Source organism: Lutra lutra, chromosome 17, assembly GCF_902655055.1.
Source record: "Lutra lutra chromosome 17, mLutLut1.2, whole genome shotgun sequence".
NCBI lineage: Eukaryota > Metazoa > Chordata > Mammalia > Carnivora > Mustelidae > Lutra > Lutra lutra.
Window position 1 is genome coordinate 59,778,211 of NC_062294.1, and position 69,164 is coordinate 59,847,374.

Here is a 69,164-nt window from a genome sequence, read left to right on the forward strand (position 1 = left end):
TCAGCACAGAGCCCATCCCGGGACTTGACCTCACAACCCTGAGATCATGACCCAAGACAAAACCAAGAGTCAGATGTTTTAAGTGACTGTACCATCCAGGTGCCCCTTCTCCCCTTTGTCTTTTCATTTACTGTAAAATTATAGCAGTTTTTTAAAAAAATAAAAAGATTTGTTTGAGAAAGAGAAAGAACATGTGAGCAGAGGAGGGGCAGATGGAGAGAATCTCATGGGGCCTGACACAGGGCTCGACCTCTTAACCCTGAGATCATGACCTCAGCCAAAACCAAGAGTCGGACACTCAACTGAGCCACCCAGGTGCCCCATAAAGCTGTAGCAGTTTTGAACATGAAAAGGAAAACCACACGATCCCCAAAGACTTTTACTGACTAGCTACATTCATTTCTGTTTTCTTCTAAGCTCTTCTCCAAATGCACATGGAGGGCAACACAGTCACAACAGGTCACATTTCACTGTACCTGACCCTGGAACAACTTGGGGGTTGTTGAGCGCTGATGCCCTGCACATCTGAAAATCTGTACAGAACTTTGACTCTCCAAAAACTTGACTAATAGCCTCCTACTGACTGGCAATCTTACCGATAATACAAGCAGTCAGTTGATTAACACATAGTTTATAGATCATATATATTACATTCTGTATTCTTATACTAAAATAAGCTAGAGGAAAGAAAATCAAAAGGAAGAAAAATAAATTTACAATACCGTACTGTATTTATTGAAAAAAATCCACATGTAAGTGGAACTGCACAATTCAAAACTGTGTTGTGTAGGGGCGCCTGAGTGGCTCAGTGGGTTAAGCCACTGCCTTCGGCTCAGGTCATGATCTCAGGGTCCTGGAATCGAGTCCCACATCGGGCTCTCTGCTCAGCAAGAAGCCTGCTTCCCTCTCTCTCTCTCTCTGCCTGCCTCTCCGTCTACTTGTGATCTCTCTCTGTCAAATAAATAAATAAAATCTTAAAAAAAAAAACAAAACTGTGTTGTGTAAGGGCCTGCCCCTCCCAGAGTAACTAGCTTGTGGACCCCGGAAGTAGGGGCGGGGCAGGCCGGGTGAAGACGTCCAATCGGTGTGGCGTGGGTATATCCACTGGGTGAACTGGGATTCAATTGGCTACCTGTGTAGGGGCGAGGCTCAACCACCCCCATAAAGGTTGGTCTGCGAGGCTGGCGAAAGGGGGAAGGAGAGCTGTCAGAAGAAGAAGAAGGAAGGAGCAGCAGAGAAGAGTCGGCAGGAGCAGAAGAAGGAGAGCTGTGACAGCTCTTGTAAGAGCTATAGGAGCTGTAGCAACTCTCGGTAAGAGCTGTAGGAGCTGTAACAGCTCTTGTAAGAGCTGTGAAAGTGTGACAGCTCTTGTCAGAGCTAGACTGGCCGCCGGCAGCTCCAACGCCTGCAGCCCCGCCCACACCTTGGCTTCAGCAGCGGCGCGGCTGGGAGCAGCGGAGCCACCTGCAGCGGACCCGCCATTGCACCTGAGACGCCAGCGGTCCCGACGCCAGCTGACCCAGCACGCCAGCGGTCCCAGCACTCCAGCAGCAGCTGAGACGCCAGCGGTCCTGACGCCAGCAGTCCCGACACCAGTGGCCCCGCTGACACACAGCAGGGAACGGCCTGACGCCAGCAACCTCGCTGCGAACGGCCTCGCTGCCAGGAGCGGCCTTGATACCCTGAGCCACAGCCTCGCTGGAGCTGCGCCATTCCGGGGAGCGGCTTCATCTGGAAAGAGGCTTCCTCGGTGAGCAGCCCTGTGGGAGGCAGCATCGTCAGGAAAGAGGCTTCCTCCAGAGTGGCCTCTTTTTGTGAGCGGCCTTTCCAGGGAGCAGCCCTGAGGAGCGACCTCATCAACTGCGGCCTCGTCCTGGGAGTGGCCTCGTCCAGAGTGGCCTCATCTACAGAAAGGCTTTATCCAGAGCAGCCACGTTGGGAGCGGACTTGCCGAGGTCTTCGTCGTCACCTTTTCGTAAGAGACAGCCCTGACGGTCAGTTTGATTTTTGATGCTTGGCGTGAAATAAAGCTTTGTTTGATTTTTGCTTTAATCAGTCTCGTTCTTTGATCACGGACCCTAACAGTTGTTCAAGGGTCAACTGTATTCTAGGCATTTTCCATGTTTCTACACAATGTTCATAATTACAGTTTATAATGAATTCCTGAAACAAATTAGAAGCAGCCCAATTTTCTAGCATTGGGGGAACAAGGAAGCAACTAATGGCACTCTGGCTCTTTGGGACAGTACATCAGTCATTCAGCCAAATATCCTCAACCTGTTTTGACTTCTGAGCAATAGCCCTTCCCACACTGGGTAATCATATTAGTTAGTATTACTAAAGAGACTTTTGATCTCACTAATTAAAAAATTTTTCCTAGGTATCAAATGCCATGTAGGTTCAACCCTTCTCTGGGAATGCACCAAAAACCCACAAAATTTAAATGTATGTGTACAGTTTTTATATATTAAAATGAAATATGGGGACGCCTGGGTGGCTCAGTTGGTTGAGCGGCTGCCTTCAGCTCAGGTCATGATCCCAGCGTCCTGGGATCGAGTCCCATGTCGGGCTCCCTGCTCAGAAGGGAGCCTGCTTCTCCCTCTGCCTCTGCCTGCCACTCTGTCTGCCTGTGCTCACTCTCTCTGACAAATAAATAAATAAAATCTTTAAAAAAAAATGAAATATGTATTTTTTTCTCCCTCGTATGAGTTTTTTAGTGCCCAATAAAATCAGAACCTTGATTAAAAGCCTGCCTACATTGATGACATTTATATGGTTTCTCTCCAGTGTGCATTCTCTTATGTTGAGTGAAGGATAAATGAAAACTGAAAGTTTTCCCACATCCGTTACATTTATATGACTTCTCACCAGTATGGATTCTCTTGTAAACTGTAAGATGAGAGCTGTGACCAAAGGCTTTTCCGCATTCATCACATTCGTACAGTTTCTCTCCAGTGTGTGTCCTTTCATGTTGTGTATCGAAGGAGCAGTCGCTAAGGGCTTTTCCCACATTTGTTACATTTATAGGGTTTTTCTCCAGTATGTGTTCTCTTATGCACACTGACATTAGACCGTCCACTGAAGGATTTTCCACAGTCATCATATTTATACGGTTTCTCTCCAGTATGAATTTTCCGGTGTACATTAAGGTGAGAATTTTGGCTAAAAGACTTTCCACATTTATTACACTCATAAGGTTTCTCACCAGTGTGAGTTCTCCGGTGTAAAATGAGGTGTAGGCTCTGCCAGAAAGACTTCCCACATTCATTACATTCATAGGCTTTCTCTCTACCATGATTTCTCAGATGGTAAGAAAGAGATGAAAGTTTCTTAAAGGCTTTCCCACATTCATTACATTCATAGGTTTCTCCTTAGTAGGAGTTCTCATGACTTGAGAAAGGGGTGAGCTATAGATTAAAAAAAATCGCCACTTTCTTTACATCCATAGAATTTCTCTCCTATGTTAATTATCTCATGTGTAGAGAGGAATAAGCTCTGGCTGGTATCTTTACCATGTTCATTCAACTTCGACAGGTTTCCCAAAGGTTTTCCACATGGACTGCCTTTACAAGGTTTCTTCCCCACCAAGATTTCCTGATGATTTTTTAAAATAAAATTATGCTGTACGCTTTGAGTTGAGTCAATTTGATAGAAATACTCTTTAACAAGAAATCTCCGTGAAGAAAAAGTCTGAATTGAAGCTGCATTTTCCCACAATTGCAGCATTTCCCCAGTCCCCAACCCGGGTCTCACTACTTGCCCTTGTTTATGTCCCGTCAGCCCGGAAATGGCACTGTGTGTCTTCTGCTTCTCCGACTCGTCCCCAGGTTCCCAGCCATCTGCTGTGGTAGAACACCAGCAACCATCCACTACAGGCCTCATCAGGTTCATGCTGCTGGGTAACTCCTTCCCGGCAAAGGCCTCTGTTGGTGGCAACTCTTGGCTTCTAGGTCTCTTCCTTTCTAGAAGGAAATTAAAAATAATTTGGGTGCTTAGAAGAAAACTCCTAGAGTGAGAATGTTGAGATAAAAGCCACAAGATGTGCACAGGGGGAGTAGATGTTTTACAGTACCAACAAAAAAAAAGGTGGAACTCTGAGAAGAAAAGCCACACGGAAGGTACACACAGAACACAAAGAACCCACAGGAAGACTGACCAACCTAACAGTCAGCACAAAAGGCAGAGGGGATACCGTTACGAGACAGGTCACAGAATAGGCAGACACCCCCAGACATGAGATGCTCAGGACCACCGCCCTTCGCTTATGCTTGGACATCCCAGAATCTGACCCATTTCTCCACCTAACGTCTTTTCTGCCTGTAGTCGATAACAAATAAATCTTCCCAGCAAACCAGTTTCATGATGGTAAGAACATGTCTTTAGATCCAGTCTTCCAAAGCACCCAGAAGCAGGGTCAGACTACCTTAGTTCTCCTCAGTCCTTCTCCTTCTGGGTTTTAGTTCTCTCTTAACACGACCATTTCCACCACTAGCACAGAGTCCCTCTGCCTGAGGACCTTTCTTGGGTCTCCAAAGTCATCAGTGTCAGCAACCCGCCCCTTTCATCATTCAGCTCTCAAGTCCCAGGTAACCTCCTCTGAGAGACCCTGCCCAACCTCCCGGCCTGCCTGGGTTCCTCGTCACTTTCCACCACATTGTCCTGTTTTACTTCCCGCATACACTGCTCAGCATTAGTCAACATCCCTTTGTTCTTTTCGTTCTTTATTGTCTGCCCCCCCCCCCCCAGACACCATATACTAGCGGCTTTTGGCTCCACGGTGGGGGGAACCTTGTCCATCCTGTTCCCACTGTGTCTCCAGTACCCAAATAACACAGGGAACGAGAGGGTTCCACAGGCATATGGATAAACACAGAGTGGTCTGCACACTAGGCAGAGGCAACTCACCTAGAGCACCAGGGACGCTTGGGACATGTCTGCGAGGTGGCCTGACAGGGCACCTCCTTGTGCTCAGCAGCCTGACTCCCAGTGGCGGGGAGGCCTTGTGTTTCTGACGTGGGAGGAGGCTGTGGAGCTGAATGCAAGGAGGGCTTTGCAAGGTCACGCAGAGCAAAGAGGGGGCTGGAAACCTGCAGAGGGTTTCTCCTGGAGTCCTTAACTGGACTCCAACTGCAAGTGCACAGAAGGCAAAGAACAGCTGCTACAGGGCTGAGCAGAGGTTTCAGAAGTTACCAAGTGTTGGGGGACACTGGCTCTGACCCAGTGAGCACCCGAGGCATTCTGGTGAAACTGTAGAAAGTTGTACCTTAGAAGGAAACAGCCTCAAGGATAAGAACTACATTCAAGAACTAAAGCAAAACCAAATTTATGTTACTTTAATAAATCCTAAACCTGAGCCTCATCAGGATTAGGATGATTTCAGTAATTTAACTGCCTCCAGAAAAAAAGAACAACGGTGACGCGGCCGGCGCGACAAATCTACCAGGGTCGAGAGGGTAAGAGGATGCTGAAAAGAAATTAAGAGACAAAGAGATGGGGGCAGGAGGAGCACCAAGGAGGATGTCCAATAGTGCTGATTTTATTCAAGGCTGTGAGGCATTATATAACTAACAGAAACAATCATAAGAAAAGTATCTATTTTTAGCTGATTACTAAAGAGTTTGCAACATGCACAGAAAATCCTTCAAGCTTTCCCATTATCTATTTCCTAAACATCAATAGCAGATCTTCTAGCGCCAGATGTACTGACTTCAAGGCCACTCAAGACATAGTTTGTGTAAGCACAGCACAGTCTTACAGTGGTGTAGTCTATAGCCCATGCAAGGACAGCAAGGACCAGCCAAGAATTTCTGACCCCAGCCAAATCGTCTCTATCTGACTAGCAAACGTGTGGGAAGTCATGTAGGCGAGCACACAACACATAGCACAAACCCTTTCTCAGTGCTACTCGACTTTATCGACCTAAGCCTTTTGTTCGGCTATTCAGCCTTTAAAGGAGGCACAAGTCAGGGCCTGGTTTGGTTCTCGTCTCAAGCCTTACCGTGGCCTCCCACACAATGGACAATTCTGGTAGAAGACAAGACTCCATCATCTCTCCAATGCATCGTGTGCAGCATTCAGTATACAGAAATTGACTAGACATGTAAAGAATCAGGAAAATGTGACTCATCACCAAGAAAAAAAAAGTCAATAGAGACAGATATACCAAACATTAGAAGTAGCAGGAAAAAAATGAAAAATAACTCTTATAGCTCTTTCTCTTCAACTTGGTGGCTGAGCAGCAAACACAGAGATGATCCTCATGAAGACCCTGACAAGCAAGAACGTTACCCTCATGGGAGCCCAGTGACACCATTGAGAATGTCAAAGCCAAGACAATGAGGGTTCCCACTTGAAGCCACTTGAAGATCAATGTCTGTGCTGGGGGAGGACGGCTGCACTCTCTCAGACTACAATATCCAGAAGAGCCCCTGCATTTGGTGCTTGGCCTGGAGGTACGTCCCCTAGCCTTCCTTCTGCCAGTTCGCCCGGAAATTCAACTGCAACGAGCGTTGTGCTCCCAGACGTGTGGCCGCACCAACCATCCACACCCCGAGAAGAATGTCAATAAAGCCCCTCCATCAGCTCTTCCTTTCCCCACAGGGTGGCCTCCTGCCCGAGCCCCATGGCCCTGGGGCCTCAATAAAGTTTCACTTACACTGACTGGGGAAAAAACCCAACCTATTATAAACATAACAGAATTTCATGGGAAATTTTCAAATGAAAATTCCATTCTGGAATTAAATAAAAATGTAGTATCTGAAGTAAACCTGAGAAGACTTCATAGCAGACTAGATACAACAGAAGAAAGAATCTGTGAATTCAAAGGCAGGTAAGTGGAAATTTTATGATGACACAAAAGGAGAGAAAATAATATAAAAACAGAACACTTGACAAAAGGATTAATGTGTAGTTAGAGTTACAAGAGAGACTGAAGCAGCAGAGGAAACATTTGAAAAGATAAGAACAGAGAGTTGATCTAGACTGATCAAAGGTACCATCCTAGGTGTTTAGTGTTCAAGGGCAATAACCTGCAGAGGAAATCGTATGATTCTGACATTTGATATCAAACCTTTCAGCACTTCATTACATACCTCAATGTTACAAATGAAGCTAGTAAAACCATTCTAAATGACAGTCTCCGGGGGAAGACAGACACGAGACTAAAATTCCCACTTCTAAAATGCAACTTTTTACTGGGTACATAGTAAAGACTCACCCAAAAAAAGGTGAAAGTTCACAGGCAGTGTGGGCTTAAAGCACCGTACCCAGAAATGTAGAACTAAACCATCAGTTCTTTCTGATTTCATTCATCTGTTCCCTGTAAACCCTCTCCTCTCTCTGAAGAACAGTTGGTAAACTGTGCCTACCTTTCCAGAGAACTGAGACAGACACAAGGGGGAGCCTCATCCAGGCCAAAATGACAGAATTCCAAAAGCCAAGACTTTAAAGGGATGACAGGTCTCTATGAAACACCACATCCAACAGTAACAGAATACATACATACCCACCTACCCACCCAAATAGACCATATGCTGTATCGTAAAAACATTTCTCAATAAATTTAAAAGGACTGAATTCATACAGAATATGTTCTTCAACCACAATGAAAATAATCTAGCCATCAATAACAGTAATCCCCTCACACTTGGAAATTGAACAATGTACTTCACGAATCAAAGAAGAAATCACTTTTGTATGTTGTATTTTCATTACCATTTAGTTCAAGACATTTGGAAAACAAAAAACAATGAATTGAACAATAATGAAAATACAACATGTGGGGTGCCTGGGTGGCTCAGTGGGTTAAAGCCTCTGCCTTCGGCTCAGGTCATGATCTCAGGGTCCTGGGATCGAGCCCCACATCGGGCTCTCTGCTCAGCAGGGAGCCTGCTTCCTCCTCTCTCTCTGCCCGCCTCTCTGCCTACTTGTCATTTCTGTCTGTCAAATAAATAAAATCTTAAAAAAAAAAAGAAAGAAAGAAAGAAAATACAACATGTGAAAACGTGCAGGATGCAGTTGAAATTAAGATTTAAAGGAACATGTATAACTATAAATGCAAACATTAGAAAGAGAATGCATTAAAATTAATGAACTAAGCTTCTGCCCCAAAAAAGCCAGAAAAAAGGAAACCAAATTAAACCAAAACAACGAAAGGGAATAATAGAAAGCAGAAATCAATGGAACGGAGAAAAAAAAATTCAACCATGTCTACAGATGCATATACAGCATTTGATAACACCCATTCATGATTAAAAAAAAAAAAAAGTCCTCAGGAAACCAGGAATAGTACTTTCTCAATTTGATAAAGGGTTTCAGATAATATTTAATGGTAAAATATTTAATGCTATTCCGTAACATCAGGAGCAAGGCAAGGATGTTCATTCTTACCACTTTTATTTAACATTGTACTTGATATCTATGGTGACAGGTATCAGAAGAATGGTTGCCACACTGGGGGAGTCCTAAGTGGAAAAGGACATTAGGAAATGTATGGGAATGGAAATATGCTATGTGTGGACTGGAGTATAGGTCACACAAATATACATTTGCAAAACTTTATTGGACGTAGTCTTAGGAACAGCATATCTCACTATATGTTAATTACACATCAATTTTTTTTAAAAAGTACTATAGAGGTCTTGGCTGGTATAATAATACGGTAAACGAAAAAGTGTAAAGTCTCAAAAGGAAGAAGCAAAGCAATCCTTATTTGAAAACAACATGACTGGGTAAAAATCTAAAGACATTGAAAATAAATTACTAGAACAATTAAGTGATTTTAGCAAGTTCACACAGGATAGAATGTCAGTTAAGAAGAAATTATATTTATATACACTAGCAACAAATAATAAGAAAATGAAATTACAAATAATATTTACAATAGCACAAAAAATGCCAAATTTCTAGGAATAAAATTAGTAAAAGATGTGCATGACCCACATGCTTAAAAACTGAAAAATAGGGGCGCCTGGGTGGCTCAGTGGGTTAAAGCCTCTGCCTTCGGCTCGGGTCATGGTCCCAGGGTCCTGGGATCGAGCCCCACGTCGGGCTCTCTGCTCGGCAGGGAGCCTGCTTCCTCCTCTCTCTGACTGTCTCTCTGCCTGCTTGTAATCTCTGTCTGTCAAATAAGTAAATAAAATCTTAAAAAAAAAAAAAAACTGAAAAATATTGCTGCAAGAATTACCTAAATATACCATAAACAAAATTAGAAGGCTAGACATGTTAAGATATAAAGTCTTGGGACGCCTGGGTGGCTCAGTTGGTTAAGCAGCTGCCTTCGGCTCAGGTCATGATCCCAGCGTCCTGGGATCGAGTCCCACATCGGGCTCCTTGCTTGGCGGGGAGCCTGCTTCTCCCTCTGCCTCTGCCTACCACTCTGTCTGCCTGTGCTCACGCTCTCGCTCTCTCTCTCTCGAACAAATAAATAAAATCTTAAAAAAAAAAAAAAGATATAAAGTCTTCCTAAACTGATTCTTTTTTTTTTAAGGTTTTATTTCTTTTTTTTTTTTTTAAGATTTTTATTTATTTGACAGATCACAAGTAGGCACAGAGGCAGGCAGAGAGAGAGAGGAGGAGGAGGCAGGCTCCCTGCTGAGCAGAGAGCCCGATGTGAGGCTCGATCCCAGGACCCTGGGATCATGACCTGAGCCGAAGGCAGAGGCTTTAACCACTGAGCCACCCAGGCGCCCCAAGATTTTATTTCTTTGACAGAGAAGGGGAGAGATAGAGCGAGCACACAAGCAGGGGCAATGGGGGAGGGAGAAGCAGGCTCCCTGCTAAGCAGGGAGCCCAGTGTGGGGCTTGATGGGATCATGACCTGAGCCAAAGGCCGAAGGCAAACGCTTAACTGACTGAGCCACCCAGGCGCCCCCCAAACTGATTCTAAGGCACTACCAATCAAAACTGTTAATCTATCACCCAACAAGTCCACTCCTAGACATTTACTCAAGAGAATAAAAACACAAGTCCACTGGAAACATTGCACAAGAATGTTAGCACCATTATTCATAACAGCCCAAAACTAGAGACAATCCAAATATTCATTATCAAGTGAATGGATAAATTGTAAGTGATTAAGAAATAAAATGTCCCTAAATACTAAAAAGTAAAAAGTAAAGAAATAAAAATGCATGTAAAATCACAGATGAATCTCAAAAATCTTAGGGTAATAAGCCATACGCAAAAGAAATAATATATAATTCGCTTTATATGAAGTTCTAGAAAAGGTAAAAATAACCTATGGTGGAAAAAAAAATCTCAATAGTGGTTGCCTTTCGGAAATGGAAAGAGGTAACAAAGGAACTTCGTGAAGTAATGAAAATATCGAGCCCCATTTAGATGAGAATTACATATGTGCATACATTTATCAAAATGTTTCAATTGTACATGTAAACTTTGTGCATTTTGGAAGTACCGTGGGCAAAAAAATAAAAAAGCCCATTGTCTTCAAAGTAACAAAAATAAGAAGGCGGTTGACTTCTCAACAGAAACCATGGAGTCCAGAAGACAACTGCATGGTGTCTTCAAAGTGCTGAGAAAAGAAAAAAAAAAACCAAAAACCAAAAAACCTGACAACCTAAAATTCTGTTTACAGTATCTTTCCAAAATTAAGATGAAATTAAGGCATTTTCAGGCAAACACAAAATAAAGGCGTTCTGTCACTCTGAAAGAAATGATAAAGGGAACTCGAAGCAAAAGGAAAATGATCCCAGATGGAATTATGGAAATGAAAAGGTAATGAAAAGCAGTAGAGAAGGAAGATATGAAGGTACATATAAACAAACACTGACTGTAAAGATCCTTTCCCATCTCACCTAGGCAGGAATCCTGGGAGAGCTCTCTGTCCATCATGCATTGCTCTATTCCAAATTCTAGGTGGGCAACAGTATCTGGCTTGAGGTTCCAAGGTCCTGGGCAAATGAATGATCAAGCTGTGAGGTTCTGGTTCTTTTCATATACATTTTGGGACAACGTTTTGTTTTATTTGTTTTTAAGTAAGCTCAATGTCCAACATGGGGCATGAACTCACAACCCCAAGATCAAGAGTCACATGCTCTACAAAATGAACCAGGCAGCCGCTTCAGGCTGAGGTTTGATGAGGACAAATCCCCCAGTGACTCCACACTCCCAGCTAAATCAAACCCACTCTGCCAAGACCCCACGCAAATAGAAGTGGACATGGGGAACAGCCTCACCCACAGTGACCAGGTGTCTTAAGGTCCCCAGCATCACGTTATGGTACAGGGTCAGCTGGGCAGGGCACATCAGGCCTCATTCCTCCTGGGAGAAGTCGACCGTCACATCATGGAAAGTAACCTGCCCTTGAAATGTCACCCACATGCCTGCTGAGCCAGAACCTTACCCCTGCAAAGCTCCCAGAAAAGCAGGGACGGCTACGTGTGAATGCGAATGCACCAGGGAGATGTTCTAAAAGCTGTCTGGCTCCTGAGGGATACACCTGAGCCTTCGCGGGGGGCATCAGGGCTCCGCATCAGCCATTTCAGAGGTGAGCTGCCATTACACTAAAATGTAATTTTACACTAATTTACATTACACTAAAATGTAACCCCTACACAGCTCCCCCATTTCTTGATCAACTTGGGATCTTCCACAAAACCAAAAGAACGCTTCCCTTGACAACCCCCCTTTTTTATACCACCAGGTGCATGAAAACGATAACGTTAATATTTGCCGACAATAACGTTAACCTTTGCCAGGGATCCTCATCCCACGCCGGGCGCGGTACTTCAGCAAGCACTTCATCTAACGGAAATTTTCTTTTTCTTTTTCTTTTTTTTTTTTTAAGATTTTATTTATTTATTTGACAGAGAGAGATCACAAGTAGACAGAGAGGCAGGCAGAGAGAGAGAGAGAAGCAGGCTCCCTGCCGAGCAGAGAGCCCGATGCGGGACTCGATCCCAGGACCCTGAGATCGTGACCTGAGCCGAAGGCAGCGGCTTAACCCACTGAGCCACCCAGGCGCCCCTAACGGAAATTTTCTTACGCCTCACAACGGTCTCGGGAAGCAGTTCCCACTTCTTGGGGGGGTTGTTTTTTCAAAAGAGGAGGCTGAACTCAGTTAACAGCGCGGGAATTACGGTTATGGCGGCTTCACAAACACGAACTGAGCGACGCTTCGTCTTTCCGACCGTCATTCCAGACGATGGGAAGACAGAACTGCTCGTCCCTTACGTGCGCGGTAGCTGAAGCCACCGGGAACCCGGGTGTGCAACTTTCTCGCCGGTAAGTTTCGTCTCGACCTCTACTGGTTACGGGACATCGCGCTACATGCAAGGGCTGCAGGATTACGAGGTCTTCTGCCGCGCCCGGCCACAGCGACGGGCTAGGGCACCGACTCCCATCCGAGACTCAGGAGCAGGGTGCACACCCGACCCGGGAAGGGAGGGCGCGCGGCCACTCACCCGAGGGCGGGCTGCCAGAGGCCCCGCGGCCGTCGCCTCTTCCGACTCCGAGGTCCTCCAGGCGCCACCTGCAGCCCCACCTGCTCCCTCCATCGCCCACCGGCTCGCGGCTCCGGACAGACCGCCCAGGACTGCCCCACACCACGGAACAGACCCCAGCCCCGCCGCCAGCGTAGCCTCTCCACTCGACCGCGGCACCCGGGGCAAAGCGTAACTACCAGGACCAGAAAACCCCGCGCTGCGGCCCCTGACCAATGGGAGAGAGCGGCCGGGGACTCCGGAGAGACGGACCCCGCCGCATAGGCATCCCGGGAGCCCTCGTCCTAGTCCAGCAGTCGACACACCTGAGCTCCCAGAGGGTCAGACTACGTTTCCCAGAAGGCGCGGCGATAGGCGTGTCCGCCCAATGGACAAGCTCGACCGGGCCGGGCTGGGGAAAAGGGGACCTTCCGACCCATTTTAAGCTCCCCGGCCGGGCGTAGGCGGCAATGAGACGGATTTCTCTCACTATAATTCCCCGAAACTACGTTGGTCAGGTTATCGAACTCCAGAAGCACGCAATCGGTGGCTACGGAGAGTCCGAGAAGCCTGAGGAGAGGGATTCCAGAAGTTACAGGAGATTGTAGTCACACCAACTTTGTCCACCAGGTGGCGGGCGTGGACCTCGGGCCTCGTACTACCTTTCCCAGAGGCTCCGCGGGGCGGGTCCTCCTCCCGAGGAAAGAACGTAGTGGGCGGTGCTGGAAAAATAGGTGTCTCCCAGCAGCGTGGCCTCCTGGGAGTTGCAGTCCACTGTCTGCATTCCTCCGGGTCCCGTGCTCAGGCTCGGACTACCGCTCCCAGAAGGCTTCGTGGCAGCGCGGGGTTGGGAGCGTCTGGGGGCTGCCAGCCCTCAGCTCTAGCTGTCGAAAGACGCTGTCTTCACAAGTACACCTTCCTGAGGACGAAGTCAGAGTAAGTGTCTTGATGACAAGGGCGCGCGTTCAAGTGTTCTGTGCCTGCCCGGTGTTTCCGTTCATCGGGTGGGTGACGGAGGCAGGCTTCCCTCACGCACCGTCGGGTACGTCTTCCATGAAACAGGCGCTCGGGCTCGGCTAAATCACGAGGCTGTCGTAACCGAGGTTTCCCCCGCGTTTCTGCCTCCTTGACGCGAAGGGGAGGTGAAGGGATCCTGGGGCGGTTTCGTTGCGCGTTCGGAGCGCCGGAACGCGGAGAAGCGCGCCTGCGCGGAGCGAACCTGGGTTTGGGAAGGGAGGTGCAGGCGAGCCTTGGGCCGCTTCTCGCGGACGCCGCGCGCTCGGCCCTCCCGGCCGGCCTGTGTGCGGGCGAGGTGGGCATATGGCCCACGCCGGGCGGAGCCCTGACCCCCTGGCGTATGATGTCTTCCACGCACTTTTCGCCTCCCAGCCTTTTCTGCACAGGGCGGACCCCCCAGTCCATGTCCTCTGTGCTCTTCTTGGTGGCTCTTTAAGGGATTTTCAGACCCCTTTTCCTTAAAGATGTATTTATTTGCTTCAGGGAGAGAAGAGCGAACGAGGGGAGGGGCACATGGGGAGGGGCGAAAGAATCCCAAGTATCTCGCACGGAGCGGGAGCCTGAGGGGGGGCGGGTATGTCACAAACCCCTGAGATCAGGACCTGGGCTGAAACCGAGAGCCACCCTTAACCAAACGCACCAGCCAGGAACCCCCAAACCCAGGGCTACTCCCTAACCCGTTCCCGGCCACTGCCATTTTGTGTCATTGGAAAGCAAGCCCCCGTGTTTTGGGTGTCCTGTTTTAACTACAGTACATAATGTAACGATAAGAGACATTTTCCAACATAACTAAAATTCCATTATAAAATTTTTAGAAAAAATAACTTGTACTACTGAATATTCAGTATTCGAACTTAAAATTATCTCCATGGTTTTAAGTAGTTTGAGGGATGAGTGGAGCCTGAAGGGCTCATTCGGTTAATGCACCAACTGGCTCTTGATTTTGGGTCAGATCATGATCTCAGGGTCAGAGACTGACTTCCAGGCTCGGAGGGGAGTCTGCTTGAGTTTCTCTCTTTCCCTCTCCCTCTGCCGCTCCCTCTGCTCTCTCTCTCTCTCTTTCTCTCAAATAAATAGGTAAAATCTTAAAAAATTTATTTGAGAGATCGATAGCGACAGAGCAAGCGTGGGGAGGAGAGAGAGAAACAGGCCCTGGATGAGCGGGGACCCCAGTGCAGGGCTCGATTCCAGGACCCTGTGATCATAACGTGAGCTGGAGGCAGATGCTGAGCCACCCAGGTGCCCCAATAAATAAATCTTTTTGAAAAGCAAAAATAAAAAATAGTTTAATTTTTTAAAAATTTATTTATTTGACAGAGAGAGATCGTAAGTAGGCAGAGAGGCAGGCAGAGAGAGAGAGGGAAGCAGGCTCCCAGTTTGATTTTTTCTTAAAGCAGGGTGTAACAAAGGGCTATGCTTTGTAACATATTAATTCCCTTGTTTTTTGGTAACAGCTTTATCTAAGTATCATTCACCTACCATGAAATTCACCCTTTTACAGTGTAGAATTCAGTGACTTTTAGCACATTCACATATTTGTGCAGCCATCACGAAAATCAATGTTAGAATATTTCTTCCCCCTCAAAAAGCACTGTACTTCTTATAAGGCCTTCACCTACCAGTCTGTCCTCCCCCAGCCTTAGGCAACCATGAACTGACTGCTGTCTCTATGCATTTACCCGTTTGGGACATTTCATATAAATGAAGGCATACAGTATATGGTCTTTTGTGACAGGCTTCTTGCACTCACACAGCATAATATTTTAAGTTTCATCCATGCCGTAGTTTCAGTTCTGTTTTGCCAAATCACACTCCATTGCACAGATATGGCATATTCCATCCACTCACCAGTTGAAGGACACTTGAGCTGTTTCCACTTGCTGCTTGCTCGTAACGTTTGTGCACAAGTTTTTGCGTGGACATATATGTTCATTGCCCTTGTGTATCTATCAAAGAGTGGAATTACCAGGTCATATGGTCATTCTGTGTTTAAGAAGGGCCATCAGAAAAAAACAAAGCCCTTCAGACACCCTCGTTTTAGCCTGCAAGACCTTAAGCAGAGGACCCAGCTTAGGCTCAGGTCATGATCTCCGGGTGCCTGGATGGAGCCCCGCGTCAGGGAAGGAGCCTGCTTCTCCCTCTCCCTTTGCCCCTCCCCCTGCTCATGGTTGTGTTCTCTCTCTCTCTCTCCTAAATAAATAAATAAATAAATAAAATCTTTAAAAACATAAATAAATTTTTAAAAAGTAAAAAAGAAAGGAAAAGACCCACAAAAGTCACAGTGCAGCTCTCATGCCAGGAACTGGTGCCCTGCACTCCCTTCCTCAGCCTCCTCATTCCCCCCAGCAGAGTTGAAACCCCCCTGGGCCTCCAGAGGGCTGCCTCTCCCGGCTGGAGATCCTGGACTCTGCTTCTCCCACCTGCCTCTGCCCTAGCCACAGGGCTGCTCTCGCCCATCCCCTCTGAAGAGCCCCACCTCCGTCCAGCCTTCCAGCTTGGCAGAGTGAGCAGCAGCTCCCAGCCTTTCCCTGAATCGTCCACAATAGACTTTGTCACCTAGCGATGCCCCCAGTACTCTCTTCCTAGAAGGGGTGCTCCTGGCCCCTCAGGCTCCCGTTTCTGGAGCAGAATCCCACTAGCCAGCCACCCTGCTGCTCCCCCCGCCCCTGGCTCCTGCAGGGCCACATGTACCCTAAGGTGGCCGCCCAGACCGCTCAATGAACAGATGAACCCGGTACAGATGGGGTGCAGAGGAGCAGAGAACTTGGGACCCTGGAGCCCGGCTGCTGTGCTGTGGGAGGAGGACCCTGCAGGGCCTGCCAGGCTCTGCCCCAGACCACCAGGCCAGAAAGCCCTGCGGGATCTGGGAGCTGCCCGGAGACACTGGGCAGGGCCCAGGCCAGCATGGGGCTGACTTGGACCCGCTCTGGAGCCCATCAGGCCCTCTGAGCCCTGCAGATTCCAGGAGACACCAGGCTGGCTAGGACCTGTGGGGGGGGGCATTCGGGTCCTTACCCAGACCAGCCCCGAGCCTCTAGACCCAGCCAGTGCTGAAGGTTCCAGGAGATGCCGGAGGACCAGGGTGGGTGTGGTGCTGGGTTTGTGGGGCCTGACCCAGACTGACCTCTGTCCATAACTCCAGCAAGCCCTGCAGGGTCTGGGAGTCGCCAGGGGTGGCCAATGATGTGGGAAACAAAGGCAGAAGAAAAATTATTAAATTTCCTTGTATTCTATAGCCCATGGACAAGTCCTTGAAACAGGCAGAGTGACATTCCTCTAGGGACTCAACTTAATTTTGCTGAGGGCCAAAGGCAATCTTAGCCTGACCCCCAGGACCCTGTAAGTCTACTTTAACATATAAAAATACCTTCGGAAACTTCCTTTATCTTTACCCTCCAAGCTACGTGATGGCAATCACCCCCCAAGCGTATGGCCCACCGATACACATCTGGAGGGTCTCACGACTCAGGTTTTATGAGACTGTAATAAATGATCCTTCCCAACAACAGCTAGCCCCCTCAAAGTCCTGAAGAGCTTGCTTCCAAAATTCCTTAGAGACTGACACTTTACTTAATCCCCTCCCAACTTGAAAGTATATAATCAGCCACTCTTCACGACCCCAGTGCAGCTCTTTTTGCCCATGGGTTCCGTCCCCGTGCTTTAATAAAACCCTTTTTGCACCAAAGACATCTCAAGAATTCCTTCTTGGCCGCCGGCTTCAAACCCTAACGTCTTTCCTACATCAGCCACGGCCTGGGGAGTGCATGCAGGTGTGTGAGGCTGACCCTGACCTGCCCCAATTTGTTCGACCCAGCAAGCCTTTTGGGGTCCCAGAGTAAGCTGCTCCAGAGGGCTACTAAGTTAGTGGGTGTTTGGCCTCTGTCTCCAAGAGGATGGCTTTCATCTTCTCTCTAGTGTCTGCTGAGACGAGCAGAGGGCTCAGCACAGATGTGGCCTGGCTTAACCCCAGGTGGTCAGAGGGACACTTGGCTCCCCAAGGTCCTCCTCTTGGGCCAAGATGTTCACTCAGGGCCACCCAAAGTGGACCGCCAGCTAGGCCGCAGGAACACATGAGGCCACCGGGCAGGGGCTAAAGGAAGGACAGAAACTGGGTTGTGTGGCCGAGGCTGGCAGGGAGGCATTGAGTAACTGACCTGGGCAGGGAGGGAAGGAGTGAGAACGAGGGAAGCGTGGAGTGGGGGCTCAGGCACAGGCTGCTTCTTGGGTTCACACCAGCCAGCACAGAGCTCGGGGACTGAGCCACCTAAGTTCCACCATATTCCATGGACACCCTCAGTCCTGGGCCGGCGACAGGGTGGTGGTCACCCTACACAGCAGAGTGTCCTGGGTTCGCCTGGACAGGGAAGATGGCCTTTGAGACGTCTGTTTGCCGTGTTCTCAGGTTGCTGGCTTCCAGGATAAAGCAACTCTTCCTTTCCCAGCATCGCACATCTTGAGTACTGATGTCTGAGCGGCGCGCGGTGGGACCTGAGTTGGAACCAGCAGTCTGGTAACAATCTGTCAAGAAGCGTCAGAGTGCAGAGCCCAAGGCACCTTCTGCCTTAACAGGCAACCTGGCAGAGGCACAGGTTCTGGTTGGGGAGGCTACTGCGAACACCCCCAGGGTCATGAAGATTCTGGGTCCGCACTTTGCATGGCGAGGTCCTTCTCACTGGGGCCACCGTGGATCACTGAAAACCTGTGATGCTTGAGCCAGCCTTACTCTCCAGGAAAAAAAGCCCATGCCATGTGTTCCTTCCACCTCTGTGTGAGAGTTAGCTCTGTAACCCTTTTAAATGTTGCTGAGAGCTATGGAGGTCCCCATCCAGGAGGCCCAGGGTCCCCAACCCTCCAGCCTATGTGCACTTCATAGGCCACTTAAGCTCAGACCCACACTTTTCTTGGCTCCTGGAATGAAACCCAGGGAGCACCTGAACTTCATTTTCATTCCTCTGTGTCTCTCTTTCTGCTCCCTTCCTTCTGGGTTTTATGTTTCCGGTTCTGGGCCAGCCTGGCCCTGACAGATCATTCCTCACTGGCAGTGGCGATGCTCTAGAACTTGCTTGTGTGCCGTGAGCGAGAGGTGCCTGTCAGAGCTGGGCTGCGCCGTCCTTGTCTGTGCTCTTCCTGCACCCGTGGCTGGGGCACAGCAGGCAGCCGCTCGCTCCCGGGGGTCCACGATGGAAGAAAGCCTTTCCCGCTCCTTGTCTACTCACACGACATTCTCCTTTCTGCCAGAGGTAGTAACAAAATAGGTGAGGGGGCGCCTGGGTGGCTCAGTCGGTGAAGCGTCTGCCTAGGGCTCGGGTCATGGTCCCGGGGTCTTGGGATCAAGCCCCACGTTGGGCTCCCTGCTCAGCGGGGAGCCTGCTTCTCCCTCTGCCTGCAGCTCCCCTGCTTGTGCACACTGTCTCTCTCTGACAAATAAGTAAAATCTTAAAAAACAAAAAACAGGTGATAACTACGGCATACTGTGTTAATATAAAGATGCTCTGGTCTCGGGGGCTCGGCTGATATGCCGCCTTCTCCACCAACTCCTAAAGGCAAGGGCGGACAGTGACCTGGAAAACCCACCAGGAATTCGGTTTCCCCCTGGGTCCTCCATACAACCCTTACTTGCCCTTGAGCTGGTCTCCTCCACAAGAGACTTCCATTTGTAGAGTAAAGTCAATGAAACAAGTCACCACAAAACTAGTCTAAAAACCAAAAGGTGCAGGGAAGAACAAAGCAGAGGAGACTTGAGAGAGCTCGGCGGGGTGGGGCCGCTTCAGCTCAGGGGGTGGGGGAAGCCGCTCTGAGGAGCTGACGTCAGAGCCCAGGCCCCATCCGCCATCTGGGGGTAGGATGTTCTAGACCAGGCAAAGTCTCACCCATGTTGGAATTCAGGCTCCATAAACTACAGTCTGAAGGTAAAACACTGCCTAGTTTGATAAATAAGGTTTTCTTGGAGGGATGCCTGGGCTTGCTGGCTAAGTCAGTAGAGCATGCAGCTCACAATGTCAGGGTCATGACTTCAGTCCCACCTAAAGGGAAAAAAAAAGCACCAAGTTTTAGTGGAACACAGCCAACCCTGTCTTTCTGAGTATTGTTTATGACTGCTTTCCGACTGCAACAGCACAGCCGAGTCTCTGTGACAGACACCATATGGCCAACAAAACCAAAAATATTCACTATTTGGCCCTTTGCAAAAAAAGCCTTCTGGCCTCTGCTGTAGACGACGTTTTTCTCGCTGGTACAGAATATCCCACAGCGCGAACAGAGCACAGCGCAGCCCTCCTCCGCTGGTGCGTGTTCGGCTTTTCCGACAGTGACGCCAGAGCGTTCCTAGGTGGGGACGCTTGGTCCCGGGGCGTGCAGATGGTCGACTGAGCTAAAAGATGCCGAATGTGTTCCAAAACTTAAATATCCTCAAATATTTCCCACAAAAAATTTTAAAACTCTGTATCTGGTTTCAAGTCCCAGAGGCACCTGTTCGTGTGATATGGCCGCACCAGATCTTCCTACAACCCAGATACTTCTGCTTCCTTTTACTGATATGTTTTTGATGTATAATTCACACAGCATAAAACACAACCATTTAAAGTGTATAGTTCAGTGCTTTTTAGTATATTCACGGTGTTTTGCAGCTGTCACCGCTAATTCCAAAACATTTTCATCACCCTAAAAAGGAACCCGATGCCTACTGCTGTGCTCTCCATTCTGCCTCCTTCCGGCCCCTGGCAGGGCAGTAAGGCTTCTGGCTAACTTACTTTTTTTTTTGCCCTCTAACTTACTTTTTTTTTTTTTTTTTTGGAAGATTTTATTTATTTAACAAAGAGAGAGATCACAAGCAGGCAGGGAGGCAGGCAGAGAGAGGAGGAAGCAGGCTCTCCGCAGAGCAGAGAGCCCGATGGGGGGCTCGATCCCAGGACGCTGGGATCATGACCTGAGCTGAAGGCAGAGGCCTTAACCCACTGAGCCACCCAGGCACCCCCCCAACTTACTTTTTTTTTTTTTTTTTTAAGATTTTATTTATTTATTTGACAGAGAGAGATCACAAGTAGACGGAGAGGCAGGCAGAGAGAGAGAGAGAGGGAAGCAGGCTTCTTGCTGAGCAGAGAGCCCGATGTGGGACTCGATCCCAGGACCCTGAGATCATGACCTGAGCCGAAGGCAGCGGCTTAACCCACTGAGCCACCCAGGCGCCCCCAACTTACTTTTTAAATTGAGATTTACCTGTGTCATTGGGAACAAAAGTTTCTGCTGCTTACAAAATGTTTGGAAAACTGTGCCTGGCACCAGACTGCCTCCCAGTGGATCTAGCATTCAAACTGCCTGATGATGAGATGTCTTTCCCTCTGGCTCTCAAAACAAACTAAGTGAATGTTCTCTACTTCTGAGGTGCGTTGCAGTGTTATGAATGCATAAGTCAGGCCAAAAGGTCAGGCCAATTTCTGCTACCAAGAAAATGAGCCAGGGAACTCAATGTCACTGGAGCATAGTAAGTCCTCGGCACTTGGATTGTCCCATCTGTGACTTCTGCACGTAGCAGTGCCTGCTTGAATACAACACTCCAGGGACCAGCAGCCAGCAAGAGATGAGACAGAGGCACGGCACCGACCACCCAGCTAAGTGGCCCCTCTTGCCCCTCCCGAGATTGTATATGTCCACACCTAGTTTTATTTTCTCTAAGGTACTTACACTTCCAGCAAGCATCTGCTTTACTTGTTTCCTGGGGTGTAAACTGCGGGCCCTTCAAGGCCAAAGCCCCATCAGTCCTGCTCACTGATATGCTCACCCCCCACCCCCGAACAGCACCAAGCAGGCACTGCTGTCTGGCAGATAAATGGCAGTCAGTCCGAGGCTCCCAGAGGTGGGGCTCCCATCTCCTTTGTTAGGTTCCCCAACCCCACTTGCATCCTCCTGCTACCGCATCTCAGCACTGGGCAGCTACTGCCACCCTGAGCCCAGTCCCAGAGCTGTGAAACCCCTTTGAATCATTACTTTACCCCCAGTCTGAGTTTAAAATAAACAATAAATCTTTAGTATAAGTATGTTCCAAACATACTACTGGAATGTATTTAGAGTAAAATATAGTATTAGTATTTAGAAGAATATTTGGTATTAGAACTTGGTTTAAATATGTACCAAAGACAAATAGGGGCACCTGGGTGGCTCAGTGGGTTAAAGCCTCTGCCTTTGGCTGAGGTCAAGATCTCGGGGTATTGGGAACGAGCCCTGCATTGGGCTCTCTGCTCAGCGGGGAGCCTGCTTCCCCCTCTATATCTCTGCCTGTCCCTCTGCCTACTTGTGATATCTGTGTGTCAAATAAATAAATCTTAAAAAAAAAAGTCCCAAATATAATACTGGGACAAATAATAAGATACACTCTTCATAATTACCATAGTATTTGCTATTATTATTTATTAAAGATTTTATTTATTTATTTGACAGAGAGAGACACAGGGAGAGAGGGAACACAAGCAGGGGGAGTGGCAGAGGGAGAAGCAGGCTTCCTGCTGAGCAGGGAGCTGGATGTGGGGCTCCATCCCAGGACCCTGGGATCATGACCTGAGCCGAAAGCAGATGCTCAATGACTGAACTACCCAGGCGCCCTTACTATTATTATTTAGTATAAGTATATCCCAAATATACTATTGGGACAAATTTATAATAAAAAAAAAAAATCACTCCTCTGAAATTCAAATTTAGCTAGGATTTGTCCTGTATTTTTATTTGCTAAATTCGGCAACCCTATTCTGACACTTAAATATATCAAAAAATACTTATACTCAATTTATTTATTGTAAAAAGATTTTAAATATAATAAATATGGGACACACTCATACTAAAAAAGTATTTATTGTTTACTTGGAATTTAAATTCAGGGGGGCATCCTGCATTTTTATGTACTAAATCTGGTAACCCTACTGTGGGACATGGCTACACTGAAAATTACATACTCTACTATACATGTATTTTCTAGGTTTTAAAAATACACTGAAACAGTAATACTAAAAAACAACGTTGTTATCTGACATTTAAGTCTAACTGTGCCTCTTGTATTATTTATTTGCGAAATCTAGTAATCCTATTCTGGCACATATTCTACTAAAACAGACGTGTATTTTAAAAATATGTTAACGTGGGGCGCTGAGTGGCTCAGTGGGTTAAAGCCTCTGCCTTCAGCTCAGGTCATGATCCCAGGACCGTGGGATCTAGCCCCGCATCGGGCTTTCTGCTCAGCAGGGGCCTGCTTCCTCCTCTCTCTCTGCCTGCCTCTGCCTACTTGTGATCTCTGTCAAATAAATAACAAAATCTTTAAAAATAAATAAATTTTAAAAATAAAAATATGTTAGCATGCTCAATGTGAGACGCTCCTACAGTGAAGCGAACAAACGAAACGCCACGTTGTTTAATTGGCATTTCTGGCTTGCGGGCGGGCCTGGACACCGCAAAGAGAGCCTGACCGCGGCCCTCACGCAGCCCCGCCCATCCTCCTACCCACCCGTCTCCTGCAACCTCACTGCGACGCGGCTTGCCCCGTTGCCATGGCGACCGAACCTGTCCAGGGTAACTCTGGGGCGCTGCGGGGGTGAAGAACTCCGAACGGCTTCCGATTGGTCCGCGCAGCCCCGCGCGTTACCACCCTGTCCTCCGCCAGGGAGACCCGCGGCGCGCGGCGCTCGGGGACGACTCTGCGCGCCTCTCCGGACCAATGGCGGCCTCCCGCGGCGCGCGGGGTTCTGGGAGTTGTAGTCCGCGCGTCGGCCGCTGGGCTGGCTCTCAAGCCGAGGCGCCGCCATGACGGAGCGGCACTGGCCGGAGCGGAGTCCGCGCGCGGTGAGTCCGCCGCGGCCCGTCCGGCCGTCGTCCCTCGTCCGTCAGTGCGCCCGCCGGGCTGCTCGGCCGCGGGAAGGGGCCGCGGGGCGGGCCGAGGGCGCCGGAGTCGGCGGGCGCTGGCTGGGATTGCTTTAGAGGAAGCGCGGGTGGAGACGAATCCGGGCTCGGGCTGGAGGCGCACGCAGCCCGAGGCCAGCGGCGGGGCCGAGCCTGGTCGGGGAAGCCGTCGCGGGGCCGCGAGGTCCCTGGGGATGAGGGAGGCGGGCGAGCCTCGCACGCTAGGCGGGGGGGCCGAGGTGGAGGTGGGCAGGGGGCCGCGGCGCGCCGTTCCGCCCAGCCCCGGTCCCGGTGGCATCTCCCCTCCCCATTAGCCGGGGCAGACAGTCCCTCCACCCTCGTTTGTCCACTCCAGACCCCTCTCGGCCCAGCCCAAGCTCCCCCTCCCCCCACCAGCCAGCAGCCCAGAACCTGACACAGTGTCCGCGTCAGATCTCGGTGCCCACCGCAGGTAAGCCCGGCCTGTCCACGTGGCTTTGAGCCCTGCAGGTGACAATCAGAGACCCCCTAGCATCAATCCTCATCACCCCCAGAGCGGATCTCCAAGACCCCAAGACCACGCCGCTCCCCATGTAGACCTCAAGCCCATCCTCATCAGCCTAAGATTCCTACATCTTCCAGGCCCCCTCCTCAGCCTGGGTTCCCCAATATGGTCCAGACCCCCACATGAGGACATCATCCCCCCTCCAACATGGGCCCCAGACACCCGCCCATAGGCCTAACGCGCTTTCCGCTAGGAGCCCCACTTGACCCCTCTAGAGCCTCCATCAACTCAGCTTCTCCCCACATAGACTTCATCCCGGGACCCTGGAGGGTGCTGAGGAGCTGCGATTCTCCACCCTGGAATCTGCCTGGGGCACACTTCCTGGCTCACCGGAGAAAAGGGTAAGGTCTGAGATCCCAGAGCAGAAGGAAGGACTGCTTGAACCTGTGAGGCTGCGAAACGGGCCCTCCCTTTTTTTTCCTTTCAAAAATACACATATGAAACTACAGCATAAGAGTGTTTTTGCCTGTGGTCTCAGCAGGGGTGACGGAGCTTGTAAACGCCCAGTCGGGCTGCTGGTGGAAGAAGCGGCGGGAAGATCGCTGCAGGGCACGGCCCTCGTGAGTCGCCCTCCGTGCGTGTGTACACCTCTCGTTCCTGATTGTAAAACCCACACACGTGCACATGAAAGTTCTCCAGAGGATCAAGAAGGAAAAAGTCACGTGGACTACTCCTCCACTTTTCACTTGTCATAAGCATTTCCCATGTCATTAAAAATCCTTCCTAAATGTTTTTGTTCCTTTTTTTTTTTCTTTCTTCATGATGAAGGTCAAACATGATCAAAATACCATTTGGGGGAGATTAAGAGAAGTATGAAGAACGTAGCATTTGGCTGGGCGCCTTTGGGGCTCTCCCGGCGTCCCTTTTTGGGACCCTCATATATCATTTGCATCCCACTTTACCCTGTACCTCATACCATCTGTATGTCACGTCTGCCTGCCTTGAGCATGTTATGTTACCGTGCATTTTGCAGTCATAAGTTCTCCACCATGTGATGGGAGGGTAGTTGATCTCGCCAGGCTTGACTGTTGGGCACTTCTGTTGTGATTCTTGGTGCCTAAATCTTTGTCCCAATTTCAGATAAATTCCACAGCACGCGAACTTCCAGAATGGTCTTGATATACAAGCTGCCATGTGGTGCTTTCCAGAAAGGTCGTGCCAGTTTGTACTTTGACTATTGGATCAGCACAGAGTACAAGTGTTTAAAAAAAAGAAAAAATCTCATTTTTATTTTTACAACTTTAACGTTCTCTTCAGTTGGATGTTCGCTATAGGAAGCTTGGAAAATGCACAAAATGCTATTTTTTCACTGCCCTTCCCACTTTCCCTCTGTTTTTAGTCTCTTTCCCCCCTTGTCCTCACCGCCTCCTCCCTCAGTATTAAGTTAGTGGAAAAGACAAGAAAGACAGCATAGGCAGGCAGGAAGCTTCTGTTGTGCTATTATGTAGCATATTTGGCTGTTTCCATTTAAAGGGAATTGAAAGTCCAGTTCCTTATTTCTAGTGCTTAGGAGCCACATATTAGCTGGCAGCTGTGCCAGGCGGGATGGCACAGAAGAAGAGCATTTCCAACCCCATAGGGAGTTGTGTTGGGCAGTTCCGGCTACTCCACCAGGGCAGGAATCCTGTTCCCCTCGAAGCTTAGCAAACCGTGTGAATGATGAAATGAGTGAAGGAGGCAGACGTATGCTAAGTAAGGAAATGGGGTATGTTCATGACGAGGTAAGAGTCATGAAGACAGCACACTAAAGACCAGGAGACGAGGATGATGGCCTGTGCCAAACCATGGTGACATGCTGCTGTGGTGACAGCTGGGCTGGGATCAACATCAGAGAGGAGTGTGGGTAGGAACAGCGCATACAAAGATCCTGGGGTGACCAGTGCCTTGTCTTCAACCCAATGTAACCCATGAGTGTCGTGGAAGGAGATTAGGTCAGAATGAGATGGGGAGGGCTCGGATCAGTTCCTTGGGAACTAGAGGTCTGGCAAGGAGAGAGAGAGTGAGGGGAGTGCTGAGCAAGGTGGTGGCCACCATGTGATGTGGCCGCTTTGCGCCTGCCCCTCTCTGCAGGCCCCTGACTGCTGACTGCATCCATCTGCTGCCACCTGGGTTTGTCTGGAGCTGCTGGGACGGTCCTGGGATCCAGCCTGCTTGCCCTCAGAGGCCGGAGAGATGCTCCCGTTGCCCAAAGCCCTCGCCTCCCCCAGGAATACCCAGATCCCAGCCCCGGGGCAGCAGGATGGGGCTCCTGAGCCACCCAACCCTGGGGATACTGAGGCCTGCCGCCTGCGTTTCCGACAGTTCCAGTACCGTGTGGCAGGCGGGCCACACCATGCACTGGGCCATCTCTGGATGCTGTTGCGCCAGTGGCTGCGGCCCGAGGCACACTCGAAGGAGCAGATCATGGAGCTGCTGGTGCTGGAGCAGTTCCTGGGAGCGCTGCCCAGCAAGATGAGGACCTGGGTGCAGTCGCAGGGCCCCCGCACCTGCAAGGAGGCCGCTACCCTGGTGGAGGACCTCATAGAGATGTCGCAACAGGAAGGTGAGGGGACGGGCCTCACCCTGAAGAGCAAGTGGTTGCCGGGGGGAGCAGGTGTTGGGTTTGGGTTCTGGCCAATGGCTCCGTGGCTCAGTGCCCAAGGATCATACTACTTTTTCCTTTGGGACTCAGAGTGCCGCGTCCACCCAGCACTACTCCCACCACCCCCCCACCCGCTCCTGTCCCGTTCCCTCTCCCCACCAGCAGCACCCCAGGCCATTCCAGCAAGCCCCTGCCTGCACATGTCCTGCCCATGCGCATTGTCATATCACACACCTGTGTTTTTCTTTGTTTTACATAAATGTCATTGTGCTGCACGCCTCTGTCCGCCTCACTTTTCTCACTCAGTTGGTAGTCGAGGATTTCTCCATCCTACCATGTGTCCATCTGGCCTGTGGCTTTGCACTTGTTTGCCTCTCCCTCAGAAGGACCCCGGGTCTTGGCCCACACGAGGTACTGTGGACCATGCCCCCCCACCAGGTCCTGTCCAGTCCTCCCCTGCATCCAGTCCATGGGACACAGACCTGTCCTGGAGGCCCACGGGCTGGTTGTGGAGACTGCCGCCTCGGTCCACAGTTGTCACAGAACGGGTGTAGGAGAGAGCACAGCAGAGGGGTCTCAAATAGCTGGAAGGTCTGCAGGTGAATTGACACCTCCTCTCTCCCTGGCCCCCTGCCCGCTGCAGGGGCTTTGTCCGCATGCTTTCTTGCCCCTGTGACCCTGTGGGGATTTGCCATCCTCCCAGGCCCCAGTCCCATGGACTGGGGCTCCCTCTTTCCCAGTAATGTCAACAGAAGTGTAGACCGCATCACATCTGGAGGAAGTCAACCCTCAGGGCCTAGCATGGGGACTGTGATGAGGGTGTCTTCAGGCCTAAGGTTCAGAAAAGCCTTGAAATCTACAGAAAACAGGGTTCCCAGGCCTCCACACTGCCCGCAGGGAGCAGGCTGACTCATTCAGGAAAGTTTCGCATGTCGTGTTTTGCAGAGGCCGGAGCATAGTCCCGGTTGGAAGGCACCGAATGGTGTCATGGAGTCTCGTTCCCAGGTTCCTGTGAAATAATGAAGATGGGCAAGGCAGATAAAGTGGCCCTTGGAACTCACTGTTCCAAGAACGAAGGAGCCAGAAAGCTTTTGTGTCTGGTCCTTGGTGGACCCATGCAACCCCCAGGGCCTCAAGCCTGGAAGGCCCAGGCTGGTGTTAATGCTTTGCTGTCGCCATCTTTAGGTTCCCTATCATTTTCAGCAAGGGAGTCTTGTACATGTTTTGCATCGGGCCAGGCTGGGGTCCTACGGACAGGGAGGTAGTTGGAGTAGCAGGTGGCCGGGCCTGAGGGATATCTGCGTGCTGCTGCCTCAACACTGGGCTTCATTCCTTGGGAAAGGAAGCTCCCGGCAGGTGAGGAATGGGAAGGGGCAGGACGAGATGTGCACTGAGGGAAGGGAGCCTGGGAGCTCGCTGGTACAGGGCTGCGTGTGGGGCGCTGAAGCGCAGATGGGATCCAGCAGGAGCCCAGCTCTCCTCTTTGCTGCGGCCGGCCCTCTCCAGTCACCGTGGTGGAAGCGCAGGATGAAGACAGACCCAGTATTTCCACTTGAAGTCTCTAATGGCGGGTGTCCGGAAAATAACTGAACAGAACAAACCTCTCCCCATCTTAGTCCATGGCGTATCCTCCAGCCCGCCCAGCAGTGAACCTGGATGTGGAGGAGTGTCGTGCCCATTGCAGCCTATTTATAGATCTTGATGCTCTGGGGCCCAAGAGGGAGAGCCCTGGGAGACAGCATGCGCACCAGGGGCTCAGCCTTTATGGGGGGAGGCTGTCTAGGGGCTCAGAGATATGGTCTTTATTGGCTAATTTAAAGCAGAAGAATGGGAATTAGGATGTAAGTAGGGTGAAGCAGGTCACCCCAACTGAGAGCTTTCTGAAAAAGGGACCTCCATGAGTGGGGACAGCCCAATTCATTATGTTTGTTTTTTGTTTTGTTTTGTTATGTTTTGTTTTGTTTTTGCTAGAAGCTGTGTCACACAGCTGCAAATACGTTTATTCCAGATAGAGGTCTTTGAAATGGATGCCTCAGCAATCAAAAGTTCAATGTCAGGCCCAGATCCCTGCTCTCCCCACACCTACCATCCTATCCTCTGTCCATAGCAGCAAAGGGAGTGGTCCTCCCACGCCAGCCCTGCAGGGGGGCTGACCCCAGATGCCTGTCCTGACTGCATGCCTTGATCATCTGCCTCCAGGGCCTCGGCCTCACCACCCGCCCTGCCCCAGAGCCCTGAAGCCTTGAACCTCACTGGATCCAAGGCTAGCCAGCTCATCATCTAGGCCTGGCTTAGACATCCATCCCTCTGTGAGGCTACCACAAAGGACCCTGCTCCTTTCTCCAGGGTCCTCACCTGTCTGCAGTGTTTATAGGGTTTATCCTTTCCCTGCATGTCTGTTCTCTGTCCTAGTTTATGTGAGCTTTGTGATAGTAAGAGCTCTGCATCTACCTTCAGGTGGGTCCTGGACAGTAGACAGTACGAGACACCTGGTGGGTGCCCAGCCAAGACAGGAGGGGGAGGCATGCTACTCCAGAAGTAGCAGGAAGAACCAAGGAAGGGCATTTGGCAAGTAGCAGGCGCTGCTGGGTATACCGTGCAAAGTAAGGGTCCAACTTTGTTCTTCGGCATGTAGATTACCGGTTGTCCCAGCACCACTATTGAAGACTCTTCTTTCCCCTACCGAATGGTTCTGGTACATTTGTGAAAAACCAACTGGCTGTAGATATGTGGGCTTAGTTCTGGGCTCTCAATTCCTTTCGGTTCTGTATGTCTGCATTTATGCCGGCACTGTAGCTCTATAGTGAGTTCTGAAATCAGGAGGTATGTGTCTTCCAACTCTGTCCTATTTTAGGACTCTTTTGGCTATTCTGGGTCCTTTGGAATTTCAGATAAATTTTAGAACCAGCTTTTCCATTTCTGCAAAAAGAAGGAAAAAAGACTGTTGGGGTTTTGAAAGGGACTGCATTGGACCTATAGATCAGTAAGTAGTGTTGCCATCTTAGCGATATTAAGTATCTCAATCTGTGAATGCAGAATGTGTTTATTAATAATAATAGTTGATAATAATCTTATTTAGATTTTCTTTAATTCCTTCCAGTAGGAGTTTTCATTTTCAATGTAGAAGTCTTGTATCTCCCAGGCTAAATTTATTCCTAAGTATTTTATTCTTTTTGATTCTATAAGTAGAATTAATTCTTTTTGTTGCAAATGAAATCTTCTGAGTTTCCTTTTTGGGTTGTTCATTAATGTTTTATAGAAACAACTAATTTTTATGTATTGATATTGTATCGTGTAACTTTGCTGAATTCACTTATTAGCTCATGCCATCTGTGAATATAGTTTTTCTTCTTCCTCTCCAATGTATTTTTTTGAGATTTTATTTTATTATTTTTTAAATATTTATTTATTTATTTAACAGAGAGACAGCGGGAGAGGGAACACAAGCAGGGAGAGTGGGAGATGGAGAAGGAGGCTTCCCACTGAGCAGGGAGCCTGATGTGGGGCTCGATCCCGGATCCTGGGATCATAACCTGAGCTGAAGGCAACACTTAATGACTGAGCCATCCAGGCACCCTAAGAGATTTTATTTTTAAGTAATCTCTACCCCCAATGTGGAGCTTGAAGTCACAACCCTGAGATCAAGAGTCACATGCTCTACTCACCGAGACAGCCAGGAACCCCTTCCTGTCCAATTTAGATGACTTCTTCTCCCTCTTTTTCTTGCCTAACCATTCTGGCTAGAACTTCCAGTAGAATGTTGAATAGAAGCGGTAAAAGCAAACATCTTTGCCTTGTTCTTGACTCGGGGGTGGGGGGGAAGCTTTCAGTCCCTCATAATTTTGATGTCTTTATCATTAGAGGGCATCGGGTTACATCAAATGCTTTTTCTGTGTCCCTGAGATGATCACGTGGTCTATCAATACAGCACATCACATAGCTTGACCCTGATGTACTGAGCCACGTAACAGTTTGACTACAGTGTGTCTCCATGTGGGCCTCTTTGACTTCATCCTATTTGGAATCTATTCAGCTTCTTTGCAGATTCAAGTATTTCATCTATTTTAGGAAATTTCCAGCCATCGTTTTTTTCAAACATTTTGTTTCTCTGTCTTCTCCTTCTGGGATTGCTGTTAGCTGTTTGTCGGTATGTTTTATGGTGTCCCGCAAGTCCCTTAGCCCCTGTTCATTTTCTTCTGCTCCTCAGAGTGTATAATTTTAATTGACCTACCTTCAAGTTTACTGATCCTTTTCTCTGCCAGCTTAAATCTGAAGTTGAAACACCCCCCCAACAAATTTTTCATTGTAGTTACTGTACTCTGCTCCAGAAGATTTCTATTTGGCTCCTTTATATAATTTCTCCTTATTGATATCCTTTATTTGTTGAGAACATCATTCTCCTGATTTTTGATAGCTCTTTGTTCATGCTTCTTTTAGCTCTTTTTTTTTTTAAAGATTTTATTTATTTATTTGACAGAGAGAGATCACAAGTAGACAGAGAGGCAGGCAGAGAGAGAGAGAGGGAAGCAGGCTCCCTGCTGAGCAGAGAGCCTGATGCAGGACTCGATCCCAGGACCCTGAGATCATGACCTGAGCCGAAGGCAGCGGCTCACCCCAGAGCCACCCAGGCGCCCCTTTTTAAATTTATTTTTAAAATTTTATTTATTTATTTGTCAAAGAGAGAGAGAGAGAGTGCAAGAGCAAGCACAGGCAGACAGAGTGGCAGGCAGAGACAGAGAGAGAAGCAGGCTCTCTGCTGAGCAAGGAGCCCGATGTGGGACTCGATCCCAGGACGCTGGGATCATGACCTGAGCTGAAGGCAGCGGCTTAACCAACTGAGCCACCCAGGCGTCCCTTCTTTTAGCTCTTTAAGGGTAGTTAAGACAGTTGATTTAAAATCTTTGTCTAGTAAATCCAATGTCTGGGCTTCTTCAGGGACAGTTTCTGTTAATTTCTTTTTATTCCTGTGAATGAGAGATACTTTCTTAGGTCTTTGCATGCCCCTTAATTTGTTGTTGGGAATCAGGCACTTTTAGTATTTGATAATATAATGTGATAACTCTGGAGATCAAATTCTCTTCCCTCCACACGGCTTGTTTATGCTGCTTACTGTGGGTTCTAGTTGTTTATTTTGGAAACTTTTCTTTCTTTTAAGATTTTACTTATTTATTTGAGAGAGAGCAAGCACTTGAGCAGGGGAAGAGGGAGAAGCAGGCTCTCCGCTGAGTAGGGAGCCTGATGCAGGGCTCGATCCCAGGACCCTGGCATCATGACCCAAGCCAAAGGCAGAAGCTTAACTGACTGCACCACCCAGGTGCCCTATTTCGGAAACTTTTCTAAACTGTTTTTGTAAATACTACATTCTTTGTTGTATGTGCTCACTAAAGTTTGTTTCACTAATTTAGTGTTGGGCCAGAGACATGACAGAAATTTCCTTAAATGCCTGGAGCCAACAAAACAAAACTGCCTCGTTTTTGTAGGTTGGCTCTGAGTTGAGGTGCTCCTTCAGTGCTTCGCCTCTTGATTTACAACTGTCCTGAGTCTTCCTGGTTACATGGGGCCTAACGGTCAACCAGAGTTGAAAGCCTGGGATCTTCTCGTTTCCTACCATGTGTTTAGTACTGATCATATGCATGGCCTGCTAGACTCTCTGGTAAAGCCATTATTCCCACATGTACCTCCTTCTCCAGCCTCTTCCTTCCTAGGCTTTTTGGTCTCTCTGCTGCTGGTTCCATCTCTTACCCCTGCTACAGGTGGCTGTGGCTAGTATATGCCTTTAATGCTTTTGACATATGCTGCTCAGGAGGCCACTGAGGGTTCTGAGAGGGCATAACAAAGGCAAATCCCTGAACTAATCCTTCAGGGAGTCCCCAGACAGGTCACCAGACGAACATACAAATGCAATTCTTTGGGAACAAGATCTGTCCTGTTCCCTGTAGCTTCAGCAAGCCACACCAATAACACAGACCGCCGTCCGCACAGCCCTTCCTAGCTGCAGAATGGGGTTGGTAGGCAGGTAAGTAAAAAATGCCACCACACCTCCTAGTTGAAATTTGATAGCTTTTTTCTTCATTAAGCATTCCCTTATCCTTGGTTGGTTTTTTGGTTGTTTTTGTTTTTCTTTCTCTTTTTCTTTAACCAGAGTCAAGTTCCCAAAAAGTTAGCTCTGAAAGTTTTTGCTGGCTTAATTGTTGCCTTAGTGGAGGGACTGATTTCAGGAGCTCCCTATTCTGCCATTTTTGGCAACGTTACCTTCCTGTTTGATTTTTAAAAATAGTTATTGAAACACAATTCCCATACTCTTTAATTCACCTGTTTAAAAATATACAACTCAGTGATTTTTAGTATATTCACAGAGTTGTGCAACCATCAGCACCATCTAATTCCAGAACATTTCATTCACCCCAAAAGGAAACCTCCCACCATTAGCAGTCACTCCCCATTCTCCTCTTCCTCCAGCCCCTGGCAATCACTAATCTACTTTTTGTCTTTATGGATTTGCCTGATCTGCACATTTCATATAAATGAAATCGTATAATATATGGCCTTTTGTGTCTGGCTTCTTTCACTTAGGGTTCATCCATGCTGTGAAGTGTATCAGTACTTCCTTCTTTTTAAGGCTCAGTAATATTCCACTGTACGGACATACACAGTTCGTTTCTTCTTTTGTCATTCGATGGACGTTTGGGCCGTTTCCACTTTCTGCCTATGATGAACAATGCTGCTATGAAAACTCACAATATTTGTCGGGACATGTTTTCATTTCTCTTGGGAACACACCCAAGAAGGAGAAGTTTAGGGGCATATGGTAACCCTACATATCATTTTTGAGGAACTGCCAAATTGCCTTCCAAAGCAACTGTTTGCTTTTTATATGACACATTTTCAGCCTGCAGAACTGTATGAGAAGCATTATAATGGACACCCATGTAACTGCCGTGAAGCCATCTCAGAGCCTAACCTGAAAGGCAGGTTAGGTTGTTGTTTAAAGAAATGACACGCGGGGCGCCTGGGTGGCTCAGTGGGTTAAGCCTCTGCCTTCAGCTCAGGTCATGATCCCGGGGTCCTGGGATCGAGCCCTGCATCGGGCTCTCTGCTCAGCACTGAGCCTGCTTCCTCCTCTCTCTGCCCGCCTCTCTGCCTACTTGTGATCTCTCTCTCTCTGTCAAATAAATAAAATCTTTAAAAAAAAAAAAAAAGAAAAGAAATGACACGCACTGCGGGGCTCACTGGGTCCACAGTGCAGGTCTGCTCCGCATTCCTATTGCCCTGCGCACCCTGGCCAGCCCAAGGCGGGCAAGGCCTTGAGTTCCTCATTGCATGTGCATGTTTGTACTTTTTCCTCTTATTTGTATCCAACAGTGTATGGCTCTGTTTCCCATGTCCTAACCCTATAAATGGTGTCCTTCTGTCACTGTCATCCCGCCCCGGCTTTTGTCCTCCTACAACGTGTTCTGCGGTATACCCATGGGGCACTGCTTCAACTGTCTTTGCTACCTGACCGCATTCCACCTGAGGAAGGTTCTAGGTGAGGGATGTCCAGGCTTTCCATGTTAGTCAGAGCTGCAGGCAATGTCCTCAAGGGCCTCTCAGGGACACACATAGGCATGGAGCGTTGGGTGAGAAGACCTGTCCTCAGCTGCCTCTTGTGTCACCATGGCCTCATGACTGGCAGCCGTGGAAAGGTCTGGAGCAGGGGGGTAGGGCTGCATTTAGAAGTTCATTGGAAGGATAAAGGCATACTATTGCTCTTGCCTTGCCCTCACTGGGGGGGGGGGGGGTCTTCAGAGATGCTCCTGGGATTGGATGCCCTCCCTGTGCAGGAAATCTGGGGATTTAGGGGCTCTGGGTCACACCGGTCTCTCACCATCCTTTTCTCCCACCCAGTTCTGGTATCTCTCACCGAACACCAGGACAAGAGCAACAGGGAGGAGGAAGATGGGATGAGCCCGAAGTCCCGGAAAGACCCATCCCAGGTGAGCCCAGGGCCCTGGCTCCACGCTCCTACATTCCTGGGGCACCATGAGCGCAGTGCTGTAACAGGCTGAAGGACATCCCATCCAAGCTCTGTGTGAGGCTGTCCCAACACTCCCGGAAGCCTGAACCCCACATTCTCACCAGCCCCACAAATCCCAAAGCTTGCTGCAGCTCGGTGCAGTTCCCACAGTCGTGCTCTCCTGCAGACTGTCTTCACTCCCTCCACCCAGTCCTTTACTAGGTACCAGCCAGCTGCTGGGGTCCCCGTCCTCATGTATAATCCACAGCCACATGCTGGGCATACTGAAAGATTTCTGGGGCTGCCACCCCAAGTGCTGCCACATGGGAGCTTGGGTGCCCTGGCCCAGATGCCATCCATAGTGTTAGTATCTGTAGTAGTCTCATACCTGGGAACCCTGTGGATTCTTGGAGGGGCTGGGAAAGACTCCATGAGGGCAACCCTGACAACAAGATCTATTCTTGCAAAGGCCCCAAGTGAGAGGGGACCACGGTGCATGACAGGGACCAAGGGAAACTTGGTATGGCTGGAGCTCACGGAGTGATGGGGACAGGCCCCCAGCAGGGACTGGAGTGATTAAAACAGACCATGCAGATGTGTTAACAGGTAACACACAAAGGAAACAAAAACCAAACCACATTCCCTTCCCTCTGGCATCAGATTCACAGCACGTTGCTCTCACCTCCCGTCACCTCTGTGACCTCACCCTTCTTCAGACCACAGGCCCCTCTGGCTCCCACTAATCTGCTGCTCTGTCAAATATTAACCATCAGTGCTAAGGCCCTGTCAGGACCTTCATCCCCTGCACGTGACTGTCAGTCCAGGTGTCCTTGAGATATCCTACTTCTCCTTCATACAGGGCCGTGTGGCCTCCCTCAGTCATGACCAATACTACCACCTTCCCCTCCCAGCACCCCCTCACGCCAACACCATTCACAAGCAACCTCGGAGCATCTTTGGCTTCCTTTTGTTTTCTATGTCCACCCTCAGAGAGAAAAAGGACAGGAGTCCCCTGCTTCCCTTTTAAAAATGGGAATGTTACAAGGAGCACATGGAAAGAGCCATTAGGGAAATGCAAAGTAAAACCACGATGAGATATCATTACACACCTACTGGAAATGCTAAAAGTAGAAAGAGGGGCAACAGCAAGTGCTGGCAAGGGAGTGCAAACACGGACTGTTTCATTGCTGGTAGGAAAAAAAAAAGTGGCAAAGTGGCAAAACCAACCTGGAAAACGGTTTGGTTGTTTCTTACAAAAAGAAGTACATGACCTATGACCCAGCAATCCCACTCCTGGGGCTGGGTGTTTACCCAGATGAAACAAAACCTTGCGTTCCTCCAAAAACCTGCACACAAACATCCACACCAGCTTTGTTTGTAATAGCCCCAAACTGGAAAAGGCCCACGTGTGTGTGCGATTGAATGAACAATCATCTATCCCACACACCACGGAATACTGCCCAGCAAAATCATGGAAGAAACTCTTGATTCACACACAACTTGGATGGATCTGAGGGGCACTCTGCTGTCACAACAGTTAATCTCAAAAAGTACATCGTAGGAAATCCCATTTATAGGACATTCTTGAAAAGACAAAATGATAGCCACAGAGAACAGATTAGTGGTTGCCAGGCAGGAATTCCGGGTGGAGGGAAAACGAGAATATACAGGGGTAGCACAAGCGAGTTTGCTCTGGGTGATGGAACCATTCTGGTCCTGACTGTGGTGATAGTTTCATGAATCTATATATGTGTTAAAATTAACAGACCTGTACGTGCATGCACACACCCATAGTCAAGTTTATATAATTAAGTAAAATTAAGAAAAATTAAGTTAAATTAAGAAGCCACTAAAAAACGATAGTATTTCCCATCAAGTCAAAGTTCAGTCCCTTCTGTGTTCCCAGAGACCACCCCCTCTTATGATGCAGGGGTCTAGTATCATTTTGAGGTTTTCTGATTTGCATGGCTGTTTTTAAGAAGGACCCGCTAGTCTGTATCTTTTTTCTTCTCTGGCTACTATGTTCTGCCTGGAGACCATTTTCATTCTTTAGTTAATTACTAACAATGGAAAAAAGACATCTAAACAAAAACATGAGACAAAAGATGAGTAATGCACCCACTGCTCTGCGGAAGAGCTCAGCCCACCAAACCACCTGCGTACCTTTGTAGCTGTCAGCCGCAGACCATCCCGTCCGTGAATTCACCTGTGTGAATTTCTCTCTGACATGCTATGGCTGGCGGGGGAAGAGGAGTTATTCTTAGTTGTCTTCTTTTAGGCGGACAGGACAAAATATCTTTTTGTAAAAACTCTTTAGTGTGGACAACTTCAAACACACACCATGTGGTAGGCTGAATTAGGCCTCCACCCACCCTCTTTGCCCCACCAAATGTCCACGTCCTCATCCCCTAGAACCTGGGAGTGTCACCCTGAGTGGCAAAAGGGACTTTTTGTGGGTGTGATTAAAGGAGGAGCATGAGAAAAGGAGATTGTCCTGGATCCAGTCTGATTGGATTCTAACTATAATCACAAGTGTCCTTATACAAGGGAGCAGAGGGAGGTTTAACAACAGAGACAGGACAGTGACCCGAGCACAGAGGTAGAGAAGATGGAGTTACGGCCACAGGGCAAGAACGTGGGTGTGTCTAGAAGCTGAGACTAGGTCAGGAAACAGACTGTCACTGGGTGCCTTCCGAGGAAATGAGCCTTGGCAGACAAACTTTAGCTTGGGGAAACGGATTTCCGACTTCTGGCCTTCGGAGCTGTAAGAGAAATTTGTGTTGTTTTCAGCCACTAAGCTTGTCATGGTTTGTTACAGCAGCCACAGGAAACTACTACGCACTACATACACCAAAGTAGAGAGAGCAGGGTAATCGAGTAATGGACCCGGGGTTGTAATGGGACTTTTGTGGACCCTAAGAATTTTTGTCCGATAAGAATCATATCAAGATTATATGCATGAGCTTCCCCGAAATAGTAAAAGTTATATTTTTATGACCATGTGGTATAAGGAATATTTTCTAGGCTGGACTAGTCACCATATTCACCATTCTTCCTGAGTGATTAGAAAAGACATTAAACATTATTGAAAGAAACCCCTTTCTACAAAAAGTTTCATGGGCCCTGGGCTCTGTTTCTGGCATGTGATGGAGGTGTCAGCCCCAGATGGCCCATGAGTGCCTGACACATAGTGAGAATCCATTCTGGATTCTCCCCTCGGTAATCACATGCATGCTCACACCCCATCTCCATGCACTACAAGTAGGGCCTGGGCTTTAAGGACTCTTCCCCCGACCCAGCTGTACCTATAATATTTTTAATTTTTTATTGAGATATAATTGATTATGTGAACTGATATTATGTCAGTATCAGGTGTACAACATAATGATTCAAAATACATATATATTGTAAAACGATCAACTACAATAAGTCTAGTTAACATCCATCGCCACAAGTTATAGATATTTTTTCTTGTGATGAGTTGCTCTCTTGGCAACTTCTGCATATACAATACGGTATTATCTACTGTAGCCCCCATGCTGCACATTACAGGCCCGGGACTTGTTTTACAACTGGAAGTATGTAACTTTTGACCTCCTTCATCTATTATATCTCCCATACACACCCACATGCCCCCTGGCAAAGCATCCAGACTCTTCTTTTTTTAGATATAAACCCAGCTCCACTGCCTCAATGAAAACCATTAGCAGCAATCCCTCAATAGCAGTAAAGGGCCAGCCGGTAGTCATATTTGGCATTGTCCTTATTTTCTCTCTCTTGGATGGTTAGACGACAGATGTGGGTCCCCACATCCCACTCATTGCCCCACACTGTCCACGGAATAATCAGAGCCCTGGTCAGCAGGACTCTGGGGTCATTTTTTGTGTTTGGAGCTATAGAGAAGGCTCAGAGATGTCCTAGTTTCTGTGCCTGGTCCAAGTGTGTTTGTCGCTATTTTCAGATGTCTCTGGATGGTGGCCCACGCCTCCAAGTCAGGGGAACTAACATGCCCTAACATGCCCCCACCCCACGAACACATACACACACAGGTCCTGGGCCTTCTCTCTCAATCCCTCACCATCCATGGTCATGGTCTTGGACCACAATGGTCAGGTACCAGGAAGAGGGAGAGGGACTCCTGTCTTCTCCCTTGCAGATGGTGGCCCCTCTGGTGACTATTATAGAATTCAACCAATGTTTGTCTTACAATGGAAACTAGTATTTAATAAGAAACAGAAAATCAGTAATTCAGCCAATCACCCCATCCACATATTCCCAGCTTGAGAGTGAAGAACCTCATACCTTAATTCTCTCCCACCACGCCCCATCACCACACCTCCCTCCATCAGTCCCCAGTGCCCAGCAGTCCCAGCCTGTGCCTTTGGGGGGCCCTTTACCCCCACACCTGTACCCCTGGTGGGTGAGAGCTGCGGAAAGCAGAGACCAACCCAAGACAGGCCTTTCTGACAAGAGCTTGACCTCCTGGTTGATTCTCATCGCTTCTTGTTTTCCCAGCACACTTTCTCAAATCTTATCCATTTGCCAAGCCCTTGCCAGTGCCTGGCTCTGAGCAAGCTGTGCAGATATGCCCTTTCAGGCCCAAAGAGGGAAAGCCCCTTGCCCAGAGCCACCCAGCAAGTAGGGCTAGCTGGGATGCAAACCAAGGCCGTACATTTCAGATCCTCACTCTTTAGTGGCAAGCTCTGAGAGACTCCATTTTGCGTGGGATGTGTGCCTGTTGGTGGGATGGGTGACAGGAAGGCTTTGGTGACACATGAGACATGGAGCCCCACTGCTGCTCATCACCCTCTGGGGGACTTGTTCTCAGGCACAGTGCAACTGGGAGGCACAGGTCAGAACCCCACAGGTGATACTGACCTCAGGTGATATTGACCTGACATAGGGCCTGGGACTCCGTTTAATGGCATATTGCTGCTGTGAAATCCTCAGCGGTTTTCGAGTGAGTGTACTAGTCTGGGTTTTCCACAGAAACAAAGCCAGTAGGATTTATATAGACATACAGAGAGATGTATTGAAAGGAACTAGCTCACACAACCATGGAGGCCAAGGAGTCCCTGATGTGCTGTCTGTAAGCTGGAGACGCCAGAAAGCCATCTCCAGGGCAGGGGAACTCCATCTCAGGCCCAGAAGTCTAGACCAGAGTAGTCTCAGTCTGAGTCCAAAGCCCAAGAATCAAGGAGGGGTCCAATGTGAGGGCTGAAGGCGGCTATCCCAGCTCAAGCAGAGAGCACAACTGCACCCTTCTGGCTTTGTGCTCACCTTGGGCCCTCAACGGATTAGGCGAGGCCCACCCACACCAGTGAGGATCATGTTTACTCACACAGCCAGTACAAAAGCTAGTCTTCCCTGGAGACAGCCCCCGCTCCAAATCCCAGAAATGATACTTTACCAGCTATTGGGCCATCCGTTAGCTCAGTCACATTGACTCCTAGAACTAACCATCACAAAGGGGACTTGAGTTTCCATTCTGCACAGGGGGCCCCTCGATTTATGTCTCTAGTCCTAGTAACAGCCCTCTGCGAATGCACCTTTGGGGTGCGAAAATTAAATACAAAATGGAGACCAGACCTGAACATCCCCTGAGCAGACAAGACCACTTACCACATAAGTGAGACTTCGTTTGGTGTGTTCTGCCAAACAAGCAAAACATAACCTGGGCCACCTCAGTAAAGAAACTTAAGTCCTCTTCCTAAACGCAGTGTAAGCTAGTCACTCTGAGCCAGCCCCTGCTGTCTGGAAACCCCCTTTTTAATAACCACCCCCAAGAAAGTTAAACGACCTCCTCATTTTCACTGTATAAGCCCTCAGGCTTCACATCAGTCCTGGATTTGAAAGCTCCCAGTTCTAGGCTACTCTTATTTGCACAATAAACTCTTACTAAATACTGTTTATCAGTTTGGTGGCTTTTTTTTTTTTTTTTTTTTTTGCACCTTTTTTGGGAGTGGGGTGGGGAGGAGTGGTGGCTTTAGTTTTACATTCCTGGATTTTTTAAGGGAGGCAATGCTGTCCTTTTGCTGTGGTGGCTGTTCGGAGCCCTGCGCAGCGCGGGGCAGTCGCTGAGCAGGACTGTGTTTGCCATTCCAGGCATCGGAGCTGGGGCTCCCCCAGGAGGGCGAGTGGCTGCAGCCTTCCCAGCCCCAGCGGAGTCCCCACGCCAGGGCGGGGGCCGAGGCATCCTGCACCCTGGGCTCACTCGGTGAGTGTTTGGGTCCTTCGGCAATCCTGAGGGCTGGGAATGAATTTAAGGTCCGGTGAGGGTTAGACTTTGCTGATAGCAGTGTTGGGGGGCTTTGATGCCGAATGCTATACCTTCCCCCAGAAATTGTGCACACCAGGACTGGGGACTGGTAGCGCGCCCCCTCCTCCCTCCCGCAACAGCCACTCAATCATTTCCACCCCCTGACCAGGGCTTCAGCCTCCTAGCATGCAGACAGACAGACCGAAGACGCTGCAGCACGAGGTCCCCTCAGCCTCCCACCCAGGTGAGGACAAGGGGGCCCAGGGCTGAGGGATCTGCCCCCCTCATCTCTTTATCTTAAGAAAGGAAAGGATTAAGGGCACTAAGGCCCTACCAAGTAGAGTCTCTGCAGTCCCTGGGAGGAGGGGAACAGGAAGATGCCCAGGGTGTGGCCTCCAGCCCCTGCCCCTTCACTAACAATTAACCCTTTCCCCTCACCCTCCCCAGGCCCAGACTGCTTGCTTCCGGTGCCTAGTATCTGGGATGAACCTCCCTGCGGGCCGGCTGGGGACGGAGCCCTGAGGAACAGACACTCCCTCCCCAGGCAGGCACAGGACGCTGTCCAGGCAGAAGGGAGTGCCTGGCAGGCGGAGGCCGCCCCCAGGGACACTGCGCTTCAGGGCACTGGAGGCCAAGGGCCTGCTCTAGAGTGGCCCCCGCACCCGAGCCCTCAGCCCGGCTGGGTTGCAGACCCCACCCTCCCCAGTGCTCAGAGTGGCAGTCCCCAAAAGGGTCTTGGGGACAGCGATGCCAGCGGCACCCACCTGCCCTTACTCAAAGACCCCAAAGCCTCCCCTGAAGAGGCCGGGCAACCGCTGGCTGCTGCCCCCTCCTCGGGGAGCTCAGCGGCGCCCCAAGTCCCCCCAGGGGCACGGCCCTTCACATGTGCCGAGTGCGGGGAGGTTTTCATCTGGGTCACCCACTTCATCGAGCACCAGAAGCGCCACCTGGAAGAGGCGCCCTTCTCGTGCCCCGATTGCGGCAAGGCCTTTCTGCACGCCTCGGTGCTGGAGGAGCATCGGAAGATCCACCTGCTGCAGCCGCCGCGCAAGAGGCCCCGGCGGGCCAGGGGCGAGGGGCCCGGGGAGGCCCGCCGGTTGGAGGCGGCAGGCCGAGGCCCCCGCGCCCGAAACGCGAATGGAGGCCGGCGCCGGGAGTCCTCCAGCCGCGAGCGGCCCTTCGAGTGCGGCGTCTGCGGGAAGGCCTTCCCCTGGATGGTCCACCTCCTCGACCACCAGAAACTGCACGCCACGCAGTGAGCGGACGCGGGGCCCCGGGTGACGGCGACCCCCGGCGGACTCGTCCTGCCGGCGACCCGGGACCCGCCACCCCCGCCGCGTCCCTTCCCCACCCCCCGAGACGCCACCCTCGGCATCCTGCGGGGCGACCCGAGACCCGCTGTCCCCTCCGCCGAGTCCCCCGGGTGACAGCCCCCCTCGGCGGACTCGTCCTGCAGGGGATGCGGCAGCTGCCACCCCCGCCGCCGCGTCCCCCAGGCGATAGCGACCCCCGGCAGACTCGTCCTGCGGGGCCACCCGGGACCTGCCGCGTCTCCCGGGCGTCGCCGCGCCTGGCCCTTACCCCGGGTGACAGCGACCCTCAGCAGACTCGTCTTGCGGGGCAGTCCGGGACCCGCCGTCCCCGCCGCCGCGTCTCCTGGGTGTCGCCCCGCCTGCCGCTTACCCCGGGTGACACCGACCCACGGCAGACTCCCCCTGCAGGGCGGCCGGGACCCGCCGCGTCTCCCGCGTGTCTCCGCGCCTGCCGCGTCCCCCGACTGACAGCGACCCCCGAAGGGCCCGTCCTGCGGAACGACCGGGACCCGCCACCCCCGCCGCCGCGTTCCCCGGGCGACAGCGACCCCTGGTGGACTCGTCCTGCAGGCGACCCGGACCCGCCGCGTCTCGGGGCGTCGCCGCACCCAGCGCTTACCCCGGGTGACCGCGACCTCCAAAGGGCTCGTCCTGCGGGGGGACCCGCAACCCGCCGCGTCTCCCGCGTGTCGCCGTGCCTGCCGCGTTCCCCGACTGACAGCGACCCCCGAAGGGCTCGTCCTGGGGACCACCCGGGACCCGCCACCCCCGCCGCCGCGTTCCGCGGGTGACAGAGACCCCCGAAGGGCTCGTCCTGCGGACGACCCGGGACGCTATGCGTCTCCCGCGTGTCTCCGCGCCTGCCGCGTCCCCCGACTGACAGCGACCCCCGAAGGGCCCGTCCTGCGGAACGACCGGGACCCTCCACCCCCGCCGCCGCGTTCCCCGGGCGACAGCGACCCCTGGCGGACTCGTCCTGCAGGCGACCCGGGCCCGGCCGCGTCTCCCGGGTGCCGCTGCACCTGGCGCTTTCCCCGGGTGATAGCGAACCCCGAAGGGCTCTTCCTGGGGGACGACCCGGGCCCCGACGCGTCTCCCGGGTGTTGCCGCGCCTGGCGCTTACCCCGGGTGACAGTGACCCCCGAAGGGCTCGTCCTGAAGAACGACCCAGGACCCACCGTCCCCGCCGCCGCGTTCCCCGGGCGACAGCGACCCCTGGCGGACTCGTCTTGCAGGCGACCCGGACCCGCCACGTCTCCGAGTGTCGCCGCGCCTGCCGCGTTCCTTGGGTGACAGCGACCCCCAGCGCCGCGCGCGGCTCGGCCGTCGGCCGTCTGTGTTCCGCAGGCTACAGCAGAGGAGCTTGGCCAGCACCACCAGCCCCAGCAGCCTTTCCCGGGGGCACCAGGTCGGCCTCTGCTCCCTTAACCTGGCGGCCCTACTGCGCTCCGAGGAAGGAGGCGGGCTGCCCGCCCAGCCCCTGGGAGCCTGGCACACACATGGGGTTCTTTTAGGTGGAACTGTACTCTTTTCTTTCTTCTCTTTTTGGTCCCCGCCCCCCATTCCTTTTTCACTCCTTCTTTAGGCTAAAGTACACACAACGTAAAACTTGCCATTTTTACTTAAAATGCACAATTCGGTGGCATTAAGCACAGCACCATGTATTCTGCAGTATTTTCATCACTCCCAAAAGGGTCCCCCACACCCATTAGCAGCCACTCCCTATCTCCCCGCTCCGCCCCTGACACCTACCAATCTGCTTTCTGGACGGCTTTCAGGCAGGGTTTTTAGGTATAACCAAATCCGACCACCACATGACTTCTTTGATTCACAGAATGACCTTTTTTTTTTTTTTTTTAAGATAAATGCCAACATTTTTCAAATCATAGATGTCACATAAAAATCTGGCGTTATGGTCGCCCCAGATTTCCCAAGAGCAGGTATGCAGTCTCCCAAGCACCTCAGTTCACCCCACCACTTCTGGGGATAGCCTGCCTGCACCTGGATTCAGCTTTTCACCCACCCCAACTCTTCGTTACTGGGTACCACTTGCCCCCGGTAAATGAAAGCCTTGCAAATTTTTCTTTTTTTGTTTTTTGGTTTTTTTTGGAACTTTACTTGGAAATAGGGTTGGATTGACTGACCACATGTAAGCAGAGATCTTCTCCTTTAAATCACACATAAGTCGCCTTTCAACTGGAAAAGCCTTTGGATCTGTCCCACCCAGCCCACTGCTGCTTCTCCTACCAAACTGCCTCCCGCATCCCACCTGCAGCCTCTGTCCCCTGGCACCCTCCAGGGCCACGCAGATCCTTCCACTGCCTTCGCACCCTTCGCCGTGCTTGCCTTCTAGGAACTCTCACTAGCTGGGCCTCCAGATCTTGCTCGTGGCTCGCTCCAGCATCCTGGCTTATCCTCGAAGTCCTCCCTGGGGGCTTCTGGCCCTACTCCATGCCTTAATTTCTTGCGGGTTCCAGCTCTCATTTAAGCACCTTCTTTCTCATCCTGCTGAGGCAGTTTCTTCCTTGGAGCTCAGGGGGCAAGGGTTGGAGTCTTGGCCCCACAGTTGGCCACTGATCCTTCAGGTACAGCACACATGATGGGCAGGCTTGTTTAAGATGACAGGATATGTGGACAAAGAAATCCCAGTGTCCCGCCTTGTTGGGGGCCAGAGATTCATTCCAATGCAGCTTTCATTCCAAGCCCCCTAAGCCAGAGGCACATTCACAGCTCTCTGGGTTGGAGCAGAACTGTATGAGAGAGTGGGAGCCACTGCCCACAAGATGTCAGTCGACCCCTCACTGCCATGGGCCCCAACCATCCTCATGCTAACAGCTCTGAAGATGGGGTTCTAGGAAGATGACTGCCAGGGCATCCCACAGACCAAATGCCCTCCAGAGACACCTGCCTGGTGTCCCTCAGCCCTTCAACTAAGCTTGTCGAAAGACAAGATTGATCAAAAGAAAACCAACTGCCTCCCCTAGGCCATCCCTCCACCCTCCGAGGCCTAAGGATCACCCTGTTCTCTTTTCTCCTCTGCATTTAACTGCCCCAGCCTCCCTTTCTTCTGTCTTCTTTTCTGCATCTTTGGATGTCTGCAGCTGACTCTAAGCAAACTCTGCCTCCAGCCCATTCCCCTTCCATCCCATCCAATACCAGCAGCTGGCAGGATCCCTCTGAAATAGACACACTGAGATGACATAAAACCCAGCTGACCAGTTCCCTCAAATCCCTTCCTGCTTCAGTAGCCCCTAGCAGTGGGGTGTTATAGGCTGGCCTCCTGCACCCACACCCACTTTGTTCCCACCTGTCACCACAGCTAATCCCATGCTGGGCCTCCTCACCTCGAGGGCTGCCTGCTCTGTCCAGAACAGTCTTCACTGCAGCACTGTACCAGTGCCCGGTACAGAGCAGCCCTCTGCGAGTGAGAATGGGCGAATGGTCAGCAGAGGAGGAAGTGGGCTGTAGCCACTGCCAAGACCCCACTGCAGGGCCACAGTGATCAGCCAAGGAAGCCTTACTTGGACCTCTGAGGAGGAGGAGATGGGGTGACAGCACCATGGAAGGCCACCATCAACGCTCTCTGTCTTGGCTGACACAGGCACAGATGTGGCCCAGGGTCCTGGGCCTAGAGAGTCACTCTTCAGAATCCCGATTGACCAAAGCAGACAAATTGAGTTAATTGCTCATCCTGCCTAGTCCCAAGATGCTGCTTAAGCTGTAGTGAGATAGAGTACCAGCCCCCTCTTCTCTTTTTGCTCACTCCATGCACGCTTGGCTCACCCTGTGCCTTCGTCTGCCAGTGTCCCCTGCAAGATGCCAATAGCTGCCCATTGGGACACCTCCAAGACTCCTTGTCTGTCCTCCAGCACTTTGTCACAGAGCATCTGCTGGGCCAGGTACTGGGTGCAGTCCAAGTCCTCATCATCTCATGCTCCAGAACCAGAGGCAAACAGACCACCCTCCTCCCCACCACAGCCAGGGCCTCTGGGAACAGAGACCTGGGTACTGCTAGGTTTTGAGGCTCCCAAAATGATTTTTTTTTTAAAGGATGAAATATATACACAAGGCACACTGTAATATATTTAAATGTATATATTGAACAACTTAACAAAAAGAGTGTAATGACATTGTGCTATCCGTTGACATGATTATAGAATTCCTTGAAACCTACACTGATTCCTGATGCAACTGCTCCTGGTGCAGTCCTGTCACAGCCAGGTGGTGACTGCTGTGGTTTGAGGAAGCTGAGATTGGCATGAGTGGGCCCCAGCCACTGGCTACAACATGGTCTGGAGGGGTGAAGGCCACACAGAGCTAGCCTTCAGATCATCTTCTTTAATTGACAGTGGTTTTGAACTCTTTGAATTTCCTGTGAATTGAGATTTCACACACAAATCCAAATCTTTGGCTTCTTTTGAGAAGTACAGCCCTAGTGCACCAGGCTTACCTGTCCACATGGCACCCACTTGGTCGAGACCATCAGCTCCCATCCATTTACAGCCCAGCCCCTGCAGGCATCGGAGTTTGTGAAAGCTGGTTGGAAAAAAACAACAATTAGGAGGCTAGAGGAAGATAACAGAGGGGCAAGCCCCAAGGGAGCTGGCCAGGGCAACCTGGCTTAATATTAGGGCTGGGGTATGTCCCCATGAGAAGGCAATTCTGTGTGGCAGCATCAAGAGCTTGTTACCAGGACTCTGCCCAGACCTGAGGAAAAGATTTCATAATAAATGTGTACACGCCTTCTGATACAGTTAAGGGAAAGTAGGGGGAAGCATACACATTTTGTGGAAGAAAAAACTAACAGTAAACAATTATCTTTTCGCATTTTGGTTTGCAGGTGAGAGAACTGATAATTGGCATTTTATGTATATTTTAAAGACTTCATACTGTGGTATAGAGAAGGTGGGCTTTCAGTATGACAATCACAAATGTGAGCCTTTATAGTCTTTGAATGTACAAGACACTTTAAAGAAAAGCTTGTCGTTGCCTTGTTTACATCAGTGCACTGTGTTTGAGCCATCTGTACTTTTCTGTAACAACCACTGTTGTAGGGCTTATGAAACTTAAAGTCTTTTACTCATGTGAGAACCAGCCTAATCTTTTCAAGTGTCTTTACGCCTAAAGAAAAGGTATCTAGCTAGGTTTTTCCCCAATGTGAGAATTCCTACTGTCTCTCTGCTGTTTTCAGAGTCAGAGTCGTTACAAATTGTTGTGCCAAACAAAGAAAAAACGCCCGCGTCTTGACACGTTTTCTCAGAAGCTTCAGATCCAGCTCGCCAGCCCTGGCTTGAATAAGTCTTTCTCAGCGGGCAAGTGCCCAGGCTCAGCCTCGGGCAGTCATGTCCGCTCGCGGCTCCAGGGCCGGTCGGCGCATCAGCGAAAGAAAGTCTGGCTCGTGGGGCTGAACGGCCACCGCCCACACCCCGTCCACTGGCGCCTGGCCCACTGCTGGCTGCCGTCCCCGGGGCCCGGCGCCCGGCCGGCCCTGGTCACCGTCCCGCCAGCTTCGGATTCCGTCAGTGCGGACACACGAGCTCTGGACACTGCGCTGCTGCTCAAAGGCACACGTGACAGTGACGAAGAGCAGTTTAAACACGCGTCCAGAGCGGACGTTCCCTCCGGCCGCGCCCTGGAGCCCGCGAGGGGGGTCGGTGGCAAGTGTCGACGGCTCGCACGTGTATCGGGTCGTGGTGAGTGTCTCTGTTTCAACTTGGGTGTGTGTCATTTTGCGTCTCGCACTTCCCGCTGTTTCTGGATACTCCAGTTTGTCGGACAACAATAAAGTTTACGGCACAGTGTCCACCATGAACGCCGCACGTCGCTGCTCCCGGAGGACTCCTCTCCCTCACGGGCCCTGCGCCCACCGCCTCAGCCCGGCCGCGTCCTCCCGGAGGAGACAGCTCCTCGGCATCTTCCCACGGCCTCTACTCCGCGTCCTCCCTCATCCCCTGACCACTATATCTACGCTAGTCCCCGGCCAGGGGCCGCGGTACGAGCGCGGGGGCGACGTTCGCGGGGCCCACTACACAGTCCGCGGGAACCGTACACTTGCGACGGCGCCTCAAACACCGGCGTCAAAACTCGAACTCTGCGCGACCGGACGGCCGGGGCACAGGCGCACGGGCCCTTGCATGGACCTCTGGGAGTTGTAGTTCGGCGCCCGCCTGCGCAGGCGCCGTCCCGGTCAACGGCAGGCGTGGCCTTCGTCCCCGGTCATCAGACAAGGGAATGGGTCGTGGAAGGGTTTTAGGGCGGGGCGGCGAGGCTAAGGCCGGCGTGGGTCCTCGAGGCCGAGCTCGTACTGCGAGCGGACTCGGGCGAGGAGAGCACGGAAACGACCGGAAGTGCGCGCGCCGCCCTCTGGGAGATGTAGTTGGGCGCCCGCCTGCGCAAGCTCAGACCCGGCCGGTGGCGGCCACGGCCTTTGTCCTGCGGTCCCGCTGGTAAGTGAGGCTGGGGTGGCCGGAACGGGGGAGGCCGAGACGGGCGGGGATCCGGGGTCTTCCCGCGCGCGCCTGTGGAGAGTCCCTTTTCCTGCTTTGAGCCCGGGGTCGGTCGCCTCAGGGGCGGTCGCCTCAGGGGCGGTGGGGGCGGGGCTCAGTGGGCGGGGCCCCGATTGGGGGTGGGGGTGTCTCCGGGTCCGAGAGTAGGAGTTGGGGTCAGGGTGGGGCCCTGGCTTTGGCAAAAGGGGTGGGAGCCACCGGCTACGAGCGTCAGTCAGAGTGACCAGCTGGTCTGACCCTTCAGAGACGCGCCACCTGACCTGCAGCCTTCCCCTGCTTCGGTGGGACGTCCGGGGTTTGGAGGGTGGGGAGGGCCGAGGCCCCCTGCGAAGTCGTCTCTGCAGCGTCACCTTAGTGAGCAGCCGGCTTCTCTGGATGATCGATCGTGAGGGAGACCAGGAGCACAGACTTTACTCCCAGCCGCCGGGCACCCAGGAAGCGGCCTCATTATGTTAAAGTCTTACTGAGTACCATCCAGGCCCCGTCATTATTTCAGCAAGCACATGTTTAGATGTCCTGGGTGCCAGGCCCTACCCTATATCCCAGAGCCCCCAGGGGAATCAGGGAGATGGTAAGAAATCTGTCAACACATCACTGAACGGGAGAACTCCCATCTTGGAAACTGCTGTGTAGACAACTGGGCACAGACGGGATGGGCCGGAATCAGGGGAGCACAGGAAGCGTCAAGGGGAGGTAGAGCCACAAGGGAAATGCATACAACCTTGGGCCCGAGTTTCATCTGGGGCACTCAGCCAGGGAGGAGGTGTGGGTACTCGGGAGGTGCTCACTGAAATAAGAGGCTTTTCTTCCCGCACTGACTGCCTTCATGTGTATCCTGCTGCGTGCTGTGCTCCATCTTCAGCCCTTACCACACCTAAATTCCTATAATGTCTGTGCTGGCTCACCACTCTGATTTTATGAGTTGGAGAAACTGAGGTAAACAGTACCCAAAGACCCCCTATCTAGCTTTCTGTCATAGTAACAGAAATATCAAACATCTGGGCAACTGGGGGTGTGCCCTTTGCTAGTCGTGGCCCTCAGTTTTCCTATTTGTGAAATGGGGTAGGAGAATTCAAGGTAGTCTGTCAGCAGTGCCTGGAGTAGCACTGGGCACACGGTAGATGCTTGGAGAATGCCAGGCTGAGGTTTCGCTGCTGTTGGGTTTGGCCTGGGCACAGGGCTCCGGGCTCTAGCAGCCACAGCCTACTTGCACGCATATCCTGGGGTGCATGGTTTCTGATCACCACAGGCACTTGCCCAGTCTTTTGCATCCCCTTCCCCCACAGAACCACCTGCAGAGGAACTGGCTGTTTCTGGAAGAGGCCAGAGAAGGAGGGAATGACCGCTGGGCTCGTCGCTGCTGGGGCCCCGGTGAGCACACCACCACCCTCCCGCTCAGGCCTCCCAGGCCTGGCCTCACACCCCCACCAGACTCATTCTGCTCTCAGGGCCTTTGCCCTTACTCTGCCCCTGCCAGGAATGTGCCCAACCAGCTCCATCTTCCCCCAGATCTCCCACCTCACCACCTCTGAGAGGATCTCCCTGAGTCTTTACCTGCCCTGTTCTACCCTGGCAGACAGCGCTAGTCCATTCCACTGATGTGTCGAGCACTTTCTCGACACAGGGTTCCTTTGTACTCCCAGCTCACTCACTCCACTCAGTCCCCTTGGTGACCTGCCATTGACTAGGTGCCCTTTTAGGCACTGTTGTAGGAATTGCAGGTGCAGGAACAGACAAGCAAAAAATTACCATCCCGGGGCGCCTGGGTGGCTCAGTGGGTTAAAACCTCTGCCTTCGGCTCAGGTCATGATCCCAGGGTCCTGGGATCGAGCCCCGCATTGGGCTCTCTGCTCAGCAGGGAGCCTGCTTCCCCTTCTCTCTCTGCCTGCCTCTCTGCCTACTTGTGACCTCTATCTATCAAATAAACAAATAAAATCTTAAAAAAAAAATTACCATCCCTATGGGGCTTACAGTTCCTACGAGGAATGTAAATGTGCCACATGTTGTGCAGGAAAATGAGGCCCAGAAGAAGATGGCTTGGGCTCCAGGCATTACCCAGTATAGCCCAGAAGACCTCCCTGAGGAAGTGACCCCCAGACAGAGACCTGCAGGGGGGCTGGGAGTGAGATCAAGGGCCCACAGGAAGAATGTTCCAGGCTGGGGAATACTATGAGTAAAGGCCTGAAGATGGAACCATGCCAGGCACTTTCCGTAAGGGCCAGGCACGTATATGTAACTGGAGGACTGAGAACAAGGTCTCCTAGGCCAGCTGTCGGGGGCCTGGGGATTAGGACCTTGGGAACTGACAAACTATCTTTGCCGTGTGCAAAGGCCCAGAACACAGTAGGCGCTCAGTGAATGGATAGAAATACGCCAAAGCCTGTGGTCAGTGCTGGACACTGTGGGTGGGTGCACCGCATCCTACACCCACATCAGCCCCAGGACGCTGCAATGAGGAAACCAGGACACAGAGGCATATCCCAGCCCTGAGGCCACACAGCTGGGAGTGGCCAAGCCAGGCCTGAGCTCAGGACACCTGGGCCCAGCTCAGATCCCAGTGCCTTTGTGGCTCTTGCAGACCTCTGCATGACCGTTCCGGCAGTGCCCCTCCCGGCCTCCCATTTTTTCGGCAGCTCCCAGACTCTGCGACTAGAGCAAGAGCACCCTGTGGCTAGGGGAGTGTCTGTTGTTACCTGGCCTCTGCGGTGCCCAGAACAGGGACCCACGCTCACTGGGACTCTGCAGAGAACCACTAAGACCTGCTAAATGGGGAAAATGTAGCAGAAATGGGGAAATTGGTGAAAGAAAATCAACCCCCCGCCCCGAGCCTCCAGCACACCGGCCTGAATGGGGGCTTACACAGGTAAAGCACCCATTCTGTGCGGGGCCCAGCGCACACATCACGGGAATCCCCTTATGCCTCCCAGCAGCCTCCTTGGGGAGTTCTCACTAACTCACAGATGAGGGCAGGGAGGTGCAGAGCACTTTAAAGGATGGACCTGGGGCTGGAGTTTGAAGCCCCATCCGTCTCGGGCCGAGTCTGGACAGCACCACCCCCAGATGCCTAGTTCACACCGTCTGCTGCCCCACATCTCCCCGCCTCTGGTGGGAGGAATGTTAGCAGAGGCAGATGCTGCTTGCTGGGCCAGGATCCAGTATTTGGGCACCCTGTCTGTGTCCCTCACTCGGGGCAGTGACACCTAGTGTCAGGGTGAGCCGTGGACTTTGCCTCTGCCCCCACCCTCCCGCCCTAGCCATCCACAGCACTTGATTTGGTGAGAAGAAATTGCCCTTGTGGGGGATGGCTGCCCCACTGCCCCTCACGTGCCTTTGAGAAAATCATGAATTCCCAACCCAATCCCGGAAGAAACTGGCCTTGTGTGGGAATTTCAGAAAACATACACAAGTGTGGTGGTGACGAGGATCACCCCAGGAGCCACCATTAGGCTTTCTCCTTGGGGATCGTGTTTTTACCCCAATATGTAAATGTCCAAAATTAGTCTAAGAAACGGTTTCCAGGGGTCCCATCACTGGACACCCCTCCCATCCGGGTTTACTCACTTGTTCTTCCCACCACTCCACTGGCTCCTTTCTTTCTCCCCACTTTGCATTCAGGTATCGTTCGTGGGCAGTGCAGACTGACAGGAGTCTGCAGCTTGGTGACTGCAGCTGTGTACACCAGGGGACATTCTGCCTGACTCGTTGGAGGTTTTCAGCCTCCTGGGGCTGCTTTTTGTCCCTCCCTCGGTCACGGCCATGATGGCATCTCAGGGGTCCTGTGTTTGCACGACTGGGGTGTGTCCTCTTATACCCTAAGACCCCCTTTTCTCCAGCAGAGCCCCCAGACACACACACCCCCCCGGGAAAACGTGGTCCAAATTCTCAGACCTGAGAAAACCCCTCCCCAACCCATCTTGGCTGTCCCTGTCTGCCAGCTGCTCCCACTAGCAGCCATCGCCAGGCTTGGCCTGGATGAGAACACCTGTGTGTGACATTTGTTTCAGGAGCAAGTGACCTTTGAGGACGTGGTCGTGGACTTCACCCGGGAGGAGTGGGGGCAGCTGGAGCCTGCTCAGAGGACCCTGTACCGCGATGTGATGCTGGAGACCTTCAGACTCCTGGTCTCCGTGGGTAAGGCCACACTTGAACACCCGATGGTCTGCGCCCAGCACAAACTCTAATTCTCCTGGTTTAACAGTTGGGGTAGGTCTAGGCCTTAAAAGCAAATGCCTAGGAGTAGTTTGGGGCTTTAGAGACCTGATGTTTGGTTTCAAGTACAGATCCCACCTGAAAATGCCAGGAGCCAAAACTCATGGGTTAAGAGGGCCTTAGTGGGTCCCATGACTGCAGAATCCCAGGGTAGACCTGAGTCTTCCTGTGGTCTGTCAGGAGCCCTCTCCCTTCATACCTCCTCCATCTGGGTCCAGGGCCAAGTCTTGCCAGTGCCACCACCTTCTGCCTCCATTCACACATGGGCCCCCTAGAGGTGAGGGGAACTGCCATAGTGCCTCATCTGTGTCTTGTCCTGGGCCCCCAGGGAAGGCCCGTGGGTTGTCTTCTGTGGCAGCCAAGTCCCCTCCACACTGGTCCTTGTTGCTAGCCGGTGGTCGGGGCTGCAGCAGAGCTCTGACTGGCTGCAGCTGGATCACACAGCCCCCTCCCCAGAGCCAGGGTTGGGTCCCTATAGGGCCAGGCATCAGGGCCTCTACCACAGCTGTGGCCTTTGGGGCCTGCAGTCGAGTGGGTCGCGGAGGAAGGAAGGTGGACTGGACAGAGGGACGAGAAGGGTCCTGGAACACCAACGCACACTCGTGGATCCCCACCCTTGAGCAGAATGCTGGCTCCCCAGGCCTGATGTCATTTCCCCGCTGGAGCAGGAGGAGCTGTGGGTGGCAGATGCAGGGGTTCCCCAGCATGTGTGCCCAGGTGAGGGGAGAGCTCTGCAGGGCTGGGAGGAGCCCATTCAGCCCCGTGGCACTCTCTCTCCATATCTGCCCTCGCATTCTTCAGAGCAAACTGATGACTCGGTCTTTCAGTAAACGTGCACCAAGCACCCGTTCTCCTGTGAGTGAGGCCTTCAGTGAGCGACATCCTTGGTGAGGCAAGGGGCACACAGTAGGCACATAGAATCATAGCTGCACGAGGTACTCACGGTGTATGATGAATGCTGAGGCTGGGTGCAGGGCGCCCCCGCAGGTTGTGGGGAGGACCTGAGCAGAGAGGAGGCTAGCCTCTCCAGGGAGGTGATGTGTGAGCTAAAGCCCGAGTCATGAGAACAGTGCCACCTCGAGACAGGCTGGGAGAACAGAATTCCAGGCGGAAGGACCAACAAGTGCAAAGGCACTGGGGTGGGGCAGCAGCCTCTCTTCCTCTGTAATAAACCCTCTCACCTCAGAGATTTAAACCACAGAATCTTTAACGACTCACCTGTCTGTGGGTTGGTAGATCCCGTCTGGGCGCTTCCGCATGCCTGTGCAGGCTGTGTTCTTGGTACATCTTATTCAGCTCCTGCGACCAGTACCAGCTCTGTAGGAAGTGGGGCTGTCCCGGCACTGGTGTCAGGCCCTGACCTAGTTTAAGCAGCAGCCTGTCACCAGGGCCCGGGAAGAATGGCCAGTGTGTGGGAGGAGTCACAACCACGTCTCTGCAGCTTTAGGAGCAGGCAGCCCTTGTCTAGGACATTCGCTTTCTGTGAGTGTTGTAACGAGTTGCCAGCAGCTTAGTGGCTTAAAGCAGCAGGAACTAGCTCCCAGGTCCAGTGTCAGTGTCGGTGCTGCAGTCCGGGGGCAGCAGGCAGCATTCCTCCTGCGGAGCCTGCGAGAACCCATGTCCTTTCTCCTTCCGGCTCCCAGAGGTACCCGCATTCCTTGACCCACAGTCTTGTCCATCTTCGCAGTAAGCACAGCTCTGAGGTCTTCTCCCGTCACTCTGGCCTCGGCCCTCCCGCGTCCCGCACTCACAGATCAGAACGCTTGTGACCGCTTCCTCACTGGTTCCAGGAATTAGAATGTGGCCGTATTGGGGACCACTGTTTTGCCAGCCACACCTGGCTTGAGCTCTTTTTTTTTTTCCTGAACACTTCATTAGAGCGTGCTGTAAATGGTAGGGTGCCCCCTTACACTTTTAAGCCAGTCCAGTGCTGAGCTGGGGACTCCAGGCTGAGGCTGTGGCTGTGCAGGGCACCCTGGGTACCGGGGCCAGAAGGCAGTCCTGCCAGCAAGGGGTAGGAGGGAATGCATTCGTTTGTTCATTCATCGTGTCTGCTGGCCTCTGCCATGGGCAGGGGTGCAGTGGTAACCGAGGTGGACAGAAGCCCTGCCCTTGGGGGCTCCCAGTGGCTGAGACAGACCCAACAAACCAGATCCAGACCAGATCCAAGTCCTCTTGCTCACCTCCGGTCACTTATCCCTGCCTCTGGCCGTACACACGTCAGCCGGCTCCAGTCTGGGGAGCTGGTAGTTTCTCTAGATCTGGCCGAGTTGGAGCAGCAGCGGGAGGGCTGTGCTGGCTGGTCCTTCACCGGTGAGAGGCGGGTCTTCCTCCATCGGCACCTGGCACTCGGGGGCTGCTTTCGCCAGGGCCTGGCCATTGCTCAGCCCCTTCCAGCCTGGGGCATCTGCCGACAGCTTCCCTGGATGCTTCCCTGGATGCTCACCTTCTGCCCTGCGTCCTCTCCGTGCCCTCATTCTCTGTGGTCCCCTTGCCACCTGCCCCGCCTCTTGACGATTCTCCGTGCCTTCTTCCCTGCTCCTGTTCCTCTGATCTGTGAAGCTGTATTTTTAAGTGGTCAAAGCCACTGGTGCCTTCAGCCTTTCTAAACCACCAGTTTTAGTCTTTAGCCACCCGCCCATTGCAAATTCTTCCCCCCCAAACTGGAATTAAGGGGCATCTCCATTTTTGTTTCTTTCAGACTTGGAAACTCAACCCAAAATCAGACTGTTCTCTCCAAAGCAGGACATCACTGAAGAAAGAGGCAGCAGTGGCCTGGTGGAAAGGTTCCTGTGGGAAGGTCTGTGGTACGCCGAGGGTGACGATGCCGAGGGCCACTGGGAACAGAGTCACGAGAGCCGAGACAGCCACATGGTGAAGGCAGCCTTCACGCCTGTGAGGATCCCCATACAGCAGCAGCAGCTGGGGAATGGGTTCAGGGAAAACTTGATTCTGAGCCCCCGTCTCCCACCTCAGGCAATGACTCCTGAAAGGCAAGGCCTCCACACGTCGGGGACACACGCAAAGACAGGGAAGCCAGACCCGGGGTTCAATGCTCAACCGAAAACATATGCAAAGGAGAAGCCCTACAAGTGCCAGGCCTGTGGAAAGGCGTTTAGTCACAGCTCGGCTCTCATCGAGCACCACCGAACGCACACGGGAGAGAGGCCCTACGAGTGTCACGAGTGCGGAAAGGGCTTCCGCAACAGCTCGGCGCTTACCAAGCACCAGAGAATCCACACGGGCGAGAAGCCTTACAAGTGCACTCAGTGTGGGAAGACCTTCAATCAGATCGCCCCGCTGATCCAGCACCAGAGGACGCACACTGGGGAGAAGCCGTACGAGTGTGGCGAGTGCGGCAAGGCCTTCAGCTTCAGGTCCTCCTTCAGCCAGCACGAGCGCACGCACACGGGCGAGAAGCCATACGAGTGCGGCCAGTGCGGCAAGGCCTTCCGCCAGAGCATCCACCTCACACAGCACCTGCGCATCCACACGGGGGAGAAGCCGTACGCGTGCGGCGACTGCGGCAAGGCCTTCAGCCACAGCTCGTCACTCACCAAGCACCAGCGCATCCACACAGGCGAGAAGCCGTACGAGTGCCGCGCGTGCGGCAAAGCCTTCACACAGATCACGCCGCTGATCCAGCACCAGCGCACGCACACAGGCGAGAAGCCGTACGAGTGCGACGAGTGCGGCAAGGCCTTCAGCCAGAGCACACTCCTCACCGAGCACCGGCGCATCCACACGGGCGAGAAGCCGTATGGGTGCAACGAGTGCGGCAAGACCTTCAGCCACAGCTCGTCGCTCAGCCAGCACGAGCGCACGCACACGGGCGAGAAGCCGTACGAGTGTGGCCAGTGCGGCAAGGCCTTCCGCCAGAGCACGCACCTCACGCAGCACCAGCGCATCCACACGGGCGAGAAGCCGTATGCATGCGGCGACTGCGGCAAGGCCTTCAGCCACAGCTCGTCACTCACCAAGCACCAGCGCATCCACACAGGCGAGAAGCCGTACGAGTGCCGCGCGTGTGGCCGCGCCTTCAGCCAGCTCGCGCCGCTTGTGCAGCACCAGCGCGTGCACACGGGCGAGAAGCCGTACGAGTGCAGCGCGTGCGGCCGCGCCTTCAGCCAGAGCTCGCTGCTCATCGAGCACCAGCGGATCCACACCAAGGAGAAGCCGTACGGGTGCAACGAGTGTGGCAAGTCCTTCAGCCACAGCTCATCGCTCAGCCAGCACGAGCGCACGCACACGGGCGAGAAGCCGTACGAGTGCCCGCACTGCGGGAAGTCCTTCAGGCAGAGCACGCACCTCACGCAGCACCGGCGTATCCACACGGGCGAGAAGCCCTATGCGTGCGGGGGCTGCGGCAAGGCCTTCACGCACAGCTCGTCACTCACCAAGCACCAGAGGACTCACACCACGTAGGCTCACCTCACACTTGCCAGGACGCCGCAGAGCCCAAAGCCCCAGCTCGTCTCTTCCGAACCTGACCCGGCCGTCCTCGACGGAAACACGGGTACGAGCACACGCGAGCCTGGGCGCCCAGTCCGCGGCCCCGACACCCTCCGACCGAAGGGACGGACACAACTGCGGGAACCCGGAGCTCTAGGTCGTCCGTCCCTGGACGGCAGGTTGGAGGCAGAAGGGGAACGTGGAGTTCGTCCGTGTTGAGGGCCTTGTCATGAGTGCCCTCTAATGCCACATCCCAGAACCTACAGGAAAAAGTGGGACATAATGTAGCCGATCTGGAGATGGCTTCTGTCCAAGGATTCGATATTCCAAACTAGGATTTTCAAAGCGGTGAGAAACCCCACAAATGCTTTCTGTATACAGGAACCGGATACACAGAATTTATCATTACTGCACATGACGTTTTGGGGAGGGGTGCTTACAGATGGTGCAGGGTGGCTCTAAGTTCTTCTACAGGACTCACAAGCATTAGAAAACACACATGTTGCTATTTCACAAAAAGGAATATTTTTCCTTTGTTAAGCCACCGTTTTATGAACAATAGTGCCTCCACATTGAAACCTTTTGTTTTGCAAGGTTTATCTCTGTTGAGAAATGTACGGGTTGATCTCTTGACTGTTGTTCACTGAGTCTTCTTCCTGGTGTTTAATAAGCTTTTGTTTCTGTGTTATTTATCTTGAGGGTCCACAGTACTACATTAAATCCCGAATCCACTCACAGCAGTCTCTCTGACAACCACAATCCTTGAATGGTGACTTGCCATCTTCATTAGAACCCATACTTAAATTACATTGGCTGGATTTGGTCACCAACCATCAGGGTTCTTTCGGTTGGCTTGATTTTCTGATCACAATGCCGGGATGTAAATTTCTCCCTTGGGGGAAAACTATTATAAATAGTCTTCCGGTAGTCCCCAGTGTGCTTGTGCAATGCCTCCTCTCCCTTTATTGGTCTTTATAAGCCACTTAAGAAAACAGCCGTCTCTGGTAGAAACTATGCAGGCCACATTGGTAAGTTTAGCTATTGTCATAGTCACATTTAAGAAGCAAGAAGAAACAGGTGAAATTAATGCCTGTTCCTGTAGATCCCAAATGTCACCTTTCCAGCATGCTACTACAAGAGACCACCCGTGAGATGTTTTGGTTGCTTCTGTATAGGGCACCTTTGAAATCCAGTGTATATTTGACTTTTGAGGCATACGTCAGTTCGCTATAGCCTCCTTTCCGGTCATTTGCCACAGGGACCCAGCTAGTGGCTGGACGGGACTGGGCGGCTCAGTGGCCTTGGTCTTCTGGTCAGCTGTTTTGTCCTCCTCCCTTTTCCCGGGCTTCTCTCCTTGTGTTGTGTCTTGTCCTAAAGGAAACCAGATGTTCTGAGAAGATGCGCCTCTTTAGGTGAATGGCATGACAGGCTCCTACCCCTAAATCTAGTGCAGGAAGTAGGTCAGGCACAGTTCACTCTCTAGGGAGATACTTCTCATTGGAGAACACTGCATCTGGGAAAGGTTAAGGCTCCCCACTTTGAGTTCAGGTCAGTAAAAATGGAACCAACCACACTGTTTCGCACTCCTTTGAAAATGGCAGGTGACTGAAACTGAGTCACACAAGCTCTTGTCCCACACAACCCCGGCTCCCCTGCCCCCACAATGACACACACAGGAATACAGCCCGGAGTTGGGAACCATGGGGAGGTGCCCACAGTATCACTGCCACCCTCCATGGCAAGCGAGACACACGTTTCCTCCCCAGCAGGGCCACACCAGTGGAGGGAACTTGAAGTTACACCAGAGTGTCAGGAAAATGGCAGGGGCAAGTGTGCTCCTGACCAGAGGGCCTCATTTACTTGGGAGAGTTTCTGGTATGTCTGTTACTGACACAGAAGTTGAAGACCCAACAAGGAAGAATGAGAGGCATGAACACAGATTCAGAAGAGGCCATGCAGTTTCCGCCTCACTCACTGGGACGCTTGTGCTCGGAACCCAGAGACGCTACGTGAGAAGTCTAACCGCCATCGGGCCGCTGTGAGGTTTCCTCGGTGCTTTAAATATCCCAGCTACAGCCAGAAAGGATTTCAGCATCTCATTTTTTTTTTAAAGATTTTATTTATTTGAGGGAGAATGAGTGAGAGAGAGCATGAGAGAGGAGAAGGTCAGAGGGAGAAGCAGACTCCCCAAGGAGCTGGGAGCCCGATGCGGGACTCGATCCTGGAAGTCCGGGATCATGACCTGAGCCGAAGGCAGTTGCTCAACCAACTGAGCCACCCAGGCACCCCTCAGCATCTCATTTTATATAGCTTTTCTTTTTTAAGTTTTAAGTTTTTAAGAAAAATCACCATGCCTAAAACTTAAGATTCAAGGGATACAAACATCATATTGGTTCTCAGTGTGAATGTGCTGTTTGCTTTCCAAAGCAGTCACACTGGTTGACACTGGTTTACAAACTCAACCCAGAGCATGATGAAGGCCTGTATTAGTCCAATCAGGCTCCCACAACCAGATACCTTAGGGTGGGTGGCTTTAACCACAGAAACTGATTTTGTCTCAGTTCTGGAGTTGTTCTTTGCTGGAAGTCCAAGACCAAGGTGCTGTCCAGGTTGGTTTCTAGCGAGACCTCTCTTCCCCGTTTGTAGATAGCCGCCTTCTCACTGTGTCCTTGCACATGGCCTTTCTTCTGTGTGCACATGATGAAAGGGTAATCTCTGCTCTTCCTCTTCTTATAAGGATATTGAGGCTGTGGGATTAGGGCCCCATCCCATTACCTCCCTGCAGGCCCTATCTCCAAATACAGTTACATGGGGGGTTAGGGCTTCAGTGTGTAAGTTTGGGGTGGGAGGCAATTCAGTCTGTAAAAAAGAGGGTATGTAAGCATTTTCTTCTCATTGAAATTTATTCCCATCTTGCCAGTTTTCCATTTGTGGGATTCGCCCTCCCCGCCCACTCGGAACAGTCATCCTTGGACACCCTGTGGAAACTAGCCAGGAGCTCCATTCCATTCTTCCCGCCAGTGCATCTAGGGCTCTCTCTTGCCCTCCAGATACCATGTCCTTTTTGAGTCATGGCTCAGTGCCCCATGATCTGTACACTTCCCAGCCCTCCCAACTGCATTGGAGACACCAGGGCTGCCGCCTTGTGCTTTCCATCTGCTCCATCTTTCTCAACGGGTCACATCCCTCTTTGGATGGGAGACCCTTAGCACAAACCCAAGGCCCCTAATGCCTGAACTAAGGAAGCTTCCTCTGAGATTAACAAGTGGAAACATCTGGCTAGATTTCTGCCGCTCTGTAGAACCAATCATCCACCTGTGTGCTCTACCATGCCTTGGTCAGGTTGGTGGCGGCAGGGACCAACAAACAAATCCTGACAGCTTTTCTAGGTTTGGTTTTTGTAGTGGTTTGAGAAAAGCAATTCTGAAATGATTTTGAGAGGTCTTTTAGAATTTAGCATACTAGTAAACATGCTGATTTCAGAGTTTTCACTTTTGACATAATATGGGGGAGTAGCAGAATACGCATGGAGGTACTGCTGTACATGTATATGTGTGTGCACACGTACGAACACATACAGGCCTTTGTGTTTGTACCTGTGTGTCCATGTTTCCCAGCTCACTGGAAGATACTCTAGTAGCAATGAATACACCTCAGGTTTGAAGGCACTCAGATTTGGTCTCAGAGCAGCCCCACTAAAAGGAATCAGTTCTCTGGAACTGGAAAATGGCTGATTTTAGGGAAGGAATAATTTGGGCTTGGAATAACTTCTTATACTAAAAAGAACTGTGCAAAAAACAGGCAAAAAAACAGAGGCATGTCACAGGGATGCAGGAGCCTTCTTGAAGAGACTCTCATTGGCCACATCTGGGACAACTTGGGTGCCAAAATAACCAAGGATGGTAGTTAGTTATAAAACCTGAAAAAACATGGAGAACACAAGAATCCCTAAATTCATTCTGATTATAAGGACAAATAAGGAGAGAAAGGAGGGCACTGGCTTGCAGCAGGATGCCCAGGGCTGGGTGGCGAGCCCAGAAGGAGGAGTTGGTGTTAACCAACAACTCAGGGCGCCTGCGTGGCTCGGTGGGTTAAGCCTCTGCCTTTGGCCCAGGTCGTGATCTCGGGGTCCTGGGATTGAGCCCTACATCAGGCTCTCTTCTTGGTGGGGGGCCTGCTTCCCCCTCTCTCTGCCTGCTTGTGATCTGTCAAATAAAATCTTCAAAAAAAAAAAAAAAAAAACCAACTCTGCAACCATCATGGCAAGAACCATCAATGGAAGAGAAACTGGGTGAGGGGGCATTTGGGTGAGAAGCAGTATACCTCCACTATCTTCACGTGTCTCGCCACAGACTGCTTATTAGCTAAGGGGAAAAGCAACCGTAAGTGGACAAACTGGGCACTCTGAGCAAAGGAATCCTCATTGGAGTAGTAACATGGACCCAGGCACTCCAAAGTGTGTGTGGTGGGGGCAGCGGGCACGAAGCACAGGCAAACGAGAAAATGTTCACAGGGAGGCGGTAGAAGATTTTCTGTAAGGGAATTATTTCTAAATAAAAACTTATAATATAAACAAAAAAGGCACCACCATGTAGCTGTGCACTAAAGAAGACCACAGATGGAAAATGGACAGATGGAGAGCCAGGCTTTCTGGTAAGGGCAGACCCATCAGTGGCCCTGAAGTTGAAAACAGAAGCACCTCAGGAGTTACCTCTCTATGGCAGGAGAGGCAAGCTCATGGGTTAGGCTGGGAAGAAGAGTTCAGAGAGCAAATACAGGCTTATTTATTTAAAGATTTTACTTATTTCACAGAGAGAGAGATCGAGATCACAAGCAAGCAGAGAGGCAGGCAGAGAGAGGGGGAAGCAGGCTCCCTGCTGAGCAGAGAGCCTGATGTGGGGATGATCCCAGGACCCTGAGATCATGACCTGAGCCAAAGGCAGAGGCCCAACCCACTGAGCCACCCAGGCACCCCCAAATACAGGTTAAAAAAAGTTACCAGAGCCGCAGCCAGCTTAGGATGGGGGTGTTGGGGGAAGAGACAGTCCCAGACTCTCACACGTGACTCGGGCTGCAAATCATGGCCCTCCAAGGACATGAATGGAAGTGATGTGCGTGGTCTCCCAGCTGAGCAAGTGCCGCTTTCTCCCGAGCACCAGGGGTCTAGTGGGGAACAGAGCCACGGCAGGGACAGAGCCTGGATCCCCAAATCACTACATGGAACAGAGCTTCCCTCCCATCGACACACTCAACAGTAACAAACACGAGACTGTCATGTGAGTGTGAGAAAAAAATCCTTTATTACGTTAAGCTGCTGCTCTGGGCATCGTTACAAGACTGCCTGCTCAAACACAATGACAAAAAAGAGGCACCAGTTTATCTACAAGAAGCAGTTAAGGTTTATGCTCAGGGAAAAGAAACAATGCTGCAATCAGATTATACACACAAAGCAGAAGATCACCTTAGGCAGCCCGAGGAGTTAAGCTTCTTCGCCTGTCCAGGAAGTCACAGCTCATCAACCTCTACTGGTGTCTTCAACCTGCTCTGATCACAGGCCTCCATCCTCTGCGCAAGAAATCATCGTACTTTGCAGGCAGCTCTCGTATTTAGATGCATGGCTGGGAAGTTTCACGAAACAATATCTGCCTTTACTACACGATCAATTTTTACCTATTCTACTTCATTGCTTTGTAGCACTGGTGGCCACCCACTAATTTGATTTCACAATTCACTAATGGGCAGAGATGCGTGGTTTGAAAACACTGTAATGAGGCTCCAAGCATTTCTGTGATCTCGGTTAAGCCACTCCGCACTCGCAGACGCGTGCATTAACTAGGAAAGAGTCTGCTAGTGAGGATTCAGAAGTGAGCTTGACATCAGGTGTTTACGAAAGGACCAAACAGCTTGAGCAGAAGCCCTGGGGAGCACGAACAGGAGCACGAGACAAGGCTGACTTCAGCAAGAGCTGGCAGATCATATCCTTTAAGGCAACTCTACACTTAGCACAATGACAAACGTTCCACCCCGCGGGTGGTGCTAAAATGGCTATGGAAGAAAGGGAATCTTCTTTCACACCTGACAGCTTGTGCTTGCATGTGGGCATCTACATGGGTGTGTTTACAAGGAGACGAGGGCTTCCCGAGGGCCCTTCCTGGGTTCTAAGCGCTTTAGCCACATTAGCTCATTGAGAAAACGGATCACGTCCACACAGACACTGCAAAGAAGCCACGCAAGGGTTTCAAAGGAGCAGATACATTACTCGGGAATCCCAGGCGGGTGAAGTTGTCCTCTAGGGACACTTCAAGCAAGTGGCTCATCTCTGCGCCTCTGAGTGCACAGGGAAAACATCACCTGCCACAAACCCCATGCGCCCACTGAGCCTCCCGCTGGCATGGGCTCCACACGCTGCAGGGTGGGGTCCCAGGGCCCTCCCCAATACGTAGAATTTCTCCTTCTCATGGGTCTTCTGGTGCTCGGCCAGGGCTAGGCTGAAGTGGAAGGTCTTCCAGCAGCCCGGGCACGCGTACAGCTTCCTGCCACTGTGGCTTCTGAGATGATCAATAAAGTGTGAGATCCACGCAAAGGTTTCCCCACACTCGCTGCACGCATAGGGCTTCCCGCGGGACAGGCCAGGCTCCTCAGCAGCAGGGCAGCCTGCTGGAGAACCATCCTGGTCCGGCCTGGCCAGGGACCCTGCACTGTGGCCGGCCGCACCAGGCTCCCTCACGTGGCATGGCAGGTGGCTGCTCACACGGGAGACACACTCGGGGCCCTGCCCACCCACATCCTTCGGGCAGGGCCTCTTTCTTCCAAGGCCTTGGCGCGTGGTGGCTGGCATCATAGGCACCACGGGGCTCTCCCTGGCTGTGCCCCTGTCCTGGGCTGGCTCCCGGATGACTGACCGCCTGTGGGCCATGGTGACAGGGCTTGGTTCCCCCTCCTGAGGATCCAGAGTCTTCTGTAGCTGCTCCTCCTCCTCTGGGGCGGCTCCCGTTAGGGGGCAAACGAGAATTTCCCTCGTGATCCTCTCCATCAGCGTCTCGCACATGTTCTCTCTACCTTCCTGCCACCTCCTGCTGCCTGAAATAAGGTCATGATGTGAGCAGTCCCAACTCCAGGGACGCCAAAGGGGTCTGCCCTTCGGGAGAAAACTAACAAAAGGCGCAGGCCAGCGACTATGAGATGGAACAGGATGGAAAGCCGGGGCAAGAGGGAAGCGAGAGAGGACATGGTGCTTGCCACACACACCATCGTCAATCCCCTCGGCAAACCCAGGGGACGGATTCGAACAAGACCACTGAGAAGACTGCCGTGTGTCCCCCATCTTTTGCAGTCCCCAAGCTCAAGTGCCTGCCTAAAGACAGTCACTCCCAGCCTGCCTTGTGCTGAAGTGGCCATGTGACTGAGTTCTAGCCCACAAGATGCACGTACAAGTGTAAAGGGTAGGGAGGAGTCTCCTTCCTGCACTGGGGATGAGAGCTGCAGCGGCCACTGTGACCCATGCGTGAGCAGAGCCTGGCAACGGAGCCATGAGCTGGAGCGAGCCCGCATCCTCACCAGGAAGGGCCCGACGAGCGCTTGTGCAGTACACTAACGTGTTCTAACGGGGGCCCCCAATGAAGCAGTCTCCTGGGATTCAGGCCCTTGGGAAGTGCCCCCACCACACACACTCACACATACAACCCATGCACCATGCACACTGGTTTGACCATGTGACCTGCTAGGGTCTAGGGGACATTAAGTGTGCATGATGCAAGCAAAGGCTCGCAGAGCACCACAGGACGGTGCTGACCCTCCCAGAATGCTCCCTCTCTGACCTTGCTGCCACACTGTGAAGCAGCTCAGACCAGCCATGTGGAGAGGCAATGAGGAGAGCGCAGGCTGATGGCTGCAGTGAGCTCCCCATCAAGAGCCAGCACCAACTGCCACGGTTGAGTGAGACCACCCAGGACAAGTCTCCGGATGACTGTGGCTGTGTATACAGCCCCACAGCCCCACAGGGAAAACAGAGGCCCAGCCAATCCCAGTCACCCCCGCTGGTGTTCAAGTGAGTAAGCTTTGGGGCTGTTATCCAGGAAGAGATAGTTAGAACAGCTGGACTGCTACCTCCTGCTCTGACATTTGGGGGTTGGTGGCGGCAAAAGTATGGGGCATGGGGTGGGGAAGAGTGAGGTCCAAGTTGAGGTCTTTGCCGAGCCCAGCGGAGCTTCAAGGAGCTCCATCAGCCTCCGAAAGGCACACCCTCCACCCTGGCCTGGCCACAGCTCTTGGACCTCACCTGAGAAGCTGCCTTCCGGTGGTTCTGTTTCAACTAACCGGAGCTCCTCCGTCTCCAGCCTGCAGGCATCGTCAGGCTGGGCCAGCTGAAACCCTGGGTGGGATAAAAAACAAACAAACAAACAAAAACAACCCAGAAAGAGCCATCGAAAGCAGACTAGAAACAGCCAACGATGCACCTCAGCTCTCACAGGTTGGCCGGGGCAGCCCCGATCCTTTCCTCTGTCCTGGGACATCCGCCAAAGCCGCTCGAAGCCCTGGAGAGCGGGGGACTCCTGGCACACTGGGGAAGGGGTGAAGAGGGCCCACTGAGGAAGAACAGGAAAGCCCAACAGGAAATGGGGAAATTCAAGGGAGAGCAGTAAGAATAGACCCTAAAACTACAACCACAAGGAACTCAGAAGTCTGTGCTGGGGACTGGGCTGTGGGCAAAGATGTCCACACAAGAGGGAAGATCCATGAAGGCCAAGAGGCTCCGTGTCTGCACTGAGGAGGAAGGGAAAGTTGACACACTGGGGCCAGGAGGCCTTTCCACATTCAGAAGCTTCAGGTCCCAGAGCAGGGGTTGTAAACTCAAAAGCCCAGGGCTCTGGCAGGCCTCAAATGTGTAGATCGAGAAGGGCAGGGCCAAGGTGGGGGCCCTGGCAAGGTCATTCATGGTCAAGTATGTTCAAAACACTGTGGGGCCTTAACCAGAGCCCCACGTGGGAGTTGGAAACCCCTAGACCAATGCATCTGGAAGAGGGCAGAGGATGCAGCATGAGGCCGTGGGGACAGGTCTCACCCCACAGGAGCAGCTTCCGGAAGGTCTTCAGGTTCTCCTCCGCTGGGTCCAGGTGGCCCCACTCCCCCAGGTACAGAGGCACCTCCGGAAATGTCAACTTCTGAAACAGTAGCACCGCCATGGCTAAGGCTTCCCGAGCAGAGGAAGGGTGGACTCTTGTCCCACGATGCCAGGGACCACAATGGGGGTGGCACTATCCTGGGGGGCTCCTCCCTCCCCCGCACCACCATGCAGGTCCTAGACCTGGATCCTGGCTTAACCTGACGGAAGGGTTTCTTGGCCCCAGAACTACGGACTTTTTTTTTTTTTTTTTTTAAAGATTTTATTTATTTATTTGATGAGAGCGAGCAAGTGCACAAGCAGGAGGAGCAGGAGAGGGGGATACAGGCTCCCTGTCAAGTGGGGAGCCCGAGGTAGGGCTCAAGCCCAGTACCCGGGAATGAGCCGAAAGCAGATCCCCAACTAACCAAGTGTCCCAGGTGCCCCAGAGCTAGGGACTTTGTCAGCTGGGCCTGTCCCAAGCACTGCAGGATGCTTCTCACCCTCCTCCCTGTGGATGTCAGCAGCACCTCCTCCCCCCAGAAGTACTGACAAGCCAAGCGGTCTCTAGACATCACCCAATATCCCCCGAGGGGCAAAGCCACCCTGGCTGAGAGCCACTGCTGTAGACGACCCCAGAGTCTCCTATGTCTGCCACCCCTGCACACCACACAGGCCCCAGGCCAGCACCTGAGGGGACCGGGACAGCCATCCTCACTGCCGTCAGGAGAAGCAGTCACCATGACAAAGGCCACGGGCTCCATAAGGTCTGGGGGAGCTGTCTCCCGGGGAGAGGAAAGGGCACGTCCAGGCCCAGAGTGCCAAAGGGCAGGGGGCATGGGAGTGGGGACGGAAGTTGTGGCTAGCAACAATGGTGCACCCCAGAAGAGAGGAACAGTGCCCTGGCCACAGACAGAGGGATGAGGTCCAGGGAGTCGCCATACTGGGTGGGCGGGGAGCTGACAGAAAGGGAGACCCTGTCCAACATTCCTAGGGATCTCTCGCTCTGATCCCAGAGACCTCTCCTCGCCTCAACCCCACCCGCTCTCAGCCAGGCTCATGTCTTGGTTTCCTGGGGTGGCAGCAGCTCAGGAGTCCAGCCCTGGAACCTCAGCCCACCCCAGCTCCTCCTGCGGAGCGGGTGGCATGTTAACAATTGGGAGAGGGAGAGAGCGTCACAAGCTAGGATGACAGATCCACCTCCTGGGGAACAGGCCCGATGAGCCCCTGGACAAGAAAGACCCTACCCACCTTCGGCTCGACCTTTGCAGGCTTGGCCTCTTCCGTCTTCTTGTCGCCGATGTTCCCCTGTTCCAGAAGCACAGGGTCTAGAGAGGGACAGGCTGGGAGAAGGGGAGACAAAGATGAGGAGACTGGTTTTACACAGCTGGGCAGCCCGAACCAATGAGGGAGACCCCACCGCCTCCCTTGCACAGGTCCCAGAAAGAGAGCGAAGAGTTCTCCGACTCAGAGGAAGGGAGGCCTGAGTGCTCACGTCAGAGCAGGTCCCAAGCTCAAGGGGCCCCACAACTGTCCTCAACTGACAGAGCAGAGCACACCAAGAAGAAAGCAAAAAGAAGCTCGAGGTCAGCAGTGGCCCCAAGAATTCGAACTAAAAAGCCACAAAGCAGAGAATGCTTTCATACCCGTTAGCGTGACGGAAATCTTAAACAGCAAGAATGTACGGTGCCGGCGTGGATGTGGGTAAGTGGGCACCCTTGTACACTGGCGCTGTGTACGCTATGGAACTTCTACAAAACCATATGGAATGTCCTCTGTCCAGTGATCCCAAGGAACCCACCTACACAAACGAAACCTCCCACACCAGGTACAGGCCTGAGGACGTTTAACAGCACATTTGTAGGAAGAGGCAGAAACCTTAATTAATGGCAGTAACTTCCAACTCGGGACCAGGAAGGGCAGATCCTGTGAAATGCCATGAAGGTAAAGGAATGGCACTGGATATCTGGCCACCATCTGGAGGGGGCTGGCTGGGTGACACACTCTGAACAGCATGAGCTCAGGCACAAAAAAATCACTTCCAGGAAAAAGGGCCACAAACCCTCTGAGGAGACTCCTGGGTGAGACGTGTGTGCACCCAAGAGATGTGCAGAGACACATGAAGGAACACATGCCAGGGGGCACCACTTGGTCTAGTTTTAGAGGACACATGGGGTGGAGAGATTATTACTATTTTTCTTTGTACCTCAACGCTTTTCACTATTAATAGCAAAGCACGTACACCTTCTGTGATCTTTGAAAACAAATTTAATTATAAATACTTATCATGTTCACCAGAGCCTATAGAAAGAAGTCAGCACAGACTTCTAGGCCTCGGTACCTGGCCTCCCTCTGACTCCCTCCCACCCTCTCCCAACCTCCCCCAATCAAACCCTGGCCCATACCCGCCCAAGGGCTAGCTGGTCACTCACAGTTGTCAGGGGATGCCTGGGTCTCGCTGGGCTCCAGGTCTTCACTGGCCCTCGCAGGCCCACCTGGTAGTAACGGACAAGAGGCTCAGCATGCTTCCCACACTCCCCCTTCCTCAAAGCTGCGGATAGCTCCATGGGAAACTCAACAGCATCCCTGCTTATACTCGAAGGGCGAGTGAGCCCAAAAGGGAGAGACGTGCTAACAATCACACAGTAAACCTGCAGGAGGTGGGCATGGACATAGGCTTCTGACCAAGAGCCTAAGGCTCCAGACCGCCCCCGACACCAGTCCTTCAGGTCCTGCCCTCAGATGTGGTAACGGCCCACCCAGCCCCAGTGCTTCTCTTCTTACCTTACTGAGGGGATAGAAACAAATGCCCAGAACATTTACTCAGCTTTTAAGGGGCTGGTTCCCTTCTGCTTCCTCGCATTGGGA

The 69,164-nt window shown here is 51.9% G+C and overlaps 3 protein-coding genes and 1 long non-coding RNA gene across 23 annotated transcripts in view; 2 read left to right on the forward strand and 2 right to left on the reverse strand.

Moving 5' to 3' along the window:
- Positions 1 to 2,684: 2,684 nt before the first annotated feature.
- Positions 2,685 to 12,686, reverse strand: LOC125089038 (uncharacterized). Its single transcript, XR_007123831.1, has 3 exons — positions 12,423 to 12,686; positions 10,815 to 10,910; positions 2,685 to 3,962 (listed from the first exon to the last, which is right to left on the reverse strand). It is a non-coding gene; the product is annotated as an uncharacterized LOC125089038 (long non-coding RNA).
- A 556-nt stretch (positions 12,687 to 13,242) lies between these two features.
- On the forward strand, positions 13,243 to 41,975 carry ZSCAN1 (zinc finger and SCAN domain containing 1). 13 transcript variants are annotated; one of them, XM_047710798.1, is made up of 8 exons: positions 22,957 to 23,279; positions 23,692 to 23,787; positions 24,074 to 24,221; positions 24,362 to 26,422; positions 34,349 to 34,437; positions 40,563 to 40,674; positions 40,886 to 40,960; positions 41,164 to 41,975. In XM_047710798.1, the coding sequence occupies exons 4-8, from the start codon at positions 26,053 to 26,055 to the stop codon at positions 41,973 to 41,975; spliced, it is 1,458 nt and encodes a 485-aa protein (XP_047566754.1). In that variant the 5' UTR covers positions 22,957 to 23,279; positions 23,692 to 23,787; positions 24,074 to 24,221; positions 24,362 to 26,052. The 13 variants fall into 13 exon arrangements, with proteins under 13 accessions (XP_047566760.1, XP_047566753.1, XP_047566762.1 ...); XM_047710795.1 differs by having other exon boundaries at positions 22,983 to 23,279; positions 24,128 to 24,221; XM_047710804.1 differs by lacking the exons at positions 22,957 to 23,279; positions 23,692 to 23,787 and adding an exon at positions 13,243 to 13,376 and having other exon boundaries at positions 24,128 to 24,221; positions 24,359 to 26,422.
- Positions 41,976 to 48,241: 6,266 nt separating this feature from the next.
- On the forward strand, positions 48,242 to 58,012 carry ZNF135 (zinc finger protein 135). 5 transcript variants are annotated; one of them, XM_047710754.1, is made up of 4 exons: positions 48,242 to 48,475; positions 49,822 to 49,906; positions 52,540 to 52,666; positions 55,446 to 58,002. In XM_047710754.1, the coding sequence occupies exons 2-4, from the start codon at positions 49,874 to 49,876 to the stop codon at positions 57,167 to 57,169; spliced, it is 1,884 nt and encodes a 627-aa protein (XP_047566710.1). In that variant the 5' UTR covers positions 48,242 to 48,475; positions 49,822 to 49,873; the 3' UTR covers positions 57,170 to 58,002. The 5 variants fall into 5 exon arrangements, with proteins under 5 accessions (XP_047566710.1, XP_047566713.1, XP_047566708.1 ...); XM_047710752.1 differs by lacking the exon at positions 48,242 to 48,475 and adding an exon at positions 48,491 to 49,228 and having other exon boundaries at positions 55,446 to 58,004; XM_047710757.1 differs by lacking the exon at positions 49,822 to 49,906 and having other exon boundaries at positions 48,302 to 48,475; positions 55,446 to 58,010.
- Positions 58,013 to 62,473: 4,461 nt separating this feature from the next.
- Positions 62,474 to 69,164, reverse strand: part of ZSCAN18 (zinc finger and SCAN domain containing 18) — a 13,409-nt gene continuing 6,718 nt past the window's right edge. For 2 of the 4 annotated variants that reach the window (XM_047710777.1, XM_047710778.1), the window contains exons 3-7: positions 68,729 to 68,791; positions 67,548 to 67,639; positions 66,258 to 66,357; positions 65,475 to 65,756; positions 62,474 to 64,276 (exon numbers count right to left, since the gene is read on the reverse strand). In XM_047710777.1, coding sequence (XP_047566733.1) covers positions 63,510 to 64,276; positions 65,475 to 65,756; positions 66,258 to 66,357; positions 67,548 to 67,639; positions 68,729 to 68,791 — 1,304 coding nt within the window. In that variant the 3' untranslated portion in view covers positions 62,474 to 63,509. Of the gene's footprint in view, positions 64,277 to 65,471; positions 65,757 to 66,257; positions 66,358 to 67,547; positions 67,640 to 68,728; positions 68,792 to 69,164 lie in introns of all 4 variants that reach the window. The other 2 variants (XM_047710781.1, XM_047710780.1) reach the window with 2 other exon arrangements.

Excerpts from the sequence above, each read along its gene's own strand:
- ZSCAN1 (XM_047710804.1), top strand. The coding sequence starts at position 26,053 with ATGCTCCCGTTGCCCAAAGCCCTCGCCTCCCCCAGGAATACCCAGATC. Across the intron at positions 34,438-40,562 it reads CCCGGAAAGACCCATCCCAG|GCATCGGAGCTGGGGCTCCC; the intron begins GTGAGCCCAGGG and ends TTGCCATTCCAG. Across the intron at positions 40,961-41,163 it reads CCCCTCAGCCTCCCACCCAG|GCCCAGACTGCTTGCTTCCG; the intron begins GTGAGGACAAGG and ends CACCCTCCCCAG.
- ZNF135 (XM_047710752.1), top strand. The coding sequence starts at position 49,188 with ATGGGCCGGAATCAGGGGAGCACAGGAAGCGTCAAGGGGAG. Across the intron at positions 49,907-52,539 it reads TCGTCGCTGCTGGGGCCCCG|GAGCAAGTGACCTTTGAGGA; the intron begins GTGAGCACACCA and ends CATTTGTTTCAG. Across the intron at positions 52,667-55,445 it reads CAGACTCCTGGTCTCCGTGG|ACTTGGAAACTCAACCCAAA; the intron begins GTAAGGCCACAC and ends TGTTTCTTTCAG.